Here is a 65,693-nt window from a genome sequence, read left to right on the forward strand (position 1 = left end):
CGAAACTGAACTTAACTGTCAAAACTGAATTTTGCTGTCGAAACTGAATTTTGCTGTCGAAACTGGACGCACTAGCAAGGTGAGGCTACACATTGGTCGACTGACTTTTTCATCTCTGGTCAGTCGATTTTCCAGCTGTTGGATACGAAATCAAGGGCCTGTGATTCATCTTCAACCTCCACCCCCTGAGCCGGCCAAACAGCAGCCCCCGCTGCCCGCGAAGCGCCGCCCCGAAAACACTCCCCACCGCCGGTCCACCGCTGCCCCGGCCATCCCTCTAGGCCCCCCTGTGCCGAGCTTTTTCTCCGGCGATCCCCATGCCACCGCCCCGCCAACGCCCAGCCATCGCCGGCGACCACCGCCCCCATCCTGAACCCTAAGATAGATAGTGGGGTACCTCTCCGGCGAGCCCCCCTCCCCGCCGCAGCTGGTTCTTCCTTCACCCCGGCGGCATCGGAGTGAAGTGTAGCTAAATCGGAGCAGCATCGCAAGCAAGAGCAAGAGCGAGAGCAGCAGCGCAAGAAAGAGCAATAACAAGAGTGGACCAGGCAGGGGACCGAGAGCAAGAGCATAGCAGCAGCGCGAGAGAGAGCTAAAGCAGCAGAAGGTCGTACTGATGCGGACGTCGCCGCTGAGGGAGCGACGCCGTGGAGGAAGTGGCCGGTGACGCCGCCGTGGATGGAGTCGTGCCGTGTCGGCTCGGGACCGAGCGCCGGCAGCACCATGAGATCGAATCAAGAAGAAAATGCGGCGATTAGTGTACAACCTCTTTGGTGGCACCGATTAGGCCGCAACTTCATCCGAGGAAGCGGTGATGATGATGCTCTTCCGGTGGTGCAGGTGAAGACGGCGGTGTGGGAATGGAGGTGGCGCGAAAGACGAGGGGAACGTCGGGGCAGCTCCTTGGAGGTGGAGGACGGGGTGGCTGAACCGGCGGGACGATGAGATCGACGACGGATCCTCATCCAGTACAGTGGATGAGGGACGTCGAGGTGTTGCTGTGGACGACGTCGTCGGGGAAGAGGCTCCGGCTGGGTGGCGGACGGAGCAGGGTGTGGAGTTTCGTCGCGGGTTTTCGCGGCCTCGGTGTACGAATGGGTGGGCGGATGGGATGGCAGTGGGGAACCATGGCTTAGAGACACGCTTGTCCGAAATGTGGGGTAAGTTATGAAAGTACCCCCACCGATTTGAGGCGGTTCTTTTGGTTCAGGGGTACCGCGGGCATTTCGTGTGTCGGGATTTCACAGGAGGTGGGAGTTTTCGCGTGCGTTGTAATTTCGGAATAGCAAGGCACGGGTTGAGATGGAGGGAGTTGTCGGAGCACAATGAGACAAAGATATATCTTAAATATTTCGGGCTAACAAGGCGCGGGTTGAAATTTCCGGACAAGCCTAACGTGTACTATACCAAATCAATGCGCCCTACAAATGTCATTCAAAACTTTGAATTCATGTTATGTTCAATTAAAATATTTCGCTACGTGTATCATGCATGCAACCTACTACTCAAATGAACGTTTTAGTGCATTCCAAACGCATATACTACCGCTTCAATATGAACTAAATTTGAATTCGTTTCACTATTTGAATAAGATCTACAGTAATGATTGTTGTGAAGTCAAAGCATTTGAATTCGTTTCTCTGTTTTAATAAGATCTACAATCATCATTATTGTCAAGTTAAACCATCGTTTGTGTATTATCTTCACAGCACACCACATGATTAGTCTCGAGTTACATATGAACTATGTGTACTATATGAACTCGAACTAGATTTTTTGAATCCACTTTATTTTGATTTCAAATCACATTACATTTCTAGCTCTAGCTAGATCTTCATAATCTAAACCATGTCTCATATGTATAATGTGTTTATCACATTATGTATGGTGCCCCGCCCCCTACGCCTACAAGTATTTAGATGTGAGTTGCAAACACCACACATTACCACAAATTCAAATAAAATGTGAGAATGTTCGATATATAGTATTGTTTAGATTGTTCGATATTTAGTTGTAAGCTGCAAACGCCACACATTATCACAAATTCAAATAAAATGTGAGATTGTTTGATGTATAGTATGGTTTAGATTGTTCGGCATTTAGCTGTGAGTTGCAAACACCATGCATTATCACATTATGGTATAACATGTGCACAGCACGTGTATCACCGCTATATTCATGCATGCAATGTTTAAAACACTATGATCTCCTATTCAAATATATGAATCCACTTTCATATCAAATTATGATCTTTGTTAGTCTCTTACACCCACACAATCCTCTAACCTTTGTAGCTACCACTAACTTTCTCTCGTGCATGCACACACCCTCCTCGCCCTCCCCCTCCCTCGGCATCCTATCCACCGGGCACATTCATTTTTTTCTTTAGGTCGTTCTCCCAGAGTCTCCACAACTCCTTTCCGACACACACCGATCGATAAACCTCTCCAGCGATGCCTGCCTACAACATACAAACACACCTTCAATCTCCTCCTTTATGTGTCCTTGCCTCGTGTCTCTCATACGGTCAGACACACATGTAAACTCTCGCCCCTCTTTTCATCGCTCTCTCACAACCGCACACTCCTCCCCCTATCTAGCTAGTAGTTGGGCCTCTCGCACCACCTCCTAGCTCCATTCTCTCTGTCTATCCGTCTCGCTGGGCCTTATTAGCCTCTAACAAATGGACGTACACCGACCGATCTCTCGCTATACATATAGCTAGCTAGGTCCTTATAACTCATTTTTACCCACACGTCAATCGATCTACCTCATTAGTTGTGTCTCTCCCTTCCTCCGACAAACTACAATTGATCTACCGATCTAGTTAGGGTTGCTTACCAAACACATGGTTCCCCTTCATCATCCATGGATGCATCCCGACAGATCTATCATGCACAGGCACACACAGAAACACATCCCCACTCTTATTGATAACATTGCAGTTCCACCCTCAGTTTGTCTAGTAGGCCTCTCCCACCATCTTCGAGAAGCAACTCCATCACCCATCCAACACTCTACCCCTCTCCCTCCCTCTCCCTCCCTCTCTCTCCTCTATCTCTCTCCCATCATACTTCCCGTCCTTCAGTTATGTATGGATGTCGACCGATCTCCCTCAAGACATAGCTGGGTCTCTCCTTCTCAACACATATACGAGTCGTTCTACCTCTATAGTTAGGCCTCTGCCTACCCCTCCCACCACCCCCTCCCCCCACACACATCGATACATCGAGCGCTCTAGTCATGTCTCCCTGCCACACACAAACTTGACGTGTGCCCTCTAACGTTCCGGTAGGCCAGTCGCCCTATATCTTTGACTTGTACACACACACAATTTCGATGGCTCTCTTCATCGATCTCGAACCCACCCACTTGATCCTCTGTTCGACTCTATCGATAGCTATGACCCCTCCCTCTCTTCTCATGGATTGCCCGACCCTCTATGTATGATATGTATAGGCCTCCATTTCACACACATTGCATGCAAACTTTTGTTTGAGATGTCATCGACACATATTCCCACAAATAATTCACGAAATCAACCCCCACCCCAAAACAAAAAACACTCACGAACGCGGTTTGTATCTCTCACACACACCCACGTAGGTGGGGAACATGCACGAAGAGAAGAGGTGCATGCACGGCGCACGTACTCTCTTCTCTTTCCCAACCACACCCGCGCGGTGGAGCTCATTTCTGTATGAAAAAGGCAGCCCACGTGGTAATTTGGCACGTGGACTAGTTGTCCACTTGGTGGAGGGAGGATCGTCTACCACGGGTGAACAAACAAATTGCGACTTGACGTGTTATGTTAAAAAAGAGGCGAACCATGTGGGGCCTACCTTAGAGGCAAGGCTCTATACACTGGAGTACTTTTGATGTGTCCCGTCAACTAGCAGAACGAGGAGAAGCTTGCTTAGTACGCCGTCTCCCCCGCCCACAGGCGCGGTGGCTCGCAGGATGAGGTGAAGCTTGCTTACTACGCCTTACGCCCGCTCCCTCGCCCATGCGCACGGTGGCTCGCAAGACGAGGAGAAAAATTTACTACTCCCTCCGTTTACTCCTCGTCCCTACTACCTTGGTTATAGAGATTATATCATATTGTTTGCAATATATATGTCCTTTAGTAGATTTCAATATGAACTACTAGTACATACTCCAAACGCTGATGTATATAGACGTATTTTAGAGTGTAGATTCACTCATTTTGCTCCGTATGTAGCACTCTCCCTCGCCCCTCGACCCTTGCCCACGTGGTGGACGTGCAGCAATTCATTCGGTCTCATATAGCCAAAATGATATATACCGCACTACCATTATTGCTCGACTTCCCGAAGAGGCAAAGAGCCAATCGCAAGGTCAATATTTTGGAGATACCAAGCGCAAGGTTATAGGAGAACGAGTAGTAGGTGTCGCGTCATTTATTTCTTCAGTGGCACGTACGCAATATGATAGGTTCATATGGAGAGAAAAGGAGTACATAGTCAAGACGGGCCAGCCTACACAGTTGCTTGCTGGGGTTGCTCTCTTCACACTCTCTCGCACAAAACGACTGTGGCCACATCTCTAACATCCCGGCGGATCACGTCCGCTTGGGGAAGGGGTGGATGCTTAGTGTAGATGCGGTGGCTGTCGCCGACGGCGAAAACCCACTGTCGGCACGTCTCGATCAGGGGTCCCCGCCATTCTCTCTCACAAAGCCGGTGAGGTTGCCTTTGTCCCTTGCTCACTGCCGCGACGTGGGCAGTTGCCGCCTCCCGCCGCCCTCCTCGAGGTTGAGCTACGTCCCTCAGGTACAACTCCCTTTACAGCCGGCTTGCACCACTGCTCTAGCTGCCCACATCACTCCCTGTGGATATTTCTCTACTTCTTTGCCCCGCACATACCTCTACTGGCTTCTACATACTGTATTTGTGATGAGTTTATGTCTCATCAACTAGTCCCAGTAATCTTATTCTAATCATGCTTGTTCAATTTCTTTGCCACAGGGATGCTCATCTCGATTTTGGTGAAACTGCACAAAATGATCCGATGGTTAAAAGGTTGCAAACTTCATTTATTAGGAAGCTCGAACGTTGCCAGCAAATTGAAGCCTAGTCAGGGTTCACGGTTCAAGGGCTAGGGACTGCATGGATCGTTTTTTTCTTTAGCTGCCTCTGTTCCAAAATAAGTGTCAACTTTAGTAGTAGTACAACTTTGTACTAAAGTTTACACAAAGTTGAGAAACTTATTTTGGAATGGAGGGAGTACATATTTTCTATGATCTGTCAATCATTGAGATGCAATAGCATGCATGTTAGTCTCCTTTGTATTTGATGAAATGTTGCAACGGGCATCCTTGGACGCAAGATACATGTAACAGAAGCTGGAAGCTTCATAGCATTGTACAAATTTATCTCGCTGATAAATTACAGTACATACTATACTAGTACTTCCTCCATTCCTAAATATAAGTTTTTGTAGAGATTTCACCATGAACCACATGCGGATGTATATAGATGCATTTTAAGTGTAGATTCATTCATTTTGTTCCGTATGTAGTGGAATCTCTACAAAGACTTATATCTACTAGTAATAGCTAGCCCTCACTACTAGGAATTCTCTATCCTCTCCTTGAGCCACATCATCAAAATTGATGTAGCCGTTAGATGAAGTAAATCAGTCCATAATAGCCGTCTGATCTTGACGTTGAGAGGCTCCGCACTAAGCCACATGCAAGCATGCAGAAATACTGTGCCAAATGTATGTGAGTGGGTTTTAAATCACATCAACATGTCTGCATGCAAGCATGCACCGGTAGCATGCATGTAAGTGAGCTTTTAAGTCCCATTAACATGTCAAAAAGAAAAATGTAATCCCGTTATGCAGTAGGAGTTCAGGAGTTGGCTGATCTTTTTTCCTTACGTGGGATGATCTAAATGATGATGGGAGTTTATTTAGTTTCGCTACCACATTTTTCATGCGGTTATAGAGTTGTTTTTTTTCTATGAAATCGATAATTTTGCGCAGAGAGATATACCGCTGTTCCGCGCCAACGCGCGGGGACTCATCTAGTAATATTTAGGAACGGAGGGAGTACTGTGTAAAGAGTTAGGTGTCGCACGGTGATAGTAGTGTGAGGTGGGCCATGTAATCACTGAGCTTGCGTGTTTTCACTGCTCTTGCACGCCTCCGCTGTAAGAATGGAGAAAATTGTAATCTAGTAGTAGTAGTATACCTCCTTTCGCCGAAAGCGTGGGACATCCAGCAGTCCTACTACCTCAGTAATAAAGACCAATGAGCCGTCAAATCACATAGACCCAGCAGTAAGTTGGACGGACGAAGCAACCATCACTCCTGCGCCAGTGAAAGGTCGCGTCCGCTTTGCCCGGGCATGAATGCGGCACCGATTCTTTGGAGCGGCGCTGACCGTTTCGGGCGGGAAGCGCGCGCGAGCGATGGAGGGGCTTTGGGTGGGCCAGGCTGGTCAGGAGCGGGCGTGGCAGCTATCCGCATGTCCCTACCGGACACGCCCGGAAACGAGAGGATGCACCGACTCTCGCGGCTAAAATCGTACACTACACAACATCTCTCTGTAGGAGTAGGTCGATCTGTTGCTCTCTCTAACACACACATGGTGTTAAACACACACACACACACACGCACCTTGGTCCCGTTGCACCTTCTAACGTGACTTATTACACCTAGATGAAGGGAGTAGTAAGTATACGAGATACGGTGGCACACTGACTTAAGTTGAATACAAGTGGCCAAAATTTGTGTGCATGTTATAATAAGGATTCACTTAAAATAGTACGTGAGCGAACAGAGGGATCAATTGGACAGTGTTCCCGAGCAGTAGAGAGATGTGTGAGGTAAGATACACCGCTGGCAGTTTTAATTTTTCTTATTAATTTGTTTGTTTCACCCTCTGACTGGTGGGACCCAACGTACTACGTGGAGAGAGGTAAGGTGACTAAGGCTGCATTATTTCTGCACCACTGTGGATAGTCTTACCACCAACGCCACATGACACGATTATGATTGAAATCCCAATGACTCCCACACACACAAAAAAACACGGCATGCTTGTCACACGAATGCAGGAATGTATAAAAGGTTATTTCCCTCTCGTTGAACATAACGGGAGGGTTGTGTAGCTGGTTAGCCTGTTCGCTCACTCTCTCGCCCTCTCCCGCTGGAGCCTCAGCGCTTGTAGTTGCTCTCTTCACACTCTCTCGCCCTCTCCAGATCTAAACAAGACTTCGTTAGCCTCTCTCTCCCCTCACAGCTGCTCAAAGAGCCGGCAGGATCCGTCCGCCAGGAAGGGAAGGAAGCTTAACGCTGTCACCATCGGCGAGGGACTACCGGCGCAGCTGTTCACTTTCCACCCAGCGGCGGCGCGGGAGGGCCTCCGACCCCTTCTTCTTCGCCGCCGTCCCGTTGCCCACCGAACCACGCCCCAAGAACCTTAAGGTATAATTTACTTACTCCACATGCATTGCTCTAGCTGCATGTATACCATGAATCTAGGACGTGGTTGAAAGAGGAAAGGAGTGGGGGAAAGTAGTGGGAAAAGTTGTATATAGCATGAATCTAGGACGTGGTTCAAAGAGGAAATGAAGGGGGAAAGTTGTATAGCATTAATCTAGGACGTGGTTCAAAGAGGAAAGGAATGGGGGAAAGTAGTGGGGAAAAGTTGTATCGCATAAATCTAGGACGTGGTTCAAAGAGGAAAGGAAGGGGCGAAAGTACTAGTTCAAAAAGGAAAGGAAGGGACAAGGCTGTAGAGTTTGAGCAGGACTAGATTTGCTGCGCTCACATAGGGAAAGGCGTCTAAAGATAACAAAACTAGGACCAACGCAAATATGCTCCTTGGTTGCTTGTTCTTTGTTACAACAGACTATGCATGACCACAGTACATCGGTAGATGCACATGGTGCTGGTGCGTCCACTGTCCCGTGTAACTCATTAGCTGTTGTTAATCTAAGGCCCTGTTTGGTTAAAAAATCCCTAGTCCCTACCTGCTAGGTTCCAGGGACTAAACATGGACTAGAGGTTATTAAATGACATGCTAAAAGACCATGTTACCCCTAGTAATGAACTAATAGAGACAAGGTGTGATGCATGGCAGGGGCAACTGTTGGAAAAAGTCCCAAAAAGACTCCCTCGGGGTCTTCTTTCTTTAGTCCCAAATGCCCACTTTTAGTCCCTAAAAGTCCCTCCTCTTTGGTCTAGATGGGACTGACACGGAGTTTTTTTAGTCCCTACACCAAAATGTCCCTGTAAACAAACACCCTCTAATAATGCCGCTGGAAAATTTATGCAATGCCATAGTTAAAAGCAAATTACATGTTTAACGAATTTTATTCACTTGGGGGCTTGGTCGAACCCGAACCATGACCATGCCATTTGGTCGGCATAAATGCCACGGTTTCATTTGGGGACCTGGCTGACTAGAACCATAGTTACACCTAACGGGAGCTTGGTCGTGTTTGGCCATGGTAACGCCATTTGATCAGCTTAAATAAACCTTGTTTGGCAAACGATTTTGTCGTTGCTTTTGCTTCACACTTTTCTTTGAAGGGGGTTTTTTGTTTTTCATTGTGTTTTTTAAACCGACAAAGTTTTTTAACCAATCAATTGACGGAACACAGTTCACGTCAATCCGGAGACTATTTGTCTGGTTTGATCCTTGTTGTTAACATCCTCTTATGGAGTAACACGGTGTTCATTATAACCCGGCACGGTTTACATGGTAAACCAGCGTCATATATATATACAGGAGCTGTTATCTCCTCCAACAGTGTGGGTTTGCAAAACTCCGCTTCAAGATTGGCCAAGCCAACTTCACGCTCAATGATGGCAGGTATTATGTATCTCAAAAATTTGATCATATACTTCAAATTTTGTTTTGATTTCATATATGCAGACATCATATTCCGCCTGACGGTACAACCACGGTGGCACTTGATGAATTTTTCATTTCAGAAAGTGTTTTGGAAAGTTCATTACCACAGGAAGAACAAATTATGCACGAAGGCATATCAACATCAAAGGTATCAGCTAGCCTATTACAAGGCAACATGGTGCCCATAATAATATAATTGTTTTTCGCAAAGGAGAGGTAGTTTAAAACCGGCTTCCGGTTCAAGTTTGGTCACCAGCCTGGCCTGATGGTTGTGGGTCATCCTGCGCCGCTTCAGCCTCCGTTTCTCTACCCAGTGGCTGGAAATCCACAGTTGTCCAGTCGATTCCCATTAATGCTTGAAAAACAGCTTCATCATGGATCAGCAATGACGGGTCAATATCGGGAGCGTAAGTATGCTTACGGATTGGAGGGATCAGATTTTCCGATTCATGGATTGGTGCAACTATTCGCTTGTTCTGACTGTCATATTGGGCTTGATAATGAGACAAGTCTGCTTCCTTAGCCAGTTGACAAGCTAGCGGACGTACCTCCCGGTTTATTGCTCACAGATCCGCTTCGCCAAATTCTAACCCATCTTCCTTCAAGTTGGGATAGCCCTGAGCCTCTTCAATAGGATCAAAATCCGGCACCCAGGCTTTTGCCCGGATTAAGGCATTGATTGCACCGGTTCAAGCAGCAGATTTCTTCAGCTCTTCAACCCGGGCAGGAAGCACCGACAGTTTCATCAGAGTATCTTGAATCAAAGTGGGCGCCGGTTTGTTATGAGATGCGGTACAGATGATCCGCTGAGCACCAGTATACAATTGTTTAACCAATGTATAGGCGGCTTTTAGTTTCTTCCGCACATCTGACCCCAAGTGACCAATGCGTGTCCCTGAAAGACCATAAAGGGTTAATAAACCGGTGACTCTGTTAGAAGGCAGAGCCAATTCAGAAGGCAAACTGGCTTACCAAAGATAGCAGTAGTCATGGCATGCACGTGCCGCTTTATGCTGGTCACTTCATCCGCCACTGGTTTTAGTGCAGCCTCGGCATCCTCTGCTCGTTTGATCAAAGCGGACTTTTCAGTGGCCCAATCCGCCCGCTTCTTCTTGAAGCTCTCCTTAAGCTGTTCCATGGCGCTTAAAGCGCTGGCCAATTCCTCTTTTGCTTTGAAGGTTTCAGCCTGTTGGGTTTTTAGGTTTTCTTGGAGATCGGTGACTTGGTTTTCTTTCGTCTTCAGCTCCGCCTGCATGCATACAGATATATGCTTCAACAAATCGGTATAAGGATTCAAGTACCAATCACATAACAAGTTATGCACTTAGCACTTGGGGGCTAATGCATATTCAGTCTTCATCTTTCAATTGCTTACAAAGTCCCAAGATCAATACAAGTATTCAACTTGGCACTTGGGGGCTAATGGCTATTTGCTCGTATATATTCTGATGCGGCAATTTCAATTACTTAAAGTACCGGTTTAACTATGTTAAGTTGAACCGGCCCTTGGGGGCTACATCAGCGAATTTCAAAGCATCAAAATTTATATTGGTAAGTCCCGGTTTGAAAGAATATTACAAACCGGCCCTTGGGGGCTAGGAGAGTCAGCAAGAATGGAAGCATACAAGCAGGAAGGAGCATATGGAAGTTACCTCATATTTCTCTTTCATCATATTAACCAGACCGGCTTCATAGTCGTGACTGGTATACAACCGGTTCAGATAGCCGGAATGGATATCTTGGGCGTTCAGAGCAGCATAAGTCGTCAGATCAGCATTCCACTTGCTTTTGCCAAAGGCAGCAAATTCTTCCTTGGCAGAATGTTCGGATAAAGCGACAGGATTGCTTGGCTCAGTATGGCCAGTGCCAGTAATGACAACCTCATCATCCTGGGTACCGCCGGTTTGCACTGGGGTTGTTGGCTTGTTAGTAGGTTTTGCTGGACCGGTGGAACTTTCAATCCGGATGGAACCTGTGGGCTGATTGACAGGACCTGAGGCGTCAGTAGGTCTCTCTTCAGCAATAAGATCATCGTCCTGCTGCGGTGGATCATTGGGTATATCCTCAGGAATAGCCGCTTCAAGATTGGGTGTCTTGCCTGGTTCAAGAATAACATCTTCTTCGGCCGCTTTGTCCAGGCGGGCCTTCTTGCTTGGCCTAGGTTTGGCCCTGAGAAGAATAACAAAATCAAATACAACATATGTTCTAAGGCAATGTACTGCAAACATCACAATAAGTATAGCTTACTCAAGCACCATTTTGAGCGGTGGGAGCTGAGTAGCCGATGACTCGCCAGAAGATGAGTGGGAAGTAACCTGGTAATCGGAGTCAGACGGATTAAGAGGTTGACGAAAGCAGCCCGCTTTAGGACAAGCACTGACAAGCAAATTAGAGACCTCTGAATGGCGTTTCCGAACCGGACTGTTCGGTAAACCGGCAGAGGTAACTACCTGTCCATTGTGCCGGGTGGTGCGACGAGCTTCGTGTTGTTGGGTCTTCATAAGAAGTTTAGGATCCAAATAAGCAAGAGGATGAGAAAATTTAACTTCCCGGTTTGCCTGACGGATTTTTTGTGAAGGCAAAGTTTCTGAATCGGAAGAGAGAATAATTACCTCTGCAACATCCGCGTGGCTGGCTTCGGCATCATCCTGACAAATATCATCATCAATAAGACGCATGAAAAATAAACCAAGTGAGTCAAGCTCTACCTCAAAGTCCGGATTATCCACCTCATCATCAGGGGCCGGATTAGAAGATGCAGTGGTTCTTTTCCTGTGGGCAGTCTTCTTCACAGCTTTAGTCTTTTGCCGGGTTGCTCTTTCCGGTTTGTCTGGTTTTTCTGGTTTCTCCTGCGGCAGTTTTTTGCTCCAAAACGGATCATTGCCTTGATTATGCAGACACTGATATTAAAAACAATGACCAGACATATCAATAACAGATTCAGCAAAGAGAAAAATCAAAGTCTTACAGCTGGCGGTTTGTTGGTGGCACAGAAGGGAAGCAGGCCGGTTCTAGCACAGACGTGTTCCGGTTCATTCAGTATCTTATGCACAGCCTCTGTGATTTCTTCATCGGAGAGCTGGAGTTTTGAATGTCGCAGTGGGTCATCAACACTGTCAGTATACTCGCACATCAAACCGGAGCGCTGACTAAGGGGCAGTATGCTCCATGATATCCAACAACGAGCGAGATCAACCCCTGTTAAACCGTTGGCCATAAAGGCTCTGAGCTTTGACAGCTGGGGAGCATATTTGCTTCTCTCCTGGGCAGTCAATCTTTGAGGAAAAGGGTGTGTATTGCTGAGCCGCTCCGGACGAAAGCCAGGCAAGGGATTCTCACCAGCAGGGGAGGTGTCTTTGCAGTAGAACCATGTCTGATTCCACTCCTTGGGGTGACTGTGCAGCATGGCGTGAGGGTATGTGACCTCTTTCCTTTTCTGAATCGCCATGTCACCCAACTCCGTATTAGAGCCATCAGTAAACTCAGTACGGCGGTTTAGATGGAAAAGGTCTCTGAACAATTCCACTGTGGGCTCCTCTTGAAAGAACACCTCACAGAGCACTTGGAAGTGGCACATATTTGTAACAGAGTTGGGGCCAGTGTCTTGCGGATGGAGTTGGAAATCGGCTAAAACATCCCGGTAAAATTTAGAACCGGGCGGCTTAAAGCCCCGGGCTAAGTGATCTACGAAAACAACAACCTCTCCTTCTCGAGGTGTGGGAGGGCATTCTTTGCCAGGAGCCCTCCAATGGATGGTATCTTTGCTACCTAAAGCGCCAATCAGGACTAAATCGTCCAGTTGATCCTCTGTGACGCGAGAAGGAACCCAATTGCACTCATATACTTGCTTGGCCATGATGGAATCTACAAGGTAGAAGATCCCGGTTCAAAAATGCATTTGATCAAGGTACGTTGGTATGGGCACTGTTAAACCGGAGACAGAACTATCTGAACCGGAGTTTCATGAAGCAACCAACATCTGGCGGTTCAACAAGGGGACTAATGGCATATACCGGTTTGGAAAATTTTCTATAAGGTTAAACTGCCTGATCTAAGCATTGAAAAGCTAAGATTGCGGATGGACAAGTACGCACAAACAGGTTTCACAAGATTTCTTTACAGCATTGGATCTGAAGTAAGTTCAGAGAAGAGATAAATACTTAGAGGTTCAAAGGAGCAGTACCGAACCAATGAGCAAAACGTTCATATAGACCCAAGGTTTGAGATGCATAAGTAAAGGCGAAGGTCAAACAACTATCATTGCACAGAATAAAGATTTGCGGATTCATCTAAAGATCTATTGTATGAGCAAGAGGCAGACGATGAACACTGAAGAACTGCAAACCCTAGGCCAGATCTGCGGGGGAAAAGATAGAAGATTTACCGAAGCTGAGGAAGATGCGGAAGGTTGCCGCGATGTTCTGGTGCGCTCAGGTTGATGCAGCGGTCAAGGATGAGGCAGAGGTTGACGGCGGCGGCGGAGCTCCGAGGCTGGCGACGCGAGGAAGATGAAAAGGCATGGAAGGAGAAAAGAAATGACCCTTCGGTCCTATTTATAAGGCGAAAGAACATGAGTCAGGCGCGACAATCAAGGGGCCACAAAATGGAGCTGTCGCCTCGATTTCCGCCGATCTATTAAACAAAGAAGCATAATGGATAGCTTCGTTATGACAGGTGACGTCACTCCGGTTTACAGCAATCAGAGAAGATGACATCATGGCAGTTTACCAAGTTATAAGAAGATGTTGAAGATGAAGCTTTTATTAAAGGATTGACATGAACCCGTTCAAATCAATCTGGGGCCTAATGTTGGGGATATTACTACTGGGCGTAAACCGCCTATCTGGGCCGGGTTAACTTCGTTAGTAGTTAAGTAAGATAAAGCCCAAGAAAACAGAGGAGGGCTCAAGGCCCATGGTCGGCTCAAGGCCTGCAGCCGTAAACCGGCGTTAGTAGTTAACCTGTATTGTAAGTTAGGAATAAGAAGAGACCAAACCGGACACATCTATGAGCCGGTATCGGGACTCCGTAAGCCGACGAGAGTCACCCGTGTATATAAGGGGACGACCCGGCGGCGGTTCAAGGACAACAGACAACAACGCGAGAGATAGGCGAAGCTTGTTTGCTCCCTAGTCATCGAAACCCCATCAATTCCATCACAACTAGACGTAGGCTTTTACCTTGATCGAAGGGGCCGAACTAGTATAAACTCTCTTGTGTCCTTGTGTCCGCTTTAACCCCTTCAAGCTAACCCGTCGCGATGGCTCCACGACTAAGTCATTTCTCTAGGACATCTGCCGTGACAAAACCACGACAGGCGGCGTCCGGGTCGCCGGCGACGAGTGCGGCAAGGCGACAGGGTCGATGGCGCTACGCAGGAATGGCGGCCTCGGCACGGGACGAGGAGGGGGACCGAGGCACGCTGGGCGATGACGGCATCGGCGGAGACTTCAGGCAGCGGTGGTCGGCGACGGGGTCTCCGGGCGGCGGCGGAATCGAGGCGGTGAGCGCTGGGGGCGGGGACGGCCGTGCGCGGTTGCCCCGATCCAGAATCGGGATTGGGTGAGGGGGAAGTGGGGAGTGGGGCGACAGGGGGGAGTGGGGATCGTGTGGAGGTGGGTTAGGGTTTCAGTGCCCCTGGAGGGGGTTATTGGCCTGGGGTGGGTCGGCCTGGTGGGTGGCCGGTCGGGCCGTGGCCCATGGGAGAGAGGGGGGTTTTATTTTGTTCTATCTTTTGTTTATTTTTTCTTTCTGTTTTATTTATTTTAGTTAGCAAATCCTTATACAAAAATATAACGCCCACTCCTAAATTAGCATTTTAACATAGGCCACTTCCTCAACAAACTTGGTGATCCAATGAACTAGTTTAGTATTTGTTAAGTATTTAAAATCATTTAAATAATTTTTTGCCGTTGTTTTACCAACTATAGTGCATTTAAATATTTTACTTAATTATGGGTTCTTCACTGTAATTACCTATGCAATATTTGTCACAACCCGAACATTTTGGTTTTAACATTTGAAAACTTTTGTTCTATCCTTTAATGAAATTTTGAATTTGTTTCGGTTTTGAACTATCGCTAGTTTATTATCAGTAACCAAGGTGACGTGGCAGCATTAGCGGGGGATCACTGTAGCTTGATTACCCGGGCGCCACAATTCTCCTCCACTACAAGAAATCTCGTCCCGAGATTTAAGAGGTAGTGAAAGGGGGAAAGGTTTTGGTTATGAATCTAGCGGGTCTTCTCATCCTGGCTTGCTCTTCACGAAGAAGTTGATCTCTGTCGTTGATGTCTTCATTTCTCTACTTCAGGTCATCTTGACGAAGTCGCATCCTTTCTTCGGGGTCTGTCTCGTACTTACGAATAGGTAAGGGGCAGTTCGACAATGATAGAATGCTATAAGGGTTAACCATCGGGGGTTATCCCATGAATGAACACAGGGGTACCTCTCGAGTTGGTCAAATGAAACACAACGAGAGCCAAGCAAGAAGGTATAGTAAGAAGTATCAAGCGGATAGGCAATCGTTCGATGCCCAATTAGAAGGTGAAAGGGTTTCAGGGCACGAGAATAAGTATTGCTCCTGATACCAGAGTAGATCACTAGGAAGGTGGCTCGCGAATTACACATCAAGTCAAGCGCGAGGAATATCTTTGGCAACAGGATGTACAGGAGAGTCGGGTTTTAGATCCTGTGGAACTTGTGGGTTACGGGCCCAGTGGGTTAAGACAGAAAGAGTGGTGTCATCTTGCACGGTAATGATAACCATGCAGGTCAGACCATAACCTATCGGTTATGTCGGCAACAGCGTCGGTACCAAGGGCAGGGGACGAAGAGAACCATTTTCATGCTCGTTGAACGAGGAGGATCAATAGGCAAGGTTCTCGTCCATCGGTGGTTACCAGAATGTCATCAACAAAGGCAACATGGTCTTACTGACAGAATTGTACATGGGGGTGTTAACATAAGCAGGGAATTAATACTGCTTAGATCATAATGTTCACCAGAAAGGTCGAATAAACCAATGGAAAGGAAAATGTGATCATCAGGTTAAACAGAACAATGGAAAGGAAAAAATGTGTTTAAACACATTCAGTGGTATATCCTTCCCAAGGACAAGCAGAGCATGATATCTATGACAGGATACAACGTAGAAAACTCTATAGGTAAGGGGAGAGAAACTTCTTGACATTACCCATACAACGGTGTTTGGATAATTGATGGATAAAATTTAGTATTGTGCTTCAAATGTTCTTATCGAAAATCGGAGTACCACAAACATGCTTCGAGATAGCATTGGCATGGTCACTGGGTAGAGATCAGACTTTGGATACACAAAGGATCCATCAGGAACAACTCACAGAATAAGTCTTCCAGTTTCCTCACGGAAGAATGGATAGCCTTGCTGAAAAGGAAACTATAACAATAGGGCCTCCGGCCAGGTGTGCTAGGCATGACATCATCTTACCGGGTCATATAAAGACCCATTGTTATAACTATTGGAAATATGTCCCAATCATCATATCTGACCGAGATTCAGATCTGATTGGTGCCAGGATGCCTCAGACTTAGGATGCCTGAGAAGAAAAGGTGCAACACAATTGACGAGACGACATTGTAAGATTCTCGGGGGATGTACTATGGAAGCGAGTTCCGAAATAAGAGTTCATCATTAAGACCAAGCGGAGGATGAAGAGGTGGCTGATGAACTCAGCGACAACTCAATGAGATTTTCAAAAAAATGGATTTCCATAATTATGTGAACAAGGAGATAGCTTTTTGTCAGATCAAATGATATAATGATGTATACTCGAGGAAAACATACACGATTAAACATTGGTTGATGGTGCACCCGAAATACGGACTTAGGTAGCATAAACAATGTCAGAATGGCGATTCGATAACCAATGGTCTAAGAATGAAATGTTGACCATTAACTTCAAAGTAGTAAGGCTGCTAAAAGTTTTTTAAATTACTAGTCCATCTGTCGGTATTCCTGTTAGGAACAACACGGGGACCAAGAAAAGAATGGTGATGGTGAAGTATCACTGATACAAGAATTCTCAAGAGGTGGTGAAATTCTCACAACATCCTTGACAAAAAGGCAGTAATACTTCAAGGTAGAATATAATACGAGCTGGATAGCAAGTTGCATCCATAACATGAACAAGTTAGTAATGAAAGGAAGGTAAAGATGTTGTCGATGGTAACTCAAATTACCATGGGACGAGGATGGCACTTATCATCATGAATTCAATTGATATCCTGGAAGGGGTCAAAATGTTGATGGTGATCACGACACACTTGTCGAGGGGTTTCATGAGGATATAATCGATCATCGATGACATCAAGCAAAAGGAAGGGTGAAGCGAAAGTTATCAGAACCATTGGTATGAAACAAACTCGAAATCAAGTTTGCTATTTAAGGAGAAATGATATGACAATGAAGATCGACGTAAGATTAGCTCACTGTCGAAATTTGTCCTTCGTGAAGAAGGACCAGGTAGCACAGTTAAAAATTAGCCCAATAATGGTATAGCCCATCAGGCTAGGAATGACTTGAAGCATTATTGAACTCATAAGCAACGAAATTAATAGGGTTATCAAACTGGAATGCGGAATCGGTTCACATATCGGTGTTCTCGGTTGACGACAACCCAGAACCCAGAAAAATTGGAATCGGTGAGATATAACAGTTAATGAAGAACCCATAAGAAGTTATGCAATTCCATGACATTATCAAGATATCATAGTGTAATACTCGACAGTAGATCAAAGTAAAGGTTGGACAGGTGCAATGATCTGCATAGGACAAGTACTTCAACTTGTCCGAGAAATGGTATTAAGGAGAAAATATGGTCAGAACCATGATTGCAAGGGACCAAACATAGATACAGGACGAACTTATAACAAGGGGATTATTATCATTTACAAGAAGCTTTGATGAAAAGTTCCACAACGGGTCCATGGGCATGAATGCAAAGGCTCAAGGTCGACTCCCACTTCTTCAATGCATAACCTTTCATTTTACTTCTAGCTTTTGATGAGGCTGTAGTGTAGAAATTATATCTGGCGAAACAACAGAAGAGTATGACTCGCGAAAACTTTCGGGTTCATACCGTTTGGGGAAGGCATAGGTTCAACCCATCGGGGCATCTTAGGAGTATATACCACAAATTTCAAGAATAATAACACAAGCTCGATAGTAGAGCATGCTTGATAAAGCAGAGGATACAATTTGCCAAAGGCATTATGTATCCGAGGAAAAGCTCACAGGCTTCTTGAATATGAAGGACGCTGTCAGATAATAATCCAACAAAGGACTTGACGGTCCACAAAGGATCTGATGTGAGTATCGGTACCCAACCAGAAAAGGAAAGAATGCAAATGCATCAGGTTATAGAATCATCTGAATAATTCGAAGCATAAATGCAAAGGAATTATGAATCCAAATCGAAGGGTCAGAAGTAGACGCTCTGATCAAGGATGGATAGGTTGAATAGTCTTAGGGTCACAATTTGACGACAATATGATTGGCGAGAACCAGCTCAGACCTAGAAATGACGTCTGATCCAAAAGGGAGAATTCTAGTATTCTACTGATGATCGTGAGCATTCGCAACATATTGAATCAAGGAACTCAAAATGATAATAACAAAGGAAGCCAATAAGATTACCAGACTTAAAATTAATCATAATGCAAGTAAACAAGAATTTCAGGAGCAAAAAGGCTCCTGAGGATTTTCGGAAGATCGAATGGTATTTTGAACACTTTTGTGAAATACTTGAATCAACTGGGGATGAGCGGATGCTCGGTAAGTGCGAGAATTATCCGTAGGGGTATTCAGGTGACAAAGAACAACAAGGCAGTAAGCTCCAAGAATTCTCGGAACAACAAAGAGAATTTCGGGGTATCTTGTAATAACAAGATCAACTGGGAAACATTGTATGAATGGCGAGTATACGTGGTTATCCATAGGGGTTTATCGATGGAAGGGAATTGCAAAAGCGACGCCTTAAAGTCTCAAGAGAACATCGGAGAGTATCTTCGAATTCTTCTGGTGCAGCAGACGGTCATCTGAAGTGAGGGGGTCTCCGGGAGGAAGTCCTTCGAGAACCTAAAGTTAGTCCTTTTAGCAAAATCATTTAACCCAAATAGGGGAGAGATTAGAGTCCCAGAGTAAAGATCGAGGAGTAAAAGATTCTAATACCACCCAATGGCGACGTGGGGCCGTAAGCCACACAGCCATGTTAGTAAAAGTTTTGCAATGACTAGACTCAACTTCGGCCAAGGAGTTTGGAAAGGGGATTCCTACAGGCAGTCGGCTTTGATACCAACTTGTGACGCCCCTAATTCAATCATACACTAATCATACACGCAAATGTGTACGATCAAGATCATGGACTCACGGGAAGATATCACAACACAACTCTACAAATAAAATAAGTCATACAAGCATCATATTACAAGCCAGGGGCCTCGAGGGCTCTAATACAAGAGCTCGATCATAGACGAGTCAGCGGAAGCAACAATATCTGAGTACAGACATAAGTTAAACAAGTTTGCCTTAAGAAGGCTAGCACAAACTGGGATACAGATCGAAAGAGGCGCAGGCCTCCTGCCTGGGATCCTCCTAAACTACTCTTGGTCGTCGTCAGCGGGCTGCACGTAGTAGTAGGCACCTCCCGAGTAGTAGTAGTCGTCGTTAACGGTGGCGTCTGGCTCCTGGGTTCCAACATCTGGTTGCGACAACCAGGTAGAAGGGAAAGGGGGAAAAGCAGGAGAAAGCAACCGTGAGTACTCATCCAAAGTACTCGCAAGCAAGGAGCTACACTACATATGCATGGGTATATGTGTAAAGGGCCATATCGGTGGACTGAACTACAGAATGCCAGAATAAGAGGGGGATAGCTAATCATGTCGAAGACTACGCTTCTGGCAACCTCCGTCTTGCAGCATGTAGAAGAGAGTAGACTGAAGTCCTCCAAGTAGCATCGCATAGCATAACCCTACCCGGCGATCCTCTCCTCGTCGCCCTGTTAGAGAGCGACCACCGGGTTGTATCTGGCACTTGGAAGGGTGTGTTTTATTAAGTATCTGGTTCTAGTTGTCATAAGGTCAAGGTACAACTTCAAGTCGTCCTGTTACCAAAGATCATGGCTATTTGAATAGATTAACTTCCCTGCAGGGGTGCACCACATAACCCAACACGCTCGATCCCATTTGGCCGGACACACTTTCCTGGGTCATGCCCGGCCTCGGAAGATCAACACGTTGCAGCCCTACCTAGGCACAACAGAGAGGTCAGCACGCCGGTCTAAATCCTATGGCGTAGGGGTCTGGGCCCATCGCCCTTTGCACACCTGCACGTTGCGAACGCGGCCGGAGAGCAGACCTAGCAACCTCCATTACAAAGGAAGTTGCGTTACGCGGTCCAACCCGGCGCGCGCCACTCAGTCGCTGACGTCACGAAGGCTTCGGCTGATACCACGACGTCGAGTGCCCATAACTGTCCCCGCGTAGATGGTTAGTGCGTATAGGCCAGTAGCCAGACTCAGATCAAATACCAAGATCTCGTTAAGCGTGTTATTTTGAAATAACCACGGACGCCGACCAGGGCCAGGCCCACCTCTCTTCTAGGTTGTCTCAACCTGCCCTGTCGCTTCGCCACAGTGTAACCATCGGGGGCCTTCGAGAACTCAGGCCCACCTCTACCGGGATGGAGCCACCTGCCCCTTCAGCCCCCAACATCGGAATCACTCGCGGGTACTCCTACGAGCCGACCCATCTTTAGCCACCAACTGTATAGCATGTATTTATGTATAAGTATATACCCGTGATCACCTCCCGAGTGATCACGGCCCGATAGTATAGCATGGCAGACGGACAAGAAAGTATGGCCACTGATGATAAACTAGCATCCTATACTAAGCATTAGGATTGCAGGTAAAGGTAACAACAGTAGTAGCAAGGACGGGCTATGCATCAAAATAGGATTAACGGGAAGCAGTAACATGCTACACTACTCTAACGCAAGCAGTATAGAGGAGAGTAGGCGATATCTGGTGATCAAGGGGGGCTTGCCTGGTTGCTCTGGCAAGAGAGAGGGGTCGTCAACACCGTAGTCGTACTGGGTAGCAGCGGCGTCGGTCTCGGTGTCTAGCGAGAGAAGAGGGGGAGAAACAATAAATATAATGCAAACAAATGCATGATGATGCATGACATGGCAAAGCGTGATGCTAAGTGTGCCCTAACGCGGTACGAGGTGGTACCGGTGAAGGGGGGAAACATCCGGGAAAGTATCCCCGGTGTTTCGCGTTTTTCGGGCAGAGGAGCCAGAGGGGGGAAAGTTGCGTGTTCGCTACGCTAGGGATGCGTGGCAGACGAAAGGGTTGCGTATCCGGATTCGTCTCATCGTTCTGAGCAACTTTCATGTACAAAGTTTTTTCATCCGAGATACGGTTTATTTTATATTAATTTTAAAAGATTTAAATCATTTTTCGGATTTATTTAATTATTTAAAGCAACATTATCCAGAATAGTATTTGCTGACGTCAGCATGATGTCAGCATTGACCTGGTCAACCTGACAGGTGGGTCCCGCTCATCATTGACTGTTTAGTCTAAGTAGGGTTTAATTAACTTAACTAATTGATTAGATTAATTAAACATGATTTTTTTTAACTTAATTAATTAATTAATTAATTATCATTTATTTTATTAATTCATTTTTTATTTTATTTTAAAATCATTCTGGGGTGGGCCCCCATGTCAGTGGCCCAGAGGGGCCTTGCGGGCGCTGGGTTAACGGGCGCTGGAGCGTGCAGGCGCTAGCCCGAACGGGGCAAGCCCGTTCTGGCGCGGTTGCGAGCAACGGCCGCCGGAGCACGGCAGGGCCCCGGGCGGCAGTGGACTTGGCACGACTAGAGTGCGGCGGGGCGAGCGGGCACATGACCCAGGCGCGGCATGAGGGAGGAGATCGCGGCCCCGAGGCGGAAACAAGCGCGGGGCGTGTGAAGGCGCCCGCGCTTCAGCGCGGGCTGGCGCGGCCAGGGAGCATCGAGGGGCTCCAGGGGGTGTACGCGTGCGCGGCGAGCAGTCGACGCAAGCGGGGCACGTCGGGGCGGGGCGACGGGCGCGGCCAGGCGGAGCGGCGCGCGGCCCGTCCGCGGTGAGCGTGCGCGAGGGGGTTGCGGCGAGCGCACGGGAGCGGAGTGTCCGCGGCGACCGCTACCAGCGTGGTGCGGGGAAGAGGAGAAGATGGGGGCCTCACTGGAGGTTCGTAGGGACAGGGCAGTGGGCTCGGGGAGGAGGACGACAAAGGGGCGGCGTCCGGGTCACCGGCGATGAGTGCGGCAAGGCGACAAGGTCGATGGCGCTGTGCAGGAATGGCGGCCTCGGCACGGGACGAGGAGGGGGGCCGAGGCACGCTGGGCGATGACGGCGTCGGCGGAGACTTCAGGCAGCGGTGGTCGACGACGGGGTCTCCGGGCGGCGGCGGAATTGAGGCGGTGAGCGCTGGGGGCGGGGACGGCCGTGCGCGGTTGCCCCGATCCAGAATTGGGATCGGGTGAGGGGGAAGTGGGGAGTGGGGCGACAGGGAGGAGTAGGGATCGTGTGGAGGTGGGTTAGGGTTTCGGTGCCCCTGGAGGGGGTTATTGGCCTGGGGTGGGTCGGCCTGGTGGGTGGCCGGTCGGGCCGTGGCCCATGGGAGAGAGGGGGGTTTTATTTTGTTCCATCTTTTGTTTATTTTTTCTTTCTGTTTTATTTATTTTAGTTAGCAAATCCTTATACAAAAATATAACGCCCACTCCTAAATTAGCATTTTAACTTAGGCCACTTCCTCAACAAACTTGGTGATCCAATGAACTAGTTTAATATTTGTTAAGTATTTAAAAGCATTTAAATAAGTTTTTTGCCGTTGTTTTACCAACTATAGTGCATTTAAATATTTTACTTAATTACGGGTTCTTCACTGTAATTACCTATGCAATATTTGTCACAACCCGAACATTTTGGTTTTAACATTTGAAAACTTTTGTTCTATCCTTTAATTAAATTTTGAATTTGTTTCGGTTTTGAATTATCGCTAGTTTATTATCAGTAACCGAGGTGACGTGACAGCATTAACGGGGAATTACTGTAACTTGATTACCCGGGCGTCACACTGCGGGCACCTGAGCGGCGCGTCGCAGGAGCGTGGGCGGATGCATAGAGACACACTTACCACCAGATTATCATACCAGCCCTTGCTACACCCTGGCTGGGAATATCATCAGGCCAACACATCAAACGTTTGAAGCTGACGCTAGGCGCGACCGTATTACTGCATCACCCCGGGCATCTCGGATGTCTCTGAGTAGTGACTGAGAGTGATCGAGTACCTAATTTTTCTACAGGAACGCATAAGTGTTAGTAGTAATTGTGATGAATTCAAGCTATTTTGAAGATCTGTGTAAATGGCTTCACAAATTCCGGTTTGGACCATACATGCCCCTGAGATTTTGTGCGGCATTGCCTACCTTCTGGAGGAATTAAAAGCACCCAAAGTCCTAAAACTTGTACAAAATGTGATGATTTTCTTCAAAAGTTGCAAAACTTTACCCCGCCGCCCTTAAACTTGTCTCAGATATGAGAGCATCTACAGCCGGACTTTACAAATCCGGCTTCTCAAACGCCTGCGGACGCGCTCGGACGCGCCCGCAGACACTAACCGGTCACGCCTCAAATAATACAATCCACATTCGGACACCTCAATTATCATATCTCAAATCCATGCAAACTCATGCAACTACGTTGATGCACACACATCGTTCGGCTACTCCATCACACTACACTAAACATGTCATCGGACTACCAGAATTTGGCATGTTCGCCTATGGTGGAGATCATCCACGGCTGCCCTTGCCTTTCCCGGGGCTCTTGCCATCCTTCTCGCGAAAGTACCGGTCGAAGACGTAATAGGGATCAAGCCGGATCTGTTCGTCGCCGGAGTTGTCCTCCTTCTCCTCCTTCGATGGCAGTCCAGCCATGGCACAGACCGCACGATTCCGCTCTCAGGCAAGGGCGTGCGTGTTCCTCCGCTGCTATTTCTTCACAATGCGGGCGCGGATCGCTTCCTCCTCCGCGACCTCCCGCACCGCCGCATCAACCGCCTCCACCGCTGCCATTTCCGCCATGTTACGGGCCTCGGTGGCCATTATCTTCTCCTTCCCATGACGGGCCGCCCGTTCCCGGTAGGACTCATAGTCTTCCCGCTCGGTGATGTGGAAGGAAAGATTTTCCGGTTGCCAGGACCGCCATGATCCAGCCCCAGAGGACCCGAGAGCCCGTTGAGCCGACGCAATGGAGTCGCACCGGACAAATCCGTCCGTCGGCCGGGCGCTGTCTTCTCGGGAGCGGCGAAGTGCAATGCGGACTGTCATAGCCTCCTCCAACCCGCACGGGATGACACTCCAATCGACGGATCCGGACTGGTCGAAGTCAGATCCGCTGCCCGCCATGCTGGAGACGGCCGAAAATCACCGGAGGTGAGCTCGGGTGGCGGAGGGAGTGAAGGGGAGAGGAGTGTGAAGTGGCTAGGGTTTGGTCTGGCAAGCGGATGGGGACGAATATATGCGGGGTCGGGTGGGCCAACGTGGGCTAAGTCCGACGTGACGGACGCGCTCTTGTATCCACCCCATATTTGGGCTAGATATGAGGGGTGCCGATCAGTCCGGGCGTTTGAGACCAGTTTGAGGCGTCCATCTGAATCGAAAAATCGTGACTGAGCAGCCCGCCCGGGTGTATAAGGCGGGTTTGAAGTGCCCGACTGTACATGCTTTGACAATTTAGTCCTAAGCCTATCACAACGCGACAGGTGACGGCCAAGTGGCCAGACCCCGGTCGTCGCATGCACCTTTGCACAAACCCCCTTACCGTTTTCCCTATTTAACCCACAGGACAGCTCACCAATATTAAGTTTGTCTCCTCGCACACATTTCATTTTGTTGCCACCCACGTTCTATCCCCTCGGGGCCGACAGGAGCTCAGCGGAGATCGCCTGCTGATGACATCAGCCACCACGACATTGTTGCCGGAGTTAACTAGCGGTGTGGAGGCGCCTCCTCCACTCATCTCGTCTGCCCATTCAGCGTCTTCCCTTCGGAGTACTATGAGTCGTCTTCCTCACTCTCTTCTCCTCTGCTCCGTTCATCGCCTTCCGGTTCCGCCATCGACAACGCCGCTAATCGATGTGATTCGAGCTCGATTCAATGCCGTCTAGTAGTGTTGCTTGCTTAGGGTTCTTGGAGAGCTGTAGAGCTAGGGTCTTGCACGCATATCGGGCTGGCCCATTAGCATAGGTTGCTTGCTCGCTTCGCTAGCTTCAGCCTGCTCACTCGGTGACGTACTGGTTCATCTGATTTTTCTTTCGTTTTTCAATTTTTTTGGTTTCTTTCTTTGACTTTTCGTTTCTTTAGTGGTTTTCTTCGGGGGATTTTTACTGTTTTTCTTGGGTTTTCCATGGATTTAATTGATTTTCTCCTCTTTTTTCCTTTTTCATTTTGTTCTTTTTTGGTTTTCACTCGTCTTTTATTTGTTGTCTTTCTTTCTTTGTTTTTCCTCATTGTTCTGTTTCTTTTCTTGGTTTTCTTCATTTTTCTTTGTTCCTTCTCATGTTCATTCTTTCGCACTGTTGTTTTTAAAATTTTATTTTCTTTTTGATTTTAATTGGGTTTCTTCTTTTTCCTGTGCTTTTTGTCAATTTTCATATGTTTCCTTTTTGTTCAACATATCTTTCTTTTCTGTACAGATTCATCATTTCCACTATACAACAGGCACATTTGTCATATACACTTTTAACATTTTCTCAATACATGGTTACATTTTGTTTGTTTCTTTCAGGGTTTTCCTCGATTTTCCTTTTCATACACATTCTTTTTTTTCTTCGGGTTTTGTTTCTTTCCTGATTTTTCAATGGTTTCTTTTGTTTTTCTTTCTTTTTTTTGGTATTCATTTTCTCCATTCTTTTGCACTTGTTTTTTCTGTTTTGTTTTTCATGTTCTTTTTTGTTTTTTTTATTTTTTCACTTTTTTTATTTCTTTTGGTTTTTATTCTAGATTTTTCATATACATCAAGAGCATTTCTATAATACATGTTTAAAATTTTTCTAAACAAGTTTAACATTTTTTGAATACATTGTCAATTTTTTCTATATACACTTTTAACATTTTTTGAATACATTGTCTATTTTTTCTCGTACACCTTGTACATTTTTTGTATTCATATGAAACATCATTTTTATACATGTTCAGCATTTTAAAAATACCTGATTAATATTTCTTAAATGATTGTTTTGATGTTTACAATTTCTATATACATCAAGCACATTTTTATACATGTTTAATTTTTTTTAAACAATGATTAACATTTTCTAAAACAATGATTAACATTTTTTTAAAACAATGATTAACATTTTTTTAAAACAATGATTAACATTTTTTTAAATACATGTTTCGATGTCTGCTTTGTGCCATACACATTTGTACATTTTTCATATACAACTGAAACATTTACCTTGTATACGTTTTACATTTTCCATATATATGGTTAAATTTTTTCAAAACACATGTTTTTGAACAGTGTTGCTCCAATATTAGTTAAACATTTTTTTTCAAATAAGTGTTGAAACATTTTTTTCAAAAGCTATCAACATTTTTTTAACATTGCACAATTTTTTTTCATACTTCAGTATTTTTTAAAATATGCCATTTTAAAAGTAAGAAAAAAAACGGAATCGAGTGAACAAATGAAAAACGATCGAGCGAATAGCGCCACTGGGCCGGTTATGTCTTGTTTCAGGCAAGGAGATGGTTTGTCTTGTCAGAAGCGAGACATAGCCGTGCCTGTGCCTTCCCCGCAAAAAGAAAAATGCTCATGTAGAAGTCCAGTAGCCTGAATTCGGTTATGCATGATACCATACTCTTTGACAGCATAGCCTTTTGTTGTTGTTGTTGCGAAAGACTGGTAATAAAGATACAAAGATTTAGAGGATGTGTCCAACATTTACCACACTAAATCACATTTGAAAAGAGAACTATGCAAAATTGACGAAATAATAACTCAAATATATCTGCATTTTTTCCGAAGATACATAACCATATAAACGCCAAAATTTGCACATGTATAATTGGCAAAATGAACAATAACAGACAGTTAGCTATAACAATTGACTGTTTATTCTATTGTTGATGCCACTGATTTCTTGCTTTCGAATACAAATTAAACAAAGCAAAGCGACGGTGTGATTACTTAACGACCTGACTGCAGACCATTAACAACTTTTTTCTCGATGCTGAAATATTCAGCACTGGTTATTGTCGAACTTGCCATAGATGAGGGCTCCCCAAGTAGGCATTCCATCTCTTCAGGGTTCCGCTGCATCCATGGATGTTGCATCACCTTCCTCAGACTATCAAGCTTCTCCGCAACTTCCTTCATCGATGGCCTATTGTCACCACACATCTCTAAGCATCGCATCGCTAGCTCCGCAATCTCTTCAATAATCTCGGTGTTATCCCCATCCTTGATCTCAACATCCAAGATCTGGTTGAGCTTATTCTCCTTCATGGCATACATAAACATCATCGATAGGCTCTTCTCGTGGGCAGGGACATCCGGATCGAAATTAAATGGCAATTTGGCCGTAAGTAGCTCCAACAAAACAACCCCAAAGCTGTACACGTCGCTCTTGTCCGTCAACAGGTTGGTTTGCATGTACTCCGGGTCGAGGTATCCGCATGTACCATGTACAAGTGTGATGAATTGTGACTTATCAATTGGCGCCAGGATGGAGGCGCCAAAGTCAGATACTTTTGCTTTGTGGTTGTCGTCAAGAAGAATGTTGGAGGACTTGACATCACCGTGGAGGATCGGCGTTGAAGCCGATGAGTGGAGGTAGGCAAGCGCGTCAGCGGACTCGTGGGCGATCCCCAAGCGAGTAGCCAAGGAGATACACATGCCATGGTTACCATGTATGAGCTGGAAGAGGGTGCCGTTTGGGACGAACTCGTATACCAGCATGGGGACTTCCACTTCGAGGCAACACCCGAGGAGCTTCACAATATTTCTATGGTTGACCTCGGACAAGATTAGCATCTCTTTACCGAATTCTTTCTTTTGTTGCTCATCGACGATCTTGCATCTCTTCACCGCTACTTCCACGTCACCCTGAAGAATCCCCTTGTACACGGTCCCATAGCCCCCTTGACCTAGTACTTGTTGCTCACTAAACCTGTTTGTGGCTTGCTGCAGTTCTTCCTCTGTGAAGATTTTGAATGTAATACCTTGCTTTGACCTCATCTCATCAAATAATATTAGACCACCGTGTTGCCGAAAGTAGTCCCGTTTCATCTTCTGTAGCTTCCTTCTCTCTTGGATCATGCATGCACAGGCTAAAGCAATCACTAAGATGACTAGTCCAACAGTTGTACCTGCATTATCCATGCACATAGAGCTATAATACACCTGTTCAATACTACTCCGTAATGTAATTTTGTTGAGCAGTGACAAGTTAAAGTACTCTGTTTGAGGAAAGAAAATACTGGTTGATGAGTTTGGTAGGCCAAGATAAAGTTTGCCAAACAGGGGGCATTGTTCAACAATATAATACCAGTGGACTATAATGGTATAAAAACTGTAAGTTTCCTACAGATGTCCAATTATTCGTTCATAGGCAGTATGTATGTATATTATATAGTTCTCATAAAGAGAAAAAACTCACCTACAACAGGCATCACCGGAAAACGGGATTGACAAATGCCATTCGTCAAATCTTTCCCTCGGCGACATGAGCAGGTGTAATGCCCTGGCGTGTTCTCGCAGATTCCAGAGCCGCAGAGAGTAGCATTTTTAAGGCACTCGTCAATATCTAAAAGCAAACAATTGTTTTCAGTTCAACTTGTCAAGCTGTTTATGAGCGTTCATATCAAATGTACAAGGCAACAAAGGGGAAAGAACCTTGGCACCCGTTATTGATGTAAGGGTTTCCTTCGTATCCATCAGAGCACGTGCATCGATAACCAGGCTCGTCGGTGGTGGAATTTACATTTATACACACACTTTGTTTGCTGACGCATGCGTAGGAGCTCATGTTCTTCTGAGCTGCGTCGCAAGTCCACGGTCCTGCCCGCCAATTCAGCACAAGTGGAACTTTCCCATTGTATGTATCGTAAAACACCGTGGAATTCACATAGTTGGCGCGGAAGTTGAAAGCTGCATTTTCCATCACTGCCAAGTAGCTACAAGGACTGGACTGCCATGTTTGCGTGGTGTTGTAGTCTTCGTTGAAATAGCCATAATAATCACGTACATTTTTCGGGACATCAGCCTGGCAGCAGCCGTTTCCAGAGCATGTGTCATTCATAAGGGTGGTGTTACATGTGGACGAGCAACCTATCACATACTGCACGAGGAAAATGTATATGTGATGTCTTGAACCAAACTTATACAGTAGTAAAGGAATTTTGTTTTTAACGCTATATCTGTACAGCAAGTGTTTCATACCAATTCACACTATTTAATACAAAGTGTCTTTACCAAATCAAATTTCTCAAAATAAGATTTCTACAAAAATATAGTTTAGAAAAAAGTGTTCTCTCTATGATGTAATTAACTTCAGATATATTCAATGAGTATTATTTGGAAACACAAAACACCGCATAGCATTATGCCTTTCTATACATCACAATTCAAAATAAAATCATAACATAGGATTTTTTATTAATACATCCTACTATCGGGTATATATATGCAGCCATTTTGAATTTCTAGTACTAAACGAGCAAATTGCCGAGAAAGAATCCATGAACTGTAGGACAATGTGTGTAACCTCCTCTGACTGAAAAACAAACTTCCGGTTGAAAAAGTGAACTTTTCCCACAGAAAATGTGAACTATATCAAAAAGGTGAACTAGCCGATAATAAAAGTGAGCTTCTCACGTGAAACAAAGCTAACCTTTAGGTAAAATGATATGATTTTTCTGACAAAAAAGGTGAACTTGCCAAAAAAAGTGAGCATGTCGCTCAGAAGAAGTGAACAACCCAAACTTGGCTTCCTGCATAAATGGAGTGAACTTCCGAGCAAAATATGAATGAACTTCCCGACAAAAAAGACGACGTGTGGAGAAATGATGTTCCTGATAAAAAACAAAAGCAAATTTGCCATATGGATGCACGATACCCCGGCGGAAATTAACTCTTCTCAAACAAGTGACTTCAGATCCCGTTAGGACGAAGTGAACATCTTTCTTGTGATTTATATAGTTTCTTTCTTAATTGCAATTTTTATGGGTGAATTGCATTTTATTTAACGTCGATGATGGTGATATCAAAGTTGTCGGCATGAGGGAAATGCGAAATGTGGTGGACGAGCTCGAGTGGTTGATGATGATGGTGTGGGAGGTTTGGTATGGAGTGGGATAGTAGCTCGATGGTCGCTCATGAGGTGTTGAGACATCAGTAGCGGAGCGAAGTTGGCACCAAAGGGAGTGGTGGACTGTGTGGGACCATCCGATGAAGCGGGAGAAGGACGGAGTGCCGCAGGATCCAACCGTTCATGCACGGGAAGAGCAGGGTGGCCCGTGGGAAGGGGTCTTGGACGGTGAATCTCGCAGTGGTACGCGGGACTATGGGAGGTCATCTAGCGGTTGCGGGAGCAGCTTGGACGATGTCGGAGCTCAGAACGTAGTGCAGGGTCGCATGTGGTAGGGCAACATACATCCGATGCTAAGGGCATCTCCAACGCCGGCCCGCAAATTCCTTCGGCATATGTCTGTTTTTATGTCCGAACATGGTCCGCGAACATGATACGGGAGGGAGCCATCTAACAATAATTAGGACATCTCCAAGGCGGGCCCGCAAACCGCCCGCATCCGTCGTGACCGTGGAAGCCATCCAACACGGTCAGTATTGGTCCACGGCACGGTTCAGACACGTTTTCCCCCGCAAAGTGGAGACAAACGTGGGGGAGGTTTGCGAGAGTCCGGATCCCAGACACGTAGGACTCCGACACCCCTGCCCCACCCAAAACCCTTTCCGGACCCTGCGCCTTCATCCTCCCTATTTTCTCTCCTTCATTCTTTCTCTCTTGTCTTCATCGTTGCTCCACCACCCTATTTGCCACGCCACATCCCTGCCGAAACTCAATGTAATATTTGAAATTTTTAAATTTTGAATTAGTGTTGCATGCGTCTATTTGAACGTCTGCAATCTATGTATGCATCTATTTGAACGTCTACAACCTATGTACGGGTTACTTGATCGTGCGGACTTAAAAAAAGTGGGAGGCCAGATGTATGCGGCTAGCATTGGATGGCGGCCTCCCCCATCCTTATCGTGTACTGCCCCTCTGTCTACGGACGGATGCAGGAGAAAATTTATGGGTTGACGTTGAAGATGCCCTTCCAAAGTATCCGGTTGGGAGGAGAAAAAGTAGGTGGGGCCTATGCATGTGGTGGGATATTTGTGGTTTAGTGTTCGGTTGGGAGAAGAGAGAGAAGAGGGGACCATGTATGTGTGGTTGGGAGGAGAGAGAGAGAGAAGAGAGGGACATGCATGTGATTGGTCAAGTGCATGTCCGGACTCCGACAAAACTCCCCCACACTTGTGTCCAAAATACCGGAATTTGGACCAGACAGATTTGCGGACTGATATAGGTCCCATTGGATTGCAAAAGTGAATAAATCTGTTCGATCGGACATATACCAGTGTTTTACGGGTTTTCGTTGGAGATGCCCTAAGAAATGAGTTGTTTCCCGAGGATTCGGTTTCACGGGAAAGAAAATATATCCATCACGAAACTATGAAACCAAATAAGTGTAAGTATATATTTTGCCAAAAAATAGAGCATTTAATAAATTATAATTTGGGACCGAAGTAGTGTTATAACTAGCGGACCTTCTTGGTATCAATCATTTTTTTAAATGATCCAGATTTATTATCAAAGTTCACCAGAAGTATAAAATATCTAAAAATCACTTCGAGATTCCAAGACCACCGAATGTCAAGTATCACCGCCAGAGCCGCTGACAGACAGAGCCAGGATTCTAATATAGAAGGGGTGGGGGGGGGGGGGAGATTTTGCCTCTAGTGTGCAAACGGGAAAAAAAATATCATGCAGTAACGGAAGCTTAGGTTGATCAACTAAATCATATGAACCGAAGAAAATTAATGTTAGCTATGAACAATTCAATTTTGATCAAAATTTTCCGCAAATTAATTGTGAAAGCAATTCCCATGTATGAACTAAATATTTCTGCTATAGAAGGGATAACAATGTAACAAACTGATCCTAATGCTACAGGCATAAATTAGTCTAATTTTGCAACATAAGCCATGTACAGATGAACTAAAAGAATGACAGAAGAGAGACGGCTCACAAAAATGACAGAATAGAGTAATCAGAGGATCTCCCTCGCTGATTTGAGCTATTCTGAGTTAGATTGATGCAGCAGGTCGATGGATTAGGCGGCAGGCGGGGATCCGTAGCGGGCTAGCGACCGTGAAAAGTAGCCAGCTAGACCTTTTGTGCGCTTTTTTGTCTTCCTTTATTTTTGTTTGATTTTCTTATTTCTTCCCGTTTTCTTTTTTTTATTTTGATGTTCTTTGTTTCTTCTGGGTTCATTCTACATTTTCTGTATATTTCAACAACATTTTCTAATACATGTCTAACATTTTCCTAATACAAATTAAATATTTGTTAATACATGGTCAACAATTTTTCTATACACATTTAAAACAATTTTCAAAAGCTTGCTTAACATTTTTCAAACACAATATTAACCTTTGGTCAACATTTTTCCTATACACACTTTTAAACTTTTTCAAATGCTTCATCGACATTTTTCAAATACAAGGTTAACATTTTCTAATACGTGGTCAACATTTTTTTCTATGCACATTTAACATTTTGAAAATGCATGATTAACATTTTTTCAATGCAATATTAACATTTTTAACACATGGTCCACATTTTGCTGTACAGATTTAACATTTTTGAAATGCTTGATTAATATTTTTCCAATACTTGTTCAACATTTTTTCAACTGGTTGATTAACATTTTTATATACATGATAAAAATCATCATTTTTTAACACATGTTCAACATTTTTTCTCAACACATTTAAATTTTCTAAATGCTTGATTAACATTTTTGAAATACTTTTTAAATATTTTTTCAAATGCTTGATTAGCATTTTTATATACATGATCAAAAAATTCCATCCTTTTTTGATACATTGTCAAAAAAAATCTATACACATTTAACATTTTTCAAATACTTGTTCAATATTTTTTTTTCAAATGCTTGATTACATTTTTATATACATGATAAAATTTATTCATCATTTTTTAATACATGGCCAACATTTTTTCTATACATTTACCCGTTTCCAAATGCTTGATTAACATTTTTTAAACACTTGTTCAACATTTTTTTGAATGCTTGATTAATATTTTTAAATACATGATCAAATTGTTTCATAGACATGGTATTTTAATGTATATATTTTTCATATACGTGATAAACATTTTATCTATACACATTTAATATTTTTAAAATACCTGATCAGCATTTTTGAAATGTTTTATGTAGAGTGATTTTTATAATATATTTATTTAGAATATTCTAAAGTAAAAACAAAAGTAAATTGCAAAAATGCAAAAAGCAAAACATAAAACTTAAAAAACAAAACAAAACAAAACATGAGGTTGTTTTCCCCGAGCGGCTAAGCTGGCCCAAGTGGCGTGACCCTTCAGCGAAAGTTCCCACGGTGTCGCTTAATGAGAAACATAGGGGCGCTCGTTACACAGAGTGGCAGGCCCACAGGGGCGAATCACGTCACGAGTACGTGTGATTAGCGAAGACGTACGCTAAACCTGATCGCTACTAAGCAGAAAATGCATCCTTTGCAGGACTGCAAATCCGGAATAATGCTTTCTTGCTCATGAGGCGGAGACGAACCATCTCAGAGGAAATCTAGCAAAGTCATCATATATGTGCAGCCGCCATTCGCCATATAAAGCGCGTTTTATATGGATTTGAAGGGTGTCGGATCCGGACGCAAACACAAAACTGACAAAATATCTGCTTTCATAATTTTCTATTTCTATTTTTTTCTTTAATTTTATAAGTTTAATCTAATGAAAAATATGTATCAGCACGATAACTTAGTAGAACCTATATAGTGGCCAAAATGCGGTGTATTACATACGCGACTTGAACTGTCATTCAACGATATTTTTTTAATATGCAATGTCGCTATTTAACATTTGCTACATAGTAGTACCTACATAGTCGGTGCCCGACGTTCTCTAGTCGAGTAGTCCTCCTCCTTCACCTCTTCGGCCTCCTCATCCTCCTCCAAGAGATTGTCGAGGAAGGCGTAGGGGTCAGACTCACAAGCGGCTATGAGCTGCCGCAACTCGTTGTCGGTGGTTGCCGGGCAGAACTGCCGACGAATGTGCTACTCATTGCAAGCTTCGAGGCCAGAGAGTCGACGCACGACTTCAACAGAGTCCTCATGCTCCGGCTCCGATCAGGGCGGGTCAGCGATGTCGATGTGGACGACCTTGTTTGACAGGTAAGATGGCGCCCGAGGTGCCAGATCGGTGCTGCCCTCTGTCATGGGAGCCGGTAGATCAGAAGTCGGAGGAGTAATCTCCATACGCGTAGCCGCCGCTGCAGGAATCACCGGTTGTCGTGGCTAGTGCGCTGAGGGGGGAGTTTGAATTGCCGGTGCGCCACTATTGAGACATGCGGTTCAACCAATAGGTTGTTCCCTTCTGGCATGGCGATATTACGGCGGAGAGGGTAGGAGATGATGACGAAGGGAAGGCGGCTAGGATTTTGATGACGGTGATGCGTCACCACCTGGTATTTATAGTCAGTGATGATGCCACATGGCCGCCTCAAGAATCCAAGGGGGGCAAGCGGATACAGTACGGAGCTTGAGTCTAAATCAAGGGGGGCATGGGCTAGAGAGGGGCAAACATAACTGCTTTCAGTTTATTTTTAGTGAAAATAGGCCTAATACGAAGGAATATATACATGTTTTCTCGTGAGCTGGGGGCATGGCCTAGGTTGGCCCCCATGAAGCTCTGCCACTGCATGGTGATCCAGACCCATCGGTGATTATTTGTGCATGGTGGTGCACGCGTTGCGTAAAATCCCGACGCTGGCGCGAGAGGAAGAAGCTAAAAGTTTCCTCACGCGTTGGTACAAATATTGATCGAGCACCAAACAGGGCGTTCATGACATTCATATATTAAGGTTGGGAGCATGTTTTTGGAGAGAGCTCCATAAATTATGGTGATCTAGAGACATGTAGCAATTATGCTAAAGTGTCATTTTAATGAAAACAGTATGTTGATAATTAGTATTGTGATTGAATCGATACGACAACTCTATGAACTTTCATCATAGCCTTGAACAGAAGAGAGCATTGCGAACAGTTCAGGAGGTCGTAAATCAAAAACTTAGTTAAGTGTCGGGTCTCATAAGTACTATCGGTCAATCATACTCCTTCCGTAAACTAATATAAGGGCGTTTAGAATATTAAAATAGTGATATAAACATTCTTATATTAGTTTATAGAGAGAGTATCATTTTCTGGACATAATGGGGTTTAGGCATGTTTATTGGAGCAGTTGGGAAGAACACCGGCCAATTTCTACAGTAGTTAGAAAAAAGAGCTTGTTAGAATTGCTATAACAACGACCATGGTAGGCTATGAATCCGGTTCGCTTCTGTATCCGCGTCCTCTCGGCAGGCTGCATCTGACGACAAGGACCATCAGCTCATTGAATTTAGCCCATCTAATTTCTCCCAAAACCTCTCAGCCGCGAGAGGGTGAAAGGGCTCACGGTAGGCAAATCTGACCCCTCGAACACCCGAGTCCGTGGGCAGCGACCGAGCAGTCCTTAGATTTTCTTCTCTACATTCGAACACCTCATAGTTGACATCTTAAAACCATACAAAGTATGCAAAAGAGACATCTACATAGTACGTAGATGAACAACCTACACTACACTACTCGCTGTCATCGGACATGTCCACGATCTCCGTGTCGGGCTCCGGTTACATGGGCGGCTGATGCAACTCCGGCTCTTGCGGCCCCCCCGGGTCCTCCTTCTCCCCCCCCCCCCCCCTCCTTCTCCGGTTCCGGCGAGTTCGTAGGCAGGTTGGCTGCGATGCGGGTGACACGCTTCGCACGGATCTTCTCCAGCATCTGAAAGCGCCGCTTCGGCGTTGGCATAACATAAGTGGTCTTCTTCTGTTGGGCCATGGTGGAGGCAGACGGCGAGGGAAGAGAGAGGCATGGAGGGAGAGAAGTGGATAGGCTCGGGCTAGCGGCATGGAGGGGGAGGGAGCAGATGTGCTAGTGATGGGGGACCCCATCCGGCTTAAATAGCCAGACTTTGGCCCTCGGGTGGCAAACCGGAGTGGCGCCATGCGACGTTCGCACCTCACCGGAGGAGACACCTGTCGGATCGTCAGGTTTTCGGGTGTTTCTTTGTGGGACCCCAACGCCAGTCCGATGTGGCAAACGCTCCCGGTCGTGTCCGGGCCACCCCATATTCGCTCCAGATTTGGGTTGGATATGAGGGGTGCTGGTCAGCCCAGACGTTTGAGCCCATTTGAGGCGGCCATCTGAGTCCTTTTTTAAACCGGTTAGTGATCGGACCATCCGCCCGGATATTTGAGAGTTGTTTGAGGCGCCCGCCTATAGATGCTCTTAAGGTTCTGTGAGTGAGCGGGGTGCAGGAGGTAACGTGTCGTGCAAGGAAGCGACTGACGAGAGGTTGGAATGGCCGTCTAATTCCATTTTCATGATTTTTTTTGCGAAAATAACAGATCTATTATAAAGATTCACCGGAAGTATAAAACACCTCAAATAGTCGGAAAGTCTTCGTGCATGTGCCCCTAAAGACCAGCGTAGGGAGCCGTAGCCGTCGCCATTGAATCGTTAATCGATCTGAAGAACCAAACACCAAATCTCGCTGTTGCGTACGCACGACGAGAAACCCTAACCTTGCCGCTCCGAGGAGCTAACCGGAATCTACGCAGGAGCTCCGTCTATCCGTCCTGACGAAGGAACTTGAGAAAGATCGGAGCCCGGAAGACTAACTCGAAGAAGAAGCGCTGTCATCCCTCCGAGTGCCGCCCTTGCGAGAACCAAAACCCTATCTATCTAAGCCGAGGCACGAGGAATACCCTCCCCGTCACCGGCCGTCGGAGTGGCAGGCAGAGGAGAGGCGAATCCACAGACTCACTGGTGAAGATCAAAAGGAAAATGGCTTTCCCTAGTCGTCTTGCGAGAGGGGAAAGAAAAAGCTCCGTTCCACATAGTAGTACAAGACTTGTTCGTGTCTGCTTGAAGATTCCATTTGTCATATTAACGTGTTATTTGCCTGGTTGTCTGTGACAATGGATATGTACTTGAACTAAAAATAGTTGATCATAATTTAGTACTACCTCCGTTTCATAATATAAGAATGTTTTTGACACTAACGTAGTGTTAAAAACGTTCTTATATTTTGAAACAGAGAGAATAGTATAATATAAAATATTCCCACCATGCAGATTTTAAGGTGCATCACTTTTCGTTCAAGTCAAACTTATGTGCTATCTCGATTTTGCATACAAGACCAATTCAGTTTTGGTGTCATATTTTGACTTATAGTTTTAATTAACAAAATATGAGTTATATGTCATGAAAAATATATCATCGGAATGTTCATTTAAATGTGCATCTAACGACATGCTCTTTTTTGGCATATAACTCACCTTTTGCTGATAAATTCAATGGTCAAAGTCAAACATAAAAATATGACGTTGTATACTGAAATGAGGGAGTATGTTTAACCAAGGTTACAAATAAAATAACAATATTTACAATACAAAATAAGTAAAATATAAAAATATTTTTCATCATAGATCTAATGGTACAAATTTGTAAACTTTGATATTTTTGTTAAAAACATAATAAAAATGCCCATATTTGACTTTTGGAATAAGTAATACACCTTATATTTTAGAAAAAGGGAGTAGAAGCTAAAGAACTTACAGGAAAGCTCCTCATATAAGCGAGAGTATTACACCCGATGACGATAATTTTGTTATCCACCTCCGATACCCAGAAAGGTGTATCGGTGAGGTCCAGGCCTCCATTGTACTCCGTGTCCATACTGGGAGTGGCCGGATTATAGCACCGCCACGACATGGTCCTGGCGTTTATCCAGACCTTGCCGTCTGGCATGGAGATTTTGGTCACCTCGGCATCTCCCGCAAGAGTCTTGTTGACGCCCTCAACGGTCGTGCAGTTGAGCTTAAAGCCGTTGTGCAACGCGCACTTCTCACCGATGCCGAACGGAAATGGGATGTCGACGTCGCCGCAATTTGCCAGGCAGCCCGGACGCTGGCCTGCCGGTACGTCGGCCGTGGCCAGCATCCAAGTCACCGAAAGGCAGAGGAGAACATGGCAAGAAAGAAGCAACCGAGAACGCCCCAGCTTCATCTTTGCTGGTTAACGGGTAGGTGTGGATGTGTAGTGCTGAGTTCCTAGCCCACGATGGTGCTACTTCAGGACTATAAATATAAATGAATTGGCTAGCCACTAAGTTCTCCTCAATGGCCAGCTGGAAGTTGACTAGTTGAGTCATGTATTTTGAAACGGAGGGTGTATTCTTTTTAACACAATAGAGATGCAAGCGCTTATATATACATGCATACATTCACCTTTATGAAGCATACACGCACACCCTATGAGCATCTTTTTAGGAAGTCATCATAGGCGCCTCGTAACCGATGGGAACGTCTCCTCCATCTAAATGCGCATCGTTGAAAATATTAAAATAAATCAAGGTTAAATGCGAGCACGAGTACTTGAATCCTGGTAAGCTGGAGATATCACTGTCCTCTTAGCCATCTAACAACAGGTTGATTCGCAACTACTATGTACTTGACCTGTGGTTATAGACAAGTGAAGTCTGTTTTAAACTTTGAGGATGTAGAGGGCGACGCAAATGAACCCCCACGTCCAAATCCCTGAAGTTCATACCCTGACCTTGCTAATCCCGGTTGTAATCGCCCTTACACCTGTTTCAGGACTGGATTTGCTGACGTGGCATTATGGGAGGGTGGGACTGCAAATTTAAGACGCCAGGTGGGATGGGGGTGCATGCCTCTCAGCCCACGCCGCCGCCGCTGCTCCAGCTACAACTGAAACCAAATTCAGATATACTGGGCTCCTCGATTTGGAAACACAGCGCCTGAGGAAGTGCAGCCGCGCGGTATCGCTCCATTTGACGTGCGGCGTCCGCGGCGTTTTGAGGTGGTGGCTTGCAACTGAAACCAAATTCAGAGATACCGGGCTCCTCGATTTCTTGTCAAATTCAGAGATTCTGATTTCTGAAGGCGCATCATCTGAATCTCACTTAATGGCTGCATTGCGTCCCATGCCGTCCATGATTTTTCTACCACTCAAACTCAGTTCCATCCAACTACACTTGTTATACAGAGTATATAATAGTAGTAATCACGGGCAATGGCGATGAAGGAATCCAGTCCATGCAAGAAGACGATGATTCATGGGGGCACCGCCATGAGCTCTTCCAAGGCACGGCCGTGCACGTAGGCCTGTAGGTTATTGAGCGCGTCGTGGAGCAGGTCGGCGGGCAGTGATTGAACCACGCGCAACACGTCTGGTTGACCCCGGCGGCGTCCTCAACCTTCTCCAGGTTGCTAGTCCTTGCCTCTGTGCTGGTGTCGTCGTCGACGGCGATCCTCGTGGCGAGCACTGCCAGGCCGTGGATCCTGGGGGCCTCGGCGCTGCGCCGGTCCGCGTCAAGAGAGCGCACGCAATGGCCTTAGTCCAGGCCGTGGTGCGTGTCGAACGCGGCCAGAAACGCCGCCTCCACGCTCACCGGCGAAGCCAGGCGACCATGCTACCCACCTGGCCACCTGCAGGCAACTGGCTCATCCTGATCCCGCTCTTCCCCAAGCCATGTAGGAATCCCACTGTTTGGATACGACCTAAAGGTCAAAAAAGACCGGAATGAGAAAGGTCAGGATATGGACTTCAGGAATTTGAACGTGGGGGTTCGTTTGGGTCGCTCTCTATATCCTTATGGTTTAAAATAAACTTCACTCGTTATAGACATATAACATTCGTTATAGACATATAACATGATAACTGACTCCGACAACGGCTCCAGCAACAATGACGGAGGAGCCGCCTGCTAGGCCGGCATGGCCTACAAGGTCACCGTCAAGTATAGGGTAGTGTATGGTTAGGTTTTTAGTTTACTGGACAAAATTTGTCCTGTTGTATGTAAAAATCATCCTAGTTTAAATGAATATCATTTGGTTTGTTCGAGTTTGAATCAAATTTATTCATTTTCATTAATGTTCATTTAAAATGTAATCGGACATATGTGGATAGCTTTAGATGGTCGGCTCTCGCATCCGTGACAACGAACTGATCCCCTTGTCCGCAGACGGATGCAAAAACAAATATACGGGTCAGCATTGAAGATGTCGTTAGCCTTCATATTCATATGAAGCGCACTTCATATGTAATATAAAGGCTGTCAATTGCTCTTAGAATAATTAGATTAGTTACCAGGGGCATTTTGTTATATCTCAGTATGTAGCTGTACATCACGATCGTGAAGTCGTGAAGACCTGGTGCGTTGTTTCGGTCAGTACTTGGAGATCCCTTGTCGCTTTTCTCGATACATGGAGAAGATTATTCCTCACAAAGTTCCAACCTCAGTATGCAGCTGTACATCACGATCGTGAAGTCGTGAAGACCTGATGCGTTGTTTCGGTCAGTACGAAAAGACCGCCCCGACATGCATGTCCAATCCAGTGAACTGGGGCGACCTTGACTCAACGCGTCCGTCCATGGTCGCAACGAAAATACGTTTTTTTGTTAGAAAAATGCAGAGAATATCTAACGACAATACGTGCGGCGGTGCTTCCGGCTCGCATGATACATCATCCCAGGTCTCTGCGAGTACTGAACACAGGTGTACTGTGTGGACATGACGTGTTACGGAGAACCCACGGCACTGCGAATCGGTTCGTCCCGCCGGTTTTCTCCCGGCGAGCTGCAATCACGGCGGACCAGACGAGTAGAAACCTCGTTCTCAGTCGTAGTAGTACAGCGAGAGCTTCTCAGAAGACGTACGTACTGCCTGTCTCACAGCGACACTCCCTTCATGAGTGGCTCCGCGCATCTTGGAACAGAGTAGCTGATTCAGAGAGCACCAGGATTCCAGATGTCTCTGGACTGGCTAGGGATATCATCAGGCCAACACATCAAACGTTTGAACCTGACGCTAGGCCGTGTCGACTTTTCGACACGGTGCGGCCGTACTACTGCATCGCCCCGGCCATCTCGGGCGTCGCTGAGTGAGAGACCGAGAGTGATCGAGTACCTAATTTTTCTAGAGGATTGGGCCCTTGCCATCCTTCCCGCAGAAGTATCGATGGAAGACGCAGTAGGGATTGAGTCGGATCTGCTTGTCCCCGAAGCTGTCCTCCTTCTCCTCCAGTGGCAATCCGGCCATGTCACGGACCGCCCGATTATGCTCTCGGATTAGGGCGCGTGTGTTCCTCCACTACCGTTTCTTCACAATGTGGGCGCAAATCGCTTCCTCCTCTGCGGCCGCCCACGCCGCCGCATCAGCCGCCTCCACCGCCGCCATTTCCACCGTGATACGGGCCTCGGCGGCCCTTATCTTCTCCTTCCCACGGCGGGCCACCCGTTCTCGGTGGGACTCAGTCTGCCCGGCCGGTGATGTGGACGGAGAGATTTTCCGGCTGCCGGGACCGCGATGATCCAGCCCAAGAGGACTCGAGTGCCCATTGAGCCAACGCCATGGAGTCGCGCCGGACAGATCCGTCCGTCGGCCGACCACTGTCCTCCCAGGAGCGGCGGAGTGCAATGTGGACCGCCATTGCCTCCTCCAACCTGCATGGGATGACACCTCAGTCGACGTTTCCGAACTGGTCGAGTCAGATCCGATGCCCGCCATGCCGAAGACGGTTTGAAATCGCTGGAGGTCAGCTCGGGTGGCGGAGGGAGGGGAGGGGAGACGGTTGTGAAGTGGCTAGGGTTTGGTCCGGCGAGCGGATAAGAACGAATATACGTGGGATCGGATGGGCCAGCGTGGGCCGGGTTCGACGTGACGGACATGCCCAGGCGCCCTCGTATCTGCCCCATATTTGGGCTGGATATGAGAGGTGCCGGTTAGCCCGGGCGTTTAAGGCTCGTTTGAGGAGTTTGTCTGAATCAAAAAATCATGATCGGGTGGCCCGCCCGGGCGTATAAGGCGGGTTTGAGACGCCTGCTTTGATAATTTAGTCCTAAGCAAAACACAATGCGACAGGTGGCGGCCAAGTGGCGAGACCGATCGTCGCATGCACTTTTGCGCAAGCTCCCCTACCATTTTCCCTATTCGACCCATAGGAGAACTCAACTATATTAAATTTGTCTCCTCGCACACATTCCACTTCGTTGCCATCCACGTTCTGTCCCGTCGGGGCCGACAGGAGCTCAGCGGTGATCGCCTACTGATGACATCAACCACCACGACATCGTCGCCGGAGTTAATCGGTGGTGTGAAGGCGCCTCCTCCGCTCATCTCGTCTGCCCATTCGGCATCTTCCCTTCGGAGTACTCTGAGTCGTCTTCCTCACTCTTCTCACCTATGCTCCGTTCGTCACGTGCCGGTTCCGCCGTCGACAACGCCGCTAATCGGTGTGATTCGAGCTTGATTCAATGCCGTCTAGTGTTGTTGCTTGCTTAGGGTTCTTGCAAAGCTGTAGAGGTAGGGTCTTGCACGTATATTGGGCGGGCTCATTAGCTTAGGTCGCTTGCTCGCTTCACTAGCTTCAGCTTGCTCGCTCGGTGTCGTACTGGTTTGCCTGATTTTTCTTTCATTTTTCAAAAAAGAATATATTTCTTTTTCTTTCCGCTTCTTCTATTTCTTTAGTGGTTTCTTTGGTTTTTTGTTTTTTTGTTTTTGCTGGTTTTGTTGGTTTCTTTCATGGTTTTTACTGATTTTCTCCTTTTATTTTTTTATTTCGTTCCTTTTTGGTTTTCACTGGTCTTTTATTTGTTGTCTTTCTTTCTTTGTTTTTCCTCATTGTTCTATTTGTTTTCTTGATTTTCTTTTTTCTTTGTTCCTTCTCATATTCATTCTTTCGCATTGTTATCTTTTGAATTTTATTTCCTTTTTGGTTTTAATTGGTTTTCTTCTCTTTCCTGTGCTTTTTGTCAATTTTCATCTGTTTCTTTTTTGTTCAACACATGTTTCTTTTCTGTACAGATTCAGAATTTTTGCTATATAATAGGCACATTTTTCATATACACTTTTAACAGCTTCTCACTGCATGGTTACATTTTCTTTGTTTCTTTCAGGGTTTTCCTCGATTTCCTTTTCGTACACATTCCCCTTTTTCTTCGGGTTTTGTTTCTTTCATGATTTTTCAATGGTTTCTTTTGCTTTCTTTGTTTCTTTTTGCGGTATTCATTTTTCTCCATTCTTTTGCACTTATTTTTTCTGTTTTGTTTTTCATGTTCCTTTTTTATTTGGTTTCCTTTGTTTCGTTTTTGGCTCTTTTGTTTATTTTGGTTTTTATTCTACATTTTTCATATATATCAAGAGGATTTCTCTAATACTCCCTCCGTCTCAAAATAAGTGTCTCAATTTTGTACTAGCTCTAGTACAAATTTGTACTAAGCTCAAGACACTTATTTTGGTATGGAGGGAGTACATGTTTAATATTTTTCCAAATAAGTTTAACATTTCTTGAATACATGGTCAATTTTTTTCTATATACACTTTTAACATTTTTCAAATGGTTGATTAACATTTTTCAAATATAAGATTGACATTTTTTAATATATGGTCAATTTTTTCTATAGACATTATCATTTTCAAATGCTTGAGTAAAAGATTTCAAATAAAAGATTAATATTTTTCTGATATATGGTCAACATTTTTTCTATACACATTTAACATTTTTGCATTGGTTTTCTTTGGGTTATATTTTATTTTTGGTTTTATTTGTTTTTCTCTTTTGGTTTTTACTGGTTTTCTTCGTATTCATGTGCTTTTTGTCAATTTTCATCGGTTTCTTTTTTTGTTCAATGCATGTTTTTTCGGTACACATTAAACATTTTTTGATACATCAGGAACATTTTCTATATAGAAATTTAACATTTTCCCTATTCATGGTTAAAATATTTGAAAACTTATATTTTTTTACGTCTATTCTTTTATTATATACGTTCTGATGTCTACTTTCTTCTCATACACCTTGTACATTTTTTGTATTCATATGAAACATTATTTTTATACATGTTCAACATTTTTAAAATACCTGATTAACATTTTTTAAATGTGTGTTTTGATGTTTACAATTTCTATATACATCAAGTACATTTTTATACATGTTTGACATTTTTTTTAAACAATGATTAATTTTTTTAAATACATGCTTCGATGTCTGCTTTGTGCCATACACATTTGTACATTTTTCATATACAACTGAAACATTTACCTTGTATATGTTTTACATTTTCCATATATATGCTTAACTTTTTTCAAAACACATGTTTTTGAACAGTGTTGCTTTTTTTCGCGAAAGACTGGTAATATAATACAAAGATTTAGACAACGTATCAAGCATTTACCACACTAAATCAAATTTGAAAAGCGAACTGTGCAAAATTGATGAAATAATAACTCACATATATATGCATTTTTCCAGAAGATACATAACCATATAAACACCGAAATTTGTATATGTATAATTGGCAAAATGAACAGTAACATAAAGGTACCTATAACAATTGACTGTTTATTCTATTTTTGATGCTACTGATTTCTTGCTTTCGAATACAAAATAAACAAAGCAAAGCGATGGCGTGATTACTTAACGACCTGACTACAGACTATTAACAGCTCCCTTCTCGATGCTGAAATATTCAGCACTGGTTATTGTCGAGCTGACCACCGATGAGGGCTCCGCAAGTAGGCATTCCATCTCTTGAGGGTTCCGCTGCACCCATGGATGTTGCATCACCTTCTTCAGACTATCAAGCTTTTCAGCAACTTCCTTCATCGATGGCCTATTGTCACCACACATCTCTAAGCAACGCATCGCTAGCTCCGCAATCTCTTCAAGAATCTCTGTGTTATCCCCGTCCTTGAGCTCAACATCCAAGATTTTCTCGAGCTTATTCTCCTTCATGGCATACATAAACATCATCGCTAGGCTCTTTTCATGGACTAGGACATCCGGATTGAAATTAAAAGGTAACTTGCCCGTGAGTAGCTCCAAAAGAACAACCCCAAAGCTGTATACGTCACTCTTGTCTGTCAGCAGGTTGGTTTGCATGTACTCCGGGTCGAGGTACCCGCAAGTACCATGTACAAGTGTGATGAATTGTGACTTATCAATCGGTGCCAGGATGGAGGCACCAAAGTCAGCTACTTTGGCTTTGTTGTCCCTATCAAGAAGAATATTGGAGGACTTGACATCACCATGGAGGATCGGTGTCGAAGCCGATGAGTGAAGATAGGAGAGCGCATCGGCCGACTCGTGGGCGATCCCCAAGCGAGTAGCCAAGGAGATACGTAGGGCATGGTTACCGTGTATGAGCTGGAAGAGGGTGCCATTTGGGATGAACTCATATACTAGCATGGGGACTTCCACTTCGAGGCAACACCCAAGGAGCTTCACAATGTTTCTATGGTTGACTTCAGATAAGATTAGCATCTCTTTACCAAATTCTTTCTTTTGTTGCTCGTCGGCGGTCTTGCATCTCTTCACCGCTACTTCCACGTTGCCCTCAAGAATCCCCTTGTACACAGTCCCATAGCCCCCTTGACCAGTACTTGTTGCTCACTAAACCTGTTCGTGGCTTCCTGTAGTTCTTCTTCCGTGAAAATTTTGAATGAAATACCTTGCTTTGACCTCATCTCATCAAATAATATCAGACCACCGTGCTGCCGAAAGTAGTCTCGTTTCATCTTCTGTAGCTTTCTTCTCTCTTGGATCATGCATGCAGATGCTAAAGCAGTCACTAAGGCGACTAGAGTTATATTTATAATACATCTGTTCAATACCAGGGCCGTACCACCAAAATTAGGGCCCCGGTGCGAAATTAAAATTTAGGCCCCATTTTTAAGCCACTTAAAATAGGACATGAATATCCAGCGAATATCAGATTTTAGGCATGTCAAATCGAACATTTTTCATGACAAATTTTGTTCATCTAGGATGACAAGTTTAGTTCGTGAGAAAAAAATTGGCAGGAAATTTCTGTGGTTGCAAACTAAATTATGGCAAGTTTAGGCGGATGCAAACCATGAAGCGGCAAAGCATGGGGCTCCCAACTGCTCTGTGCCACAATCATGGACCAAGCAATGAAACAGAACTCCAATGGTTCAGATTTTATGAAGAGGCTGATTTAATTGAAAATGAGTAGAAAGACACGTAAGAATGCCTCGGTCAGTGGTTTGGTTCCATGGTTGGCTACTATTTTTCTTGTTGGTAAATCACTTAACGAATGCCTAACCAAACTGTGGTGGTGATGCTAGTACACTACGTGAAAAAAGGGGGCCCCAGAATTTTGGGGGCCCTGTGCAGGTGCTCCGGTTGCTCCCGTGGAGATACGGGCCTGTTCAATACTAATGTAATTTTGTTGAGCAGTGACAACTTAAAGTACTCTGTCGAGGAGAAAGAAAAATACTGGTTGATGAGTTTGGTAGGCCAAGATAAAGTTTGCCGAACACGGGTCGTTGTTACTTGTTCAACAACATAATAATAGTGGACTGGACTATAATAATAGTATAAAGTCTGTAAGTTTCCTACAGATGTCCGATTAATCATTCATAAGTAGTATGTATGTTATATATAGTGCTCACAAAGAGAATAACTCACCTACAACAGGCATCACTAGAAAACGGGATTGACAATTGCCATTAGTCTTCGGTTCAAAAAATTGCCATTAGTCCAATTTTTTCCACGTCGACATGAGCAGGTGTAATGCCCTGCCGTGTTCTCACACATTCCAGAGCCGCAGATAGTAGCATTTTGAAGGCACTCGTCAATATCTGCAACAAAACATTTTTTTCCGGATCAACTTCCAAGGTGTGCATACACATGTGACTCATGAATCAAGGTACACGAGCGTTCATGTCAAATGTACAAGACATCAAAAGGGAAAGAACCTTGGCATCCGTTCTGGATATAAGGGTTGCCTTCGTATCCATCGGAGCACCTGCAGCGGTAACCTGGCTTGTCGCCGGTGGTGTTTACACACGCGCTGTGGTCGCTGACGCATGCATAGGAGCTCATGTTCTTCTGAGCTTCGTCGCAACTCAGCGGTCCTGCCCGCCAGTTCAGCACGAGTGGAACTGTCCCATTGTATGCATCATAAAACACCGTGGATTCGACATAGCTAGTGCGGAAGTTGAAAGCCTCCTTTTCCATCAATACCATGTAGCTGCAACGGCTGTAATGCCATATTTCCGTGGTGTTGTAGCTTTGGTCGAAATTACCATTATAAAACCGTACGCCTGTCGGGACATCAAATTGGCAGCAGCCGGCGCCGGAGCATGTGCCATCCATCAAGGTGTCGTCGCACGTTGACTTGCAACCTATTAAATACTGCACCCAAAAAGTGTAGTAGTACATGAGAATATGTGACGTCTTGAACCAAACTATGTATGTTGGTAGAATCTAGGGGCATTTTCAAAAGCAACCCGCAAATTTTCTCTTGCATCCATTCGCGAATAGGAAGGTCCGGTCCGCTGACACAGATGCGGGAGGCCGCCATCCAACCGTAGCCGCATATATTCTCACAACAACTCGAACCAACCGGACGAAATTCATTCAAATAAGTCCAGATTTCATATAAACATGATGAATTTCACGTAAACCAGACGAAAACGTTTACAATTTGGATATATTTTAATTAAAAAGGTAAAACTATGTGTACGTACGGTCGCGTGGAGCTCCACCACAACACATATACACTACGCTAGTAGACGGCCGGCCGCGACTTGTCTTCCCATGTCCGTCAGCCTGCTCACCGGACTGCCAGGATCCCTGGAGGTATATGTTTCAGCGCAAAGAGCGCCTTGCTTCCCTATCGCTCATCAGAGTGGAAGGGGGCGTCTCCGCTTCCGTGGAGCCCAGGCGGTGGGTCGAAGATGGTCTGCGCTGAAGAACCGGGCAAGACACCTGCTGTGTACGCAGGCTTCACCTTGGCGGTGGCTTTCCTGGGACCAACCGGCGATGGCTTCCCGTGTTCTACTCCCCCTCGATGTTGGCGGCGGACGCGGACGCGCCGGCGGCCGACTCATCGATCTCCCCGCAGCCGGCTTCTTTCTCTGCCTGCATTTGCACAGGTACGCGTGCATCGATAGCGGACGACGTGGTCGAAGGAACTGGAGGCGCGGTACGACATGGCGTCGTCAACGACAGTGACGATGGCCATGCCGCTGTGCTCCCCGTCGTGCCGACCTGGAGCAACCCGCCAGTCCTCCGTGAGCTGGCTTGGAGCGACGAGTTGTTGAACCACGCGCCGGCTTGGGGCGGTGACATGCTTCGTCGGGCTAGGTGAGGGGGGTGGAGTAGCAGCGAGCTGCCTCGCTCGTATCCGGCGGGCCACCCACCCGGCTTTTATACCGGAGAATTGGTCTTCCTGCTCGTCGGATACCATCGAAAGGGTGGAGAAAGTGGTGGAATGAGGAGATGGGGAGCGGCGGACTTGGTGGTGCGATTCTTGCCCGGCGTTTGGCCTCATTTAAATAGAGGGCGGACGAAAGGAGCTTGCCCAGTGTTGCATTTAATGTCGGCCCGCTCGTGAACGAACGTGTGGCTTGAGTAGGTTCCTCGGCTTCCACACGGGTTTAATAGAGGCGTTTGAATGCGGCGAGGAGGCGTGTTCAGCCGGGTGTGCAGCAGGCGGCGCCCTTGGTTGGCACACCGCTTCAATGGCGGAGGCAGCGAGAGGCTGCGTCCGCCCTGAGACACCTTCATTGTGGAGCTGCGCGCTCTACAACGGCATGAAAGCGGGCAACTGGTGCCGGGCGGGAAGCGAGCGCGGAAGGGGGGGGTTGGTGTGCCAGGACGGTCAGAAGCGGGCTCGCGATCTGTCCGGACCCCCGCAGAGCACCCCCCACCCCCACCCCCACCCCCCACCCCCCCATTTGTCTCTGGCTTGCGAAAGAAATCGCGTCCGGACCAAGCCGCGGACCGATACAGGTCCGTGTTGGATGGCTTCTATTGTCCTGACAATGTGGTTCGGACGTATGCGGGAGGTTTACAGGTCTGCGTTGGAGATGCCCTAATGACGTTATTTTCATCTTACAAGTCAAATAAGCTTTTGTATTTTTGTAGCCAACCTGTGACTTATGATTGGATGGTTAGAACTCAACAACTCTCATAAACCTCAAATAACTACCATTTTATGAGAAGTCGAGGCAAAAAAAGCTCTCCAACACCTCTCGTAAATCTTTTGTTTACAGGATCTTGGAAAAGCACCCCCCCTTCCCGCAATTGTACAAAAGATAGCCCTTTCAATATAATTTGGTGCGTAAAAAACTTCCTAAAAGTCCATGATGCACACTTGCACCGCCCCCACTAGGTGGATGAGACGCTCATGTTAAGATTAACAAGTCATCAAAGACGTCTCGTAGTTGACGGAAACGTCTCCTTCAACTGAACGCGCATCGCCAAAAATTCTGAAATAAATCTAGAAATAAATGCGAGCATCAGAACTTAAACCCCGATGGACTGAGGATACTACTATCCACCTAATCATCGAACCACACGAAAAGATTATTCCAACTTAGAGCACAAACCGACGAAGAGATTGGCTCAACTTGCACGTCCAAGTTGACAGCTCGACACGGTTGTGCGTAGCTGCAACGATAATAAGTGTTCTTTTCCTTTTCAAAATATAGGGAAAAAATATTTACGTCTTATTTTACGTGTGGTGCTTACGGCCCGCCTCACTGCATCCAAAGTCTCTACGAGTAACAGGCGCAGTCCGAGGACAAAACGTGTTACGGACTGTGAATTGGTCCACATGCTAGGGCTTTCTTTTTCTGGCGAGCCGCGATCACGGCGGACCAACGAGTGGAACCTCGTTCGTTCGTGCAGCGAGAGCTTCTCAGAAAACGTACTGCCTCCTGGGCCCCGGCCATCTTGGAGCAGAGCGACTGTTTCGAAGAACGCGAAAATCCCACATGTCTCTAGCTGGAATATCAAGGCAACACATCAAAGAGTAATTGTTTGATCGTGATGCTGGGCCGTAGCAACGTTTTGACACCGGCGCCTAGATACCGAAGATGTGATGGATGAGATGGAGCTTGAACAGCGAAAGTGCCTTTCTACACCTGGGAGTACTTTTTTTTTGAAATAAGGCAAAAGATTTGCCATTTTCATTGATTAAGAAGAAGAAATAGAGGTTTTGGCCCAAGGCTGAATTACAAAGCATTACTCTCGCGGCATTACATTACTCAAAAATTTTGCCCCTGCCAGGCACCACATGGAAGCCTCCTCTTTGATTTTAGCAACAATAACCCCCACCGGCACCGCGGTGTTGCGGAAGACACGAGCATTTCTCTCCTTCCAGATTTCCCACGAGATAAGCATCATTAAAGAGATGAGCGCCCTCCAAGATTGCGAGATGCTACAGGCATTGAGTTGCCACCAATCCTTGACGGAACCTACAGCCACCCAATCTGCAGGCTGCACATCAACAAGGCCAAGCCAAGTCTTAATCATCCCCCAAACTCTGACGGTGTAGCGGCATTGGAATAGGAGGTGTGCAGCCGACTCTTGAACTTGCTTACATAGGGGGCAAAGGTGGCAGTTTGGCCATCCCCGGCGATGTAGCCTATCCGCCGTCCAAATCCTGTTATTGATAACGAGCCAGGCGAAGAACTTGCATTTGGGGAGAGCCCAGTTTTTCCACACCATCAAAGGCATTGCTGTGTCGACCAAACCAAGGAACTGAGCTTTGTAGGCCGTCGCCGCCGAATAAAGTACATCCTTAGTGAGCTTCCAGGTAATAGAATCTGGCACATCCGGACGGAGATGAACATGTGAAATCATTCCCCAAAGGTTGACGAACTCAGTAAGATGACTGACGTTGGTGATTTCAGCGGTATTCACCTTGGAGACCCAAAAGTTGTCCTGCAAAGCCTTGTGGACCGAACAGCCCCTTTTCTTCGATATTTCGAAAATATGTGGTGCAATGTCTTTGGGCCTGATCCCATCTAGCCATGCAGATTCCCAGAAAGAGGCACGAAGGCCATCCCCAACGAACACCTTGGTGGCCGCCGCGAAGATATCTTTATCATTTTCATCACATGGGTTTCCCAGATGAACCCAAGGCTTAACCGGATCCACCCACTCTGCCCAAAGCCAGCGGATTCTAAGGGCTGTAGCAAATTTGTCCAGATTCAAAATACTTAGGCCACCATGAGCCTTGGACTTGCACACCTGCTCCCAATTGATCTTGCAATTGCCACCAGTGACGTTATCACATCCAGCCCATAGGAAAGCTCGTCGAAGGGAATCAATCTTTTTCATGACCTGAACTGGAAGATTTAGTGCCGTCATGTAATAAATGGCAATGGCCGTGATGACCGACTTGACCAGTACTGCTCTGCCCGGAGCAGCCATTAGTTTGCCAAGCCAAGGGGTGAGCTGGGTAGCGATCTTATCTTCGAGCGGCTGGAAGTGGATGCGCTTCAGACCTTTAACCGATAGAGGCAAACCAAGGTATTTCATGGGGAATGATGAGCGGCTGGCCGGAAAGGAATGCAGGATATCATCAAGGTCTAAGTTTCCACACCGAATCGGAGCAACCAAACTTTTAGAGCAGTTCGTGGTCAAACCGGTGACCTCTCCAAACCGCGCAAGGGAGTCCGTGAAAAAATCAACGTTAGCTTTAATGGGCGCAAGGAACACGGCAGCATCATCCGCATAAAGCGAGGCACGGATCATCATGGCATTACCGCCAAGCGGGTGTAGGTTGCCTTGCTCAGTGGCCTTTCGAAGTATATGGTGAAGAGGGTCGATGGCGAGCACGAAGAGAAGAGGGGACATTGGATCTCCCTGTCTTAGCCCCTGGCCAAGCGGGATGGGGCAGCCAGGAACACCGTTGAGCAGAACTCGTGACGACGCGGAGGACAGAAGGGCTGAGACCCAACCCCAAAAACGCGGAGGGAATCCCAGGTGGCTTAGCAGCTCAAGGAGGTAGTCTCATCTAACTGAGTCGAAGGCCTTTTTAATGTCAAGCTTGAATAGCAGAGCGGGCGTTCTGTTGCGGTGGAAACGCCTTGCCAGATTGCGCACATACATGAAATTGTCATGAATGCATCTCCTTTTGATGAAGGCACTTTGGGCTTGAGAGACAAGATTATTCATGTGGGGGGCTAATCGGTTGGACATGACTTTAGCTATAATCTTCGCAATGGCATGTATAAGGCTAATGGGGCGAAAGTCTAAAATATCCTCAGCACCATCTTTCTTTGGGATGAGGGCGACATCCGCAGAGTTTAGCCAGTGGAAGTGGGAGGCATGAAGATCAGAGAAGTGTCTAATGGCCATCATAATGTCCCCCTTTATTGTGCTCCAACATGACTTGAAAAAGGCGCCAGTGAAACCATCAGGACCCGGGGCCTTGTCCGCAGGCATGGCAAAGATAGCCTCCTTCACCTCCTCTTCAGAGACATCCACGCCACCAACTGGAAGCTGGACTCCCACTCCGACGTGATCCAAGCCAACTACCATGTCCATCTCTGCATCGAGAGCATCCCTCTGAACTCCTGGTCTGATTCCGTCGCGGCTCAAGTGCTGGGGCTAAACACCTTCGTCCATTACTTCGACGTCGCCACGCTTCGACAGGAAGACGCCTCCTGCCTCAGGCTGTGGGCGTGGTCGGCTGATCCCTCGGCCATCCCCAAGGTGCAGAATGTTACCATCGCCCCGAGGGTTGCCACTGGAGTTGGAGGTGCTCCGTCCTCGGCCATTGGACACAGAGGCTCTCGCCTGGTACTCACATATTTATTGAGGACTAGGTTCGGTGCGTAACCAAGATTAAAAATCCTAGTACTCATACTTAAAAAGACCGTATGCATCCCTAATTCATGCAGAGGCCGGGATGTGAAATTCTTCCCTTTTAAAGGGCAATGAAGACATCAACTACCATCTTCAGCCCACCCCCGCATCGCCCTCCTCTGGCGACACGGGGGGCGACTCATGTACATCGCCAGGGGCTTTCTTCCTTTGATCCTCGACGTCTCGCCGCCGCCGGCAAAGCCCGGGCATATCCAATGATGGCGGCGGCGGGGCGGTTTCCCTGGGCAACCTCCGCTTTCGTTCTCTCGGCCTCGATGGCATGTGGCCGCGGCTCTGCAGCGCACTCCCGATCTGTATGGGTCGGCTGCGGGGTGGAGCGGAGGTCTTCGGCGGGCGTCTGGCAAGGGTCGACGATGACGAGGATGCTCAGGAGCTTGGCGGGGATGGAGCGTTCTTGACGGCCGGGGCTGGTGGTCCAGATCTTGGCGCCGCCGGCCTTCAGATTGCCTTCGTGGCCATCCTCGTCTCGGTGGTGCAGCACTTGCCCCTTGCGGCGGGTGTGGCGGTGGTGGATGGTGCCTCCGGCGGTCTTCCGGTGGTGGTGTCGATCCGGGTGAGGTCTGCACCATCTCGTGGCGGCAATCTCGTGTGGCTTGGATGGGCTTGTGCGGATCGATGCCTCTAGGACGTGGTTGTAGGCTGGCGCGATGGTGCCTGGCGGCGCCGGCTGCTAGGTACTGTGGTGGTGCTGGCCCGACCTAGCGGCGACAGGATGGATCGGGGTGGCGTGGGGCCTGTTGTCGTGATGATTAATGTGGCGGTCCTCGTACTCTTCTCGCATCTGGGCAATGGACTGCGTGATCGCTCCTCCTCGATCTGGCCATCGACGTGTTCCGGGACGGCCGCCGGAATCTTGCTCATGATATTTGGATCGGTTAGATTCCGGTCGTGCACGCCCATATCAGCCTACGAGGTCCTAAGGGTGTGGCACGAAGCTCTATTGATTGATGACACCTTGGGACATGTCGGCTTCGCGATTTCCACGGTGAAGACAGCGGTGAAGAAGGTCATGGTGGCCGAGACCGGAGGATCAGTTAGACGGGCGGAGCCTTGGAGGCAATGGAGTCAGCCAGGTGTCAGATAACTCTCAGGAGAAGCAATGATAAGTGGAGGCGGCAACACTGGCGGATGTCATTTTTGGTGGTACTCCTCGAGTGTCGGGTCGTGACTTTCAGGGTGAAAACCTAAGATCTGACCTTCATTGGTTGTGCCTGCCGATTGCCTTGCTGAAGGAATTGTTTTGAGAGCGCGGACTTTCTTCAGGGTGAAAACCTAAGATCTTCGATCGGGCAATGATGGCATTTGTGCACTATTCCCTTCTTGAAGGCGTTGTTTTTAGAGACCTTTTATGTTTTTCAGGTGTTGTATTAGGTGGTGGTAAATGTGCTGCTGTTGAGAGGAGTCTATTGCTGTGGCAGGATCTTTCTTTTTTTTCCTTTCTTTTTATCTTCTCCTTTGGCTGTGTGCACCTTGGATGTCTTTGTGATATATTGTAGGTGCAGAGGCTGAGTGTAATTGGTATATGCGCGATATTAATATATTCTCCTTTTCGAGGAACAAATGTTTCTAGTGTGAACAGTAGAATAAAAAAAATAAAAAAGTCTGAATTTTTTTGTGACATGCTTTCACAAATGTTTGTCGTGCATGCAAAATTTCATCATGAAATCATATTGGTGGGAGTCATGCAAAAAAAAATCAGAGCTCTAAAATGCTTTTGTAAGTAATATTTTCAAAGCATCGATTTTGTTTTTTTACCACGCCTTCCATTAATGTGATTTTGCGATGAAATTTTGCATGCACAACAAACATTTAAGAAAGTATGTCACAATTTTTTTTCAGATTTTTTTGAATTTGTGTTTTTTTATTTGCATGCTCCTGGGTGTAGAAACTCCACGCCACTTGAACAATCCCTTGGTGATGTAGAACAAACTATGGCTAGAACATCGAAGCAAACACACCGGTGGGCAGGCCATATAAGAAAATCAAAACAAAAAAAACTAAAGGAGGTTCACGATGTACAAACATGTACCGAACTACTAGTACAGATCTTGCGTTGGCTTACACTAAGATACATTTATAGAAGAGGTTCAGAGCACTGTCTCGAATTCGGGTTTATTTTGAAAGTCAGCAAAGTTGGCTTCAGAAATTCCGATTTGGACCATATATGCGCCCCAGATTTTGTACTGTCATCTTACTGGTCATGCATGCATACGACAAGCAGTAGATGAGATCAAGGATTGACATCACCAAACAATGATGGAAACTCCTATCCTTCCAAAGAAAGAATTTTCAGGCTGTGACCAAATATTTCCAGCAGTAAGATCCTGCCTATTTCAGTATAGCAGATGTGCACTATTCAACACGAACACGGTTATCACTGAGAATCTTAATTTATGCCATCTCGAGCTCAATAACTTTACTAGATCATTTGTGTTCTAGTGGATTTTTTTTAGCAACCGGGATGAGCTCTGCCTTCTCATAGAGAAGAAGAGAATTGACCAAAACGATGTACTTGCAACACATTACAAAGTTCATGGTATACACCGTTGTACAACTCAGTTATTGAACCAAAGAAACTACGGAAACAAAATTCAGATGGTAGCAACAGCTCATGCTCCCTGGCTTTGGGTTACTTGAAGTTATTAGATGTCACCGAGGAAAGCTGCTAGAAGATAGTAAAGCTAGTTGTTCAACACTGTTGTGCTTACTGCAATTGATGCCCTCGTCTTGACTAATCTGAAATGAGGCATAATTTTGCTCGTCATTAACCTCGTGTCTTGTGTTATTCTCCGTCCCTAACAACCTTCCAAGTGTCATCTCCACTTGTCTCATGGTCGGCCTCCTCTCGCCATTCAAGCTCAAACATGTCGCTGATAATGCTGCAACCGCTTCAACATCTTGTGCTCCCTCCAAGAGGACTTGCGGGTCTAATATTTCAAACAGTTTATCCTTACCGACGAGTAGGTTGAACTCTGCAATCAAACTTACACGGTCTGATGACCTGAAAGAATTTGGCCTCTTTCTTGTGAGCAACTCCACAAGTATCACACCAAAGCTATAAACATCACTTTTATCGGTTAGTCGGCTTGTTTGATAGTATTCTGGGTCCAAGTAGCCAAATGTTCCCTGAATAGCTGTTGTAACTCCTGCTTGATCAATGGGAATACCTCGAGATGCTCCAAAGTCTGACACTTTTGCTGTTAAGTGATCATCGAGCAATATGTTATCAGACTTGACATCTCTATGGATTATTGACGTCGAGGCCGAAGAATGTAAATAGGCCAGTGAACTTGCAGTCTCAAAAGCGATCCTCAATCGATCTCTCCATGACAAAGACTGGGGTCCTTCAACATGGAGATGGCTAGAGAGTGTCCCATTTGAGATGAACTCATAAATCAATAATGGGACTTCTGTCTCGAGGCAGCATCCAAACATTCTCACGACATTTCGGTGGTTAATTTGCGAAAGGATGGCAAGCTCATTTATGAAATCTTAGATCTCTCTTTGAATTGTATTTTTTGATTTTTTTATGGCAACAACATGTTGAGTTGATAAAATACCCTTGTATACCGTACCATGTCCTCCGCTGCCTAGCTTGCGTGCCTCATCAAACTTGTTTGTGGCCTTCTCAAGTTCTTCCAAGCTGAAGATCATCCTTTCAGCAATATCTTTATCAACCAATTGCTCAAGTAGCAACCCTCTGTTCTGCTCGAAGAATTTTTCTCGCAGTTTCTTGGCTCTGAGTATTTGGAGCTTATGTTTTACAAAGAACACACCAAACACCAGAGATAAGAGAATGATGCCACAGCCAACTCCTAGGCCCACTGTGAAAGTAAGAATAGAGGCAAAATGTCAATTTGAGTGGAAATATTGTAGTCTTATAGCTGCACGAGCTAAACGAACTAAATGCTTAAGCCATGTCAGAATAATCCATCACATGATAGCCAGCTGAGCCATGCTGATATCAAGATCATGAATTCGAAATTAGAGCAGAAAAGTTTGCCGGATAAACATGGACAAGTCGAATACAACATCAGTGCAAGTGTGAAACAGAGACCAATCGGAAATAGGACATGAACTGAAATTCTTAAATCCATGGAGAGGTTCTTCACTGATACTATCAAGCTATTCAGATAAAGCATTCCGCTTGGATGCATGGAGTTCTAGAAAGCATCCAATCAAACATCCCTATTTGCACAACAAATTAATATATTAATACCCAAGAGAGAGGGAGAAACTACTTGTTGACTTGTATTTTCAGTTTCTCACAGTGCAGCCTGAAATTTCGCCAAATACAACTATTTTTTGCCTTAAATATAAAACAGGTACTCCCTTCATTTTCAATTATAAGATGTTTTGGATGTTTCAATATAGATTATATACAGACTGAAATAGGACATGAACTGAAATACTTAAATCCATGGAAGTTCTTCCCTGATACTACCAAGCTATTCATATAAGGCATTCGGCTTGGATGCATTACGTTGAATATAAAGCAGGTCTATCAAATTGCAGTTCAGTTTCATAGTACGGTACAGAAATTTTAGACTGCTGCCCGTGTGTGGCATCAGTGTAGTTCTCGTTGAAGAGAATACTCACCTACAAGCACTGGGGTCTGAGACGTTGGCACGCAAACGCCATTCGTCATATAATATCCTCGGCCGCATGAGCAGGTGTAATGCCCTGCCCTGTTCTCGCAGATTCCAGAGCCGCAGAGAGTAGCATCTTTAAGGCACTCATTAATATCTGGAACAAAACAATTGTTTTCAGTTCAAGTTGCCAAACTGGTGTGCATACAGGTGACCCATGAATTAACTAAGATACACGAGTGTTCATATCAAATGTACAAGGCAGCAAAAGGGAAGAAACCTTGACATCCATCCGTGATGTAAGGGTTGCCCTCGTATCCATCAGAGCACTTGCAGCGATAACCTGGCTCGTCGGTGGTGGAAGTTACGTTTACACACCCACTGTGGTTGCTGACGCATGCGTAGGAGCTCATGTTCTTCTGAGCTACGTCGCAAGTCCACGGTCTTGCTCGCCAGTTCAGGACAAGTGGAACTGTCCCATTGTATATATCATAAAACACCGTGGATTTGACATAGCTAGTGCGGAAGTTGAAAGCCGCCTCTTCCATCAATACCATGTAGCTGCAGCGGCTGTAACGCCATATTTCCGTGGTGTTGTAGTTTTGGTCGAAATTGCCACTATAAAACCGTACGCCTGTCGGGACATCAACTTGGCAGCAGCCGGCGCCGGAGCATGTGCCATTCATCAAGGTGACGTTCTTGCAGGTTGACGAGCAACCTATTACATACTACACCCAAGAAATGTAGTACATGAGAATATGAGATGCCTTGAACCAAACTTACACTGCGTGTACTTGAATCTTGTTTTACTTCTAGTGTTCTTTGTACTATATATATTGATTGATGAATAGATCGTAAGTTTACTTGCAATTTTTTTTCCTGTTTTTGTTTAAAGGTCACCTAAGGCAAATTGCTGACGTGAACATTTCATTTCACCAGACGGCAAAATGGCAGTTTACGGGGGATCAGACCCAAGGAACAGAGATAACAGGGGGCGAAAGCCCAGCACAACACACAAAGCAAGATGAAAACCCGAAAGAGGAAGGGGAGGTTAGCGAGAAGTGAACCTAATTCAGAAAAATGAATCCTTTTTCATTGGGAAACATGTCCCTATCATACGTGAGATACAAGCAAATCGTCAGACCACTCGTGCACCATATATACGTGCTTCATCACACAATCACACGCTGTGTTCACTGGCGGAGCTCCTCGCCCTACCTTGAATTTGAGTAAAAAGAATTGTACAGGTAGTCAGGTACGCATACGCTGTCCTTGGCTGGTTTATGCGTGGAGTCACGGACGCTAGAAAAAAATGAGAAGAACGAAAAACTGGAGGGGCTGGTCGCTCGTGCAGGTTCGATACAGCTTATTTGGGCCCATGAGCTCCTGTTGCTGGGCATCGTTCGACAAAGCGATCGGTACGCACGCACCAGTACACCACGCTCTCTCTCTCTTTCTCAAATAAAAATACTCTTTTTCTCAACAAATAAAAAAACGCGCCCTCTCTAAAAAAAAGTACATCACTCCAAGGGCTATAAATTTCTACATTTTCCTGTTGTGAATTTATGATGTAAATTTGCAGATAATAGCTTCACAATCTTTGATTTATTTAAATATGCCTGCGTTTCCATTGTATTTGAATTAATTTTAAATCACGTAAAATGATGTGTACTATTATTGCATAAAGGCTATTTTGATATTGCATCAAATCATTTATTAGGCTTTAGAGTTCGCCCCACCTTAATTAATTTTTTGTCCTCCGCGCACTGCTCTGTTGTGTTAACTATTAAGATATCATTTGTTTGGTTGTCTGTAATAATGGACAAGTACTGGGGAAAACTGAAAACAGCCGTTTTTACTCCCTGGAAGTTATATTAGAACTATGGAAAATAAAAAACTGGTTTCCAAAACATTTTCACTAGATCAATTTCAGTATAAAAAAGAAGGCGAAGTACTTACAGAAGAACCCATCATATAAGCGAGAGTATTACACCCGATGACAAAGATCTTGTTGTTCACTTCCGATATCCAGAAAGGAGAATTAGTGAAGTTCGCCCATCCGTTGCGGTAGTTCATAGTGTCAGTGACTGGGTCATAGCACTGCCATGAGATCGTCCTGGTGTTCATCCAGGCCTTGCCCTCTGGCACGGAGATCTTGGTCACCTCGATATTCCATTTTAAGGGCTTCATGGTGCCGTTGATGCTCGTGCAGCTGAGTGCAAAGCCGCTGTGAAAAGCGCACTGCTCGCCGATGCCGAACGGGAACGGGATGTCGATGTCCCCGCACTTGGCCGGGCAGCCGGGACGCTGGCCGGACGGTACATCGGCCATGGCCAGCGCCCAAATCGCAGAAAGGCAGAGAAGAACATGGCAAGAAAGAAGAAACCCAGAACACCCCAGCTCCATCTTTGCCGAATGGGTAGGAGTGGATGCGTGCTCCCGAGTTCCTAGCTACGCCGGGGTGTTCAAATATGTCACCCCAGTCCTCTCGCAGTCACGGACTGTGGCACGCTAATTATTTGAAAGGACACGAAGACTTGGACTTGACCAGTCCTTGGAAAACCTTTCAACTCGATTGATTGCCATTCATTTTTAAAACTTATCTTTGTCGCAATCTCGTCCGTCCAGATCCTATTGGGATGCGAGCCTTTCCTGTATTCACGCTTGCTGTCGCCCTGTAGTCTGTAGAGCCTTTCCTGCCCGTGTATTGCGCAGCAGTTGGTTGAGAATCTAGCCAGTATCCAATGCCTACATCAGTGTTCCTTGGCACACATCGTGTCCTCTCACACGTTCTGAGAAAAGTAACTTGGACACTCGTATGGCCAGCGCTACTGTCATGAAAAGACATGTTCAATTAGCTGGCTAACAGACGGAACTGGTTGCATTAGCCACTGATGTGTTTCGACTAAATGTTCCACACGTCGAAGATGTACACGTGTTGCATGTCCATTTATTATAACCACATTGTTAACCCCGAAATGTGCCCAATGTGAGCGTTCTGTTTGGACGTTTTTTCTAATTTGGCGTCTAGTATAACATGAATTAAGATGGGGTTACTAAGGCTGGTCACAATAGGGAGGAATTTAGGAGTAATATCACACACTCCAATACAACTTTGCTTATGTGGCACATATTTAATGAAGAGAGAGGTGCTTGTGGTAACTAGTTAAGTTACCGGAACATCACACACTCCAAAAAACAATGAGTCTATAACCTAATAAATACATTGTTGCATGACACTATATAGATATTCCTACCCACTATGGAGGTAGCAACATAGTCTAGGGAAGTGTGTAAGTTACTAGCTTATGTTCTTGCCCGTTGTGACCAGCCTAATCTGCGTGCTACTAAATCATTAATACTAATGGACAGTATTACCTTTATTGCGTCGGCACAGCACCGTTGTCATGGCGTGTGAACAGTGCCATTGAAAGAATCTGGACCCATCGTGATTATTGAAAGATGCATTGTGTTGTCTTGTCAACTGTCCTCTTTTCTCATCCCACCCAAGACCTGCCCTCCCAATTACCATACCATACCTCAGCCTCAGCCTGTGCATTCAGTTTTTTCGGTTTGATTCGGTTCGGTTTATATGGTTTTGGTTTATACGGTTTTTATACTTGAGTTTATACGATTTTATACATAGATACGGTTCGGTTTCGGTAATAACCATTTGCTTTCGGTTTGGTTTCGGTAATAACCAAAATAACCAAAGTTGACGCGAATTTTTAATCAACATATGGTTTGGCCACATGGAAAAACAAATTTAGTACTTGTCCAATACAACTACAACCTGGTTACCTACTTGAAGAAATTTTGAAACATGAAGAATTTATGTTCCAGTACAACAATCTAGTAGAAGACTACGAGTACAACTACAAGCACTAAGTTAGTACATGTACAGTGAAACCACACGAAATAATTCTGGAAGAAAAACTTGTCCAGTACAAGCACAAGCAGAACTAAACATGCCCAGTACAAGCACACATGAAATTTTGGAATACATCAAAATACAAACTTCAGTACAAAGTGCAAATTCTGGAACAACCAAAGTTCAGCGTAGTACAGTACATGTGCAACACACACACACACACAAACAAAAGGTGCAGATCGAGATAAAATGGCATTTGTTTCATCACTTTAGGGCTTCAGGCAGCAATTTTCCACTCCAGCTCCACGCATGAAGATCAATTAATCGATATTGTCACATTATCAATTAAATGAATGGCACCCACTTCTACAAAAACAACATAAATATTGCATGATCAATTAAATAGCATTGATGTTGCATGATCATTGAAGTAATTGAAATACACATTCATTTAAATACCTTCCTCCAGCCTGGTCAACTCAGCAAGATCAGCTTCAACATTGATACACTTAGAGCGCAACCAATCTTGTGTGCATATCAACGATTGCAGTGTCGCTGGTGTTAAAGAGCTTCTGAAGTCATCGAGAATACGACCACTAGTGCTGAAAGCTGATTCAGAAGCAACTGTAGAGATGGGGATTGCTAGTATATCATGAGCCATTTTTGAAAGGACGGGAAAGCGAGGAGCATTGCACTTCCACCATTCAAGAAGGTCAAATTCAGCAGTCAACTCTTCTGTGTCCTCAACTAGGTACTTGTCTAATTCAGTTCTGGTATTTGTGCTAGTGTTGCCCTCTCCGCAAACTCTCATTCTTTTCTGGTTGTATCGTGACCTCACTAGAGAACTTTCAGAAGCATTTGAACTAGGACGAGCTTGTGATGCTAATTCCCTAGGAGTACTGGTTCCATATAATTCTCTGTATTCTCCAAAAAGAGAGACAAATTCATTGTGGGAAGATGTCAAGATTCTATTACCTATTATACTGCCATAGGTGTCTTCAATCGTGTCCTTAAAGAAATGAGATTCCTTGGTCCTTGCATAAAGAATTAAGACACGACAAGACAAGTTAGCAGGGCATTAAGAACAACAGCTATATATATGACAAATGAAAAACCAATCAACCATATACCTTGGATCAAGGATGGCAGCAATGAATATATACTTGTTAATCTTTTCAGGATCACCCCAGTACTTCTCATACTTGGTTTTCATCTTGGTAGCCATGCATTTAAATATTTCATCATCACCACAGATCACATGGTCACTCCATTCACTCAACATAAAATGTACATCAGCAATATCTTCCAAGAAGGTGTTGGTTGTAACGTACTTAGTGCCAGAAACCTTATTAGTGAGGAGATAGAAGTGTTGCAGGAATTGTTTGAACTCACGAACATACACCCAATCACTTTGAGTTGGAGGACCCCGCTGATCAGGAGTATCAGGCTTAGGTTCTGGACCAGTTTTTTCTAACTCAGTCTTGTAGTTGGGATCCTGAAGTGCATATTGCTCAAATGCCCTCTCAAATTTCTCAGCAGTCTCTAGCATTATAAATGTGGAGTTCCATCTAGTAACCACATCAACATTAATCAAACCTTTACTCGCTACCTTGCTAAGTTGCACACACTTTTTAAATAAATCCAATCTAGTTGGGGAGGCTCTCACAAACTTGATAGCACTTCGAATTCTATTTATTGGATGGCACATTATCTTTAGCCCATCTTGGACCACTAGATTAACAATATGTGCCACACACCTCATGTGAAGATACTGACTTCTTGCATGTGTACAACCCCTATTAGTCAAAGACCTCTTCATGTAGGCTAAGCAAGTGTCATTAGAACTTGCATTATCAATAGTAATAGTGCACACCCACTCAATGCCCCACTCAATAAGTAATTTTTCTAATGATTTCCCAATGTCATCCCCTTTGTGTCCATCTACCAAGACAAAGTTAATAATTTTTTTCTAAGATTCCACCCAGAATCAATGAAATGTGCAGTAAGGACCATGTAGCTTTGTTGTCTTTTTGATGTCCATGTATCAGTGGTGAGGCAAACAGTTTGACGTGATTCAATGAAATATTTTCTAAGCATAGCTTTCTCAGATTCATAAAGAGCAATGATATCTCTATACATAGTTGTCCTAGATGGTACAGTGAACCTTGGGCAAGCTTTAGACATGAACAACCTAAAACCTTATTTCTCTGTGAATATGAATGGAAGCTCATCTATCACTATCATGCGAGCAAATGCTTCACTAACTTCTTTCTCAATGTATTGCCAAGGAACCACCGAATTACCATCTTCGCTAACTTGGTAGGTAAGCTCGGACTGAGTGCTACATATGTGGGCATGATTCTTTTTGCAAATCTTCAAATGGTTGACTAAAGAAGCAGTACCTGCCGATGCGGATTTGCAACCCAGTACAACATCACAGTAGTTGCAATTAGCATGATCAGGATAATCTTTCTGAATTGTGAAGTGCATCCATGCCTTTGACCTCTTGCGACTCCCCCCCCTCGCCCCCCCCACCCCACACTGCCAGGGGTAACATCAGGATCTATTGAGAGAGGTTGATCAGCAGCAGAACCAGCACCAAGGTTAACTCTAACACTCTCGGACACCTGAAAAAATAAGTCAGGTAATTTTCATTCAGTATCAGTGACCATCAGCAGAACTAATACTAAAAGAGTTGCTGGAAAACTAAATAGGAAACACCCATGTTCAGTAACAAACTAGTGAAACCATGCATCCATCCATGTTCAGTAACTAAATAGGAACTAACACCACACATCCATGTTTAGTAAAAAAACACGCATCCATATTCTGATCCGGGAGATGAGATGCATGTTATTAAGTGTTCTGCTGCTGTATACAGTCTACTGAACAAGGGAAAAACATCCATCCATATTCAGTAACAAACCACGCATGAGATCTGGGAGATGCTTACCATCCGGTCGCGGCGGCTCGCGTCTTCCTCGGGCTCCAACGACGGATGTGACGGAGAGCTTCACCGCTGCAGCGGTTGTGGCGCGGAGCTTCTCCGATGTGGCAGATCTTGTCCTCCTCGGGCTCCCACGGCGGCTGCAGCGCAGAGCTTCCCCCGTGCGGCGGTGCCGGTAGGACGAAGCTTCACCTGCGGCAGGGAGGAGCGGGGCCCGATGGATGCGCGCGCCAGAAGCCCAGAAGAACCTGCGGTCGGGACGAGCTACGAGCTAGGGCGCCGCCGCCATGCTCTGCTCTGTGCCTGACCGCGTGCGTGAGGGACTGCTGGACTGGTCTAGGGTTGAACGGGAATCGGGAATGAAAGGCCAGTTGGGCTGGGCCTGAGGCTGATTGAGGGGGTGTCGGGGGGAACTGGGAACGTGGTGTGTCACCGCTCTGTAGGCTTTTTCGGTTTTCTTTGGTTTAACCGAATTATTTCGGTTTTAAACCGAAAAAACCATATTGAATATGGTTTGCTATTTTGCAAACTGAAACCATAACCAGAACCTGAAAAAACCGTAATTTCAGTTCGGCTTGGTTTTTTCGGTTCGGTTTTTGGTTTTCGGTTCGGTTTTGCACAGGGTGAACCATACCACACCAACCATCGAACCAACTCGTCTTCTTCCTCTCCTCATTTTCTGCCCTCCACCGGAGCTGCTGCAGGGATCTCCATTGCTTCCATCTCCTCCGGCTTCCCGCCATCCATGCGACCACCAGGCCGGGGCAGCAGATCAATCTCCACAAAAGGGTATTCCTACTAGCTCTTTGGGGCAAAACAATGTTTAACCAAGCATAATCTTAGCTCTGCTTGCAAATAAAAATAGATTGTATTCCACCCACCAGCTCTGTGCTTGCAAACACACTCCCAAGTCCAACCATGAACTACCAGGCCCTAAATGTATTATGGAGGCCCAAATTACTAATGAACCGGACTAACCGAGACCGAAACCGAGTACTTCGGTGCTACGTTCGGTTTGCATATGTTAAAAACCGAACTAAGGGGGTGTTTGGTTCCAGAGATTTTTTTGTGTTAGGACTAGAAAAAGTCCTTAGCAAACCAAACAGGCTGGGACTTTTTTAAGACCTTTTGCTAAAAGTCCTCAGAAGCACCTTCTTGTGAGTCTTTTTTAA

At 45.6% G+C, this 65,693-nt stretch overlaps 1 protein-coding gene and 2 pseudogenes across 1 annotated transcript; all 3 read right to left on the minus strand.

Moving 5' to 3' along the window:
• Positions 1 to 27,058: 27,058 nt before the first annotated feature.
• Positions 27,059 to 38,483, minus strand: LOC125509630 (putative wall-associated receptor kinase-like 16). The gene is made up of 4 exons (XM_048674647.1): positions 37,996 to 38,483; positions 28,888 to 29,332; positions 28,652 to 28,798; positions 27,059 to 28,361 (listed from the first exon to the last, which is right to left on the minus strand). The coding sequence occupies exons 1-4, from the start codon at positions 38,443 to 38,445 to the stop codon at positions 27,181 to 27,183; spliced, it is 2,223 nt and encodes a 740-aa protein (XP_048530604.1). The 5' UTR covers positions 38,446 to 38,483; the 3' UTR covers positions 27,059 to 27,180.
• A 6,303-nt stretch (positions 38,484 to 44,786) lies between these two features.
• Positions 44,787 to 47,609, minus strand: LOC125556200 (annotated as a pseudogene).
• A 7,943-nt stretch (positions 47,610 to 55,552) lies between these two features.
• Positions 55,553 to 60,165, minus strand: LOC125556201 (annotated as a pseudogene).
• Between the last annotated feature and the right edge of the window lie 5,528 nt (positions 60,166 to 65,693).

This window comes from Triticum urartu, chromosome 5, assembly GCF_003073215.2.
Source record: "Triticum urartu cultivar G1812 chromosome 5, Tu2.1, whole genome shotgun sequence".
In the NCBI taxonomy this organism is placed as follows: domain Eukaryota; kingdom Viridiplantae; phylum Streptophyta; class Magnoliopsida; order Poales; family Poaceae; genus Triticum; species Triticum urartu.

What these genes read in the sequence shown, in the direction of transcription:
- LOC125509630 (XM_048674647.1), bottom strand. Translation starts at nt 38,445, where the DNA reads ATGAAGCTGGGGCGTTCTCGGTTGCTTCTTTCTTGCCATGTTCTCCTC. An exon ending in CATCAATAACGGGTGCCAAG is followed by an intron (nt 28,799 to 28,887) that starts GTTCTTTCCCCT and finishes GTTTGCTTTTAG; the next exon opens with ATATTGACGAGTGCCTTAAA. An exon ending in TCCGGTGATGCCTGTTGTAG is followed by an intron (nt 28,362 to 28,651) that starts GTGAGTTTTTTC and finishes TGGATAATGCAG; the next exon opens with GTACAACTGTTGGACTAGTC.